Source organism: Lutra lutra, chromosome 10 (assembly GCF_902655055.1).
Source record: "Lutra lutra chromosome 10, mLutLut1.2, whole genome shotgun sequence".
NCBI lineage: Eukaryota > Metazoa > Chordata > Mammalia > Carnivora > Mustelidae > Lutra > Lutra lutra.
In genome coordinates, this window is record NC_062287.1 from 100678923 (window position 1) to 100751011 (window position 72089).

The 72089-nt window shown below is 36.4% G+C and overlaps 6 protein-coding genes and 1 pseudogene across 6 annotated transcripts in view; 6 read left to right on the forward strand and 1 right to left on the reverse strand.

Moving 5' to 3' along the window:
• The first annotated feature begins 8926 nt into the window (after positions 1–8926).
• On the forward strand, positions 8927–9885 carry LOC125078955 (olfactory receptor 8K1-like). The gene is given in 2 exon segments (XM_047692241.1): positions 8927–9617; positions 9620–9885. Coding segments are annotated over 2 exon segments (957 nt in total).
• Positions 9886–20382: 10497 nt separating this feature from the next.
• LOC125079858 (olfactory receptor 8J3-like) lies at positions 20383–21330 on the forward strand. The gene has a single exon (XM_047693583.1). The coding sequence runs from the start codon at positions 20383–20385 to the stop codon at positions 21328–21330; it is 948 nt and encodes a 315-aa protein (XP_047549539.1).
• Positions 21331–29558: 8228 nt separating this feature from the next.
• Positions 29559–30499, forward strand: LOC125079859 (olfactory receptor 1044-like). Its single transcript, XM_047693584.1, is given in 2 exon segments — positions 29559–29673; positions 29676–30499. Coding segments are annotated over 2 exon segments (939 nt in total).
• Positions 30500–39671: 9172 nt separating this feature from the next.
• Positions 39672–40634, forward strand: LOC125079860 (olfactory receptor 8U9-like). The gene is given in 1 exon segment (XM_047693585.1): positions 39672–40634. A coding segment is annotated over 1 exon segment (963 nt).
• A 5663-nt stretch (positions 40635–46297) lies between these two features.
• On the forward strand, positions 46298–47256 carry LOC125078763 (olfactory receptor 5AL1-like). The gene is given in 2 exon segments (XM_047691905.1): positions 46298–46766; positions 46769–47256. Coding segments are annotated over 2 exon segments (948 nt in total). The 5' UTR covers positions 46298–46306.
• A 7784-nt stretch (positions 47257–55040) lies between these two features.
• LOC125079438 (olfactory receptor 5AL1-like) lies at positions 55041–56016 on the forward strand (annotated as a pseudogene).
• Positions 56017–71781: 15765 nt separating this feature from the next.
• Positions 71782–72089, reverse strand: part of LOC125078869 (olfactory receptor 1038) — a 960-nt gene continuing 652 nt past the window's right edge. Inside the window, exon 1 of the mRNA XM_047692096.1 lies at positions 71782–72089. This exon is cut by the window's right edge and continues 652 nt beyond it. Within this exon, the coding sequence (XP_047548052.1) occupies positions 71782–72089 (308 nt within the window).

Consider the following 72089-nt stretch of genomic DNA (forward strand, 5'->3'; position numbering starts at 1 on the left):
CTATCTTGATGATGACAGCTTTGTAATAGAGCTTGAAGTCCGGAATTGTGATGCCACCAACTTTGGCTTTCTTTTTCAATGTTGCTTTGGCTATTCGAGGTCTTTTCTGGTTCCATATAAATTTTAGGATTATTTGTTCCATTTCTTTGAAAAAAATGGATGGTACTTTGATAGGAATTGCATTAAATGTGTAGATTGCTTTAGGTAGCATAGACATTTTCACAATATTTATTCTTCCAATCCAGGAGCATGGAACATTTTTCCATTTCTTTGTGTCTTCCTCAATTTCTTTCATGAGTACTTTATAGTTTTCTGAGTATAGATGCTTAGTTTCTTTGGTTAGGTTTATTCCTAGGTATCTTATAGTTTTGGGTGCAATTGTAAATGGAATGGACTCTTTAATTTCTCTTTCTTCTGTCTTGTTGTTGGTGTAGAGAAATGCAACTGATTTCTGTGCATTGATTTTATATCCTGACACTTTACTGAATTCCTGTACAAGTTCTAGCAGTTTTGGAGTGGAGTCTTTTGGGTTTTCCACATATAGTATCATATCATCTGCAAAGAGTGATAGTTTGACTTCTTCTTTGCCGATTTGGATGCCTTTAATTTCCTTTTGTTGTCTGATTGCTGAGGCTAGGACTTCTAGTACTATGTTGAATAGCAGTGGTGATAACGGACATCCCTGCCGTGTTCCTGACCTTAGCGGAAAAGCTTTCAGTTTTTCTCCATTGAGAATGATATTTGCAGTGGGTTTTTCATAGATGGCTTTGATAATATTGAGGTATGTGCCCTCTATCCCTACACTTTGAAGAGTTTTGATCAGGAAGGGATGCTGTACTTTGTCAAATGCTTTTTCAGCATCTATGGAGAGTATCATATGGTTCTTGTTCTTTCTTTTATTAATGTGTTGTATCACATTGATTGATTTGCGGATGTTGAACCAACCTTGCAGCCCTGGAATAAATCCCACTTGGTCGTGGTGAATAATCCTTTTAATGTACTGTTGAATCCTATTGGCTAGTATTTTGGCGAGAATTTTTGCATCTGTGTTCATCAAGGATATTGGTCTGTAGTTCTCTTTTTGTTGGGATCCTTGTCTGGTTTTGGGATCAAGGTGATGCTGGCCTCATAAAATGAGTTTGGAAGTTTTCCTTCCATTTCTATTTTTTGGAACAGTTTCAGGAGAATAGGAATTAGTTCTTCTTTAAATGTTTGGTAGAATTCCCCCGGGAAGCCGTCTGGCCCTGGGCTTTTGGTTGTTTGGAGATTTTTGATGACTGTTTCAATCTCCTTACTGGTTATGGGTCTGTTCAGGCTTTCTATTTCTTCCTGGTTCAGTTGTGGTAGTTTATATGTCTCTAGGAATGCATCCATTTCTTCCAGATTGTCCAATTTGTTGGCGTAGAGTTGCTCATAGTATGTTCTTATAATTGTCTGTATTTCTTTGGTGTTCGTTGTGATCTCTCCTCTTTCATTCATGATTTTATTTATTTGGGTCCTTTCTCTTTTCTTTTTGATAAGTCTGACCAGGGGTTTATCAATCTTATTAATTCTTTCAAAGAACCAGCTCCTCGTTTCGTTGATTTGTTCTATTGTTTTTTTGGTTTCTATTTCATTGATTTCTGCTCTGATCTTTATGATTTCTCTTCTCCTGCTGGGTTTAGGGTTTCTTTCTTGTTCTTTCTCCAGCTCCTTTAGGTGTAGGGTTAGGTTGTGTACCTGAGACCTTTCTTGTTTCTTGAGAAAGGCTTGTACCGCTATATATTTTCCTCTCAGGACTGCCTTTGTTGTGTCCCACAGATTCTGAACCATTGTGTTTTCATTATCATTTGTTTCCATAAATTTTTTCAATTCTTCTTTAATTTCCTGGTTGACCCATTCATTCTTTAGAAGGATGCTGTTTAGTCTCCATGTATTTGGGTTCTTTCCAAATTTCCTCTTGTGATTGAGTTCTAGCTTTAGAGCATTGTGGTCTGAAAATATGCAGGGAATGATCCCAATCTTTTGATACTGGTTGAGACTTGATTTAGGACCACGAATGTGATCTATTCTGGAGAATGTTCCATGTGCACTAGAGAAGAATGTGTATTCTGTTGCTTTGGGATGAAATGTTCTGAATATATCTGTGATGTCCATCTGGTCCAGTGTGTCATTTAAGGCCTTGATTTCCTTGTTGATCTTTTGCTTGGATGATCTGTCCATTTCAGTGAGGGGAGTGTTAAAATCCCCTACTATTATTGTATTCTTGTCGATGTGTTTCTTTGATTTTGTTATTAATTGGTTTATATAGTTGGCTGCTCCCACGTTAGGGGCATAGATATTTAAAATTGTTAGATCTTCTTGTTGGACAGTTCCTTTGAGTATGATATAGTGTCCTCCCTCATCTCTTATTATAGTCTTTGGCTTAAAATCTAATTGATCTGCTATAAGGATTGCCACTCCTGCTTTCTTCTGATGTCCATTAGCATGGTAAATTCTTTTCCACCCCCTCACTTTAAACCTGGAGGTGTCTTCGGGTTTAAGATGAGTTTCTTGTAGGCAACATATAGATGGGTTTTGTTTTTTATCCATTCTGATACCCTGTGTCTTTTGATTGGGGCATTTAGCCCATTAACATTCAGGGTAAGTATTGAGAGATATGAATTTAGTGCCATTGTATTGCCTGTAAGGTGACTGTTATTGTATATTGTCTCTGTTTCTTTCTGATCTACTACTTTGAGGGTCTCTCTTTGCTTAGAGGACCCCTTTCAATATTTCCTGTAGAGCTGGTTTGGTATTTGCAAATTCTTTCAGTTTTTGTTTGTCCTGGAAGCTTTTAATCTCTCCTTCTATTTTCAATGATAGCCTAGCTGGATATAGTATTCTTGGCTGCATGTTTTTCTCATTTAGTACTCTGAATATATCATGCCAGCTCTTTCTGGCCTGCCAGGTCTCTGTGGATAAGTCTGCTGCCAATCTAATATTTTTACCATTGTATGTTACACACTTCTTTTCCCGGGCTGCCTTCAGGATCTTTTCTTTGTCACTAAGACTTGTAAATTTTACTATTAGGTGACGGGGTGTGGACCTATTCTTATTGATTTTGAGGGGGGTTCTCTGAACCTCCTGAATTTTGATGCTTGTTCCCTTTGCCATATTGGGGAAATTCTCTCCAATAATTCTCTCCAATATCCCCTCTGCTCCCCTCTCTGTTTCCTCTTCTTCTGGAATCCCAATTATTCTAATGTTGTTTCATCTTATGGTGTCACTTATCTCTCGAATTCTCCCCTCGTGGTCCAGTAGCTGTTTGTCCCTCTTTTGCTCAGCTTCTTTATTCTCTGTCATTTGTTCTTCTATATCGCTAATTCTTTCTTCTGCCTCATTTATCCTAGCAGTGAGAGCCTCCATTTTTTATTGCACCTAATTAATAGCTTTTTTTATTTCAACTTGGTTCGATTTTAGTTCTTTTATTTCTCCAGAAAGGGCTTTTATATCTCCCGAGAGGGTTGCTTTAATATCTTCCATGCCTTTTTCAAGCCCGGCTAGAACCTTGAGAATCGTCATTCTGAACTCTATATCTGACATACTACCAATGTCTGTATTGATTAGGTCCCTAGCCTTTGGTACTGCCTCTTGTTCTTTTTTTTGTTGTGAATTTTTCTGCCTTGTCATTTTGTCCAGATAAGAGTTTATGAAGGAGCAAGTAAAATACTAAAAGGGTGGCAACAACCCCAGGAAAATATGCTTTAGCCAAATCAGAAGAGATCCCGAATTGTGAGGGGGGAGAAAGGGGATAAAAAGGGGTTCAGAAAGAAAGAAAAAAAAAAGAAAAAAAGAAAAAAAAAGAAACTATTATAAAAAAGAAAGCCGATAAAGAAAAAATATAAAAAGAGGAAAAATATATATATATTAGATAAACTATTTAAAAAACGTTAAAAAAAGAAAACGGTAAAAGTTAAAAAAAAATTAGCAGAAGAAGAGAAAAAGAAAAAAATTGAAAAAGAGAAAAAAAATTAAATTAACTGCAAGGCTAAAAAATCATGGGGAGAAAGCCATGAGTTCCGTGCTTTGCTTTCTTCTCCTCTGGAATTCCGCCGCTCTCCTTGGTAGGTGAACATGATCCTGGCTGGGTTTCCCGTTGATCTTCTGGGGGAGGGGCCTGTTGTAGTGATTCTCAAGCGTCTTTGCCCCAGGCGGAGTTTCACCGCCCTTACCCGGGGCCGCGCTGAGTAATCCGCTCGGGTTTGCTGGGTTTGCTTTCGGGAGCTTTTGTTCCCTGAGCGCTTTCCGTAGAGTCCGGAGGACGGGAATGAAGATGGCGGCCTCCCGGTCTCCGGCCCGGAGGAGCCAAGAGCCCGGGGCCCCACTCCTCAGTGCGCCCTCAGAGAACACGCCCAATGACTCCCGCCACCCTGGCCTCCGGCCGCGCTCCGAGCTGACTGAGCCTGCGACCGGTTCAAGGTGACCCGGAGCTGAGAGTCACTCCTCGGCTCTGTCTCTGTAGCCGGCTTCCCCGTTCTAATACCGGTAAGCTCTGCAACACTCAGACACCCCTGATCCTACTGCGACCCTGCGGGAGCTGAGGCCGCGCTGACCCCGCCTGGGCTTCACCCCAGTTAAGCCTCTGGAGCGATGTCCCTCAGCGGAACAGACTTTTAAAAGTCCTGATTTTGCTCCGTTGCTCCGCCGCTCGCCGGGAGCCGGCCCCTCCCCCCGCGGTCTATCTTCCCGTCGCTTTGGATTCACTTTTCCGCCAGTCCTACCTTGCAGAAAGTGGTTGATTTTCTGTTTCTGTAATTGCTGTTCTTCTTCTCTTCAATCTCCCGTTGGATTTGTAGGTGTTTGCAATCTTTAGATAAGCTATTTAGCTGACCTCCCGCTACACGAAGTAGTCTCAGCCTGCTACTTCTCCGCCATCTTGACTCCTCCCCCTTCCTTGTTTTTGATTTAATGTTTCTCTTAATGTGAACCTCACATATGTCCCACTGAAAACCCTTATTAAATGCTGCATCAGTAAACCAAGTGTGTGTTTGTTTCTGTCAGGGCTTTTTTGGTGGGAAGTGGTAGGTATTGATTGTCTCAATCTTGTTTTCACTGTATTTTCTGAACCCACAACAAAGTGTAAACAGTGTGAGTCTCCTGCAGATAATGTATAATTGGATCAGGATTTTTTTTAATCCATTCTGTCAACCCCTACCTTCAGAGAATTTAATTTATTTGCATTAAAATAATTACATTACAAGGTCTTCTTGAGTTTATGGCCCAACATCAACCTGGTCATGCCTACAGTAAGAGTTCAGAAGGTGGTTAAAAGAAGGATCTTGGAAATGTAAGTTGAACAATTCCAGAGATCACACAGAGCAGGAAGACATGAGAATTTCAGAAAGCCGGAGTGTAGCATCCATATTCAACACCTAGGCATCCAAAGAGATCTCAGTGGTAAAAGCTATTTTAGACTCTTTTCTGTTCATAGAGTTTGGAAACAAGTCACAAAACAAAACAAAACAAAGCAAAATAAAAACCAAGTCATCCTTGTTTATAACATTATTAACATTGTTTAACATGGTTTATGACTTAATATTATCTGAGGAAGACACAAAATTATAGTACCCAATATAAAATTTTTAGCATCTAATCACAAATACTATGCATATGTCAAAGCAGAAACATGTGACCCCCACCAGGAGATGATTAAAATAGGTCCTGAAATAGTGATGATAGGTTATCAAGCAAGGATTTTAAAAGATATTATAAATATGTCCAATATACTGAAAGATTTAATAAAAACACTCACATTTTGAGGACACAAATAAAAATTAAAAATGACCAAGTGGAATTTCTATAAATTAAGACAGTATTAGATGCAAACAAATATATGTTGAATGAGAGTAGTAGCAGCTGAAAAAGAAATGACAACCACACTTAAACATATCACAATGGAGGCTGCCCCAATGAAGCCAGAGAGGATACAAAAATTGGATAAACACTAAGTGATCTGTGGAACAATAACAAGCTCCACACTAAACAAGGGGGAAAAAGAGTATGTAGAGCAGAAAAGCCACTGGAAGAAATGTCCAGAATTTTTTTTCCCCAAATTTATTAAAAAACAACTCTATGACACATTTACATATAGGTACACGTTTACATACAGATATATGATAGAAGAAGCTGAAATTATTCTAAGCAGGGTAAATAGAAAGGAAATTACACCAACATCAAAATCCAATTTCTAAAAACCAATGATAATGAGAAATCCTTAAAAACGGAAATGAAAGATACTTTATGAACAGATGAAGAAAAGACGTACCATTGATATGCTGGCAGCAACAATACAAGTCATAAAGCATTGTCTTATATCGACCCGTAATTATATATCCAGTAAAAATATCTTTGGGGGCACCTGGGTGGCTCAGTGGGTTAAAGCCTCTGCCTTCGGCTCAGGTCATGATCCCATCTTCCTGGGATGGAGCCCCACATCCGACTCTCTGCTCAGCAGGGAGCCTGCTTCCCTTCCTCTCTCTCTGCCTGCCTCTCCGCCTACTTGTGGTCTCTCTCTCTCTGTCAAATAAATAAATAAAATCTTTAAAAAAAATCTTTGGATAGTGGATGCTGTATTATCAAATATTACATAGTATTTCTCTCGGAAGTCATTCTTTCATTTGATCATGTGTTGTGTGTCTGTGGCAGGGGGTAATATACCTAATACAGGTATGATATACAACTGAGATGCTGACAAAAGCATACTTGTGATTTCCAGTATTTAGTGATATTGTATAATTGATTTATTCAGTCAGACACAGGCACAAAATACCTTTGACTTTTCTCAATGAGACATTACAAGAATAAACAGAGACCCATGGTACTCTCCCTCAAGTAATTACATGCAATTTTTTTTTAAATCTTAGAGTTAGATTAAAATTTTAACAAAATGAGTCTCAAGAGAGTAGGAAAATGTTTAAATACATTTAGCAACAACCAGTGAGGATTAAACAGCAGTCAAAGTAGATTCTCCGGTAAGGTAAGTAGAGAACACTGGCCTTTGAAAATGTCGGGACATATAGCTTAAACTGGATCATCACCAAAGTCTTGAAGGGCATTATGACCTACAAAACGGTTTCTTCCTTTGCACTATACTTTCTCGTCATCAATAGGATTAATGTGCTGGAGACACTTGTTCTATACTCTCTGGTACTCTGAGCTGTGCTTTTTAGAGTACCTTTGTTTTCATATAACTCACTGCTTCTGTCATCTATTTTAACAACAGTCTTTGTGTATCCTTATTTACTTGATGTTCCTCCTGTCCCACTTTTCATTTCCTATCAACTGACTCAAGGTGACCTTAAGAGAAAGACTGTTATTATGCTTATGAGAATAGATTCTGAAGACAGAATAACTTTTTTGAATTTTGACTCCACTACTTACCTGAGTGACCTTGGTTAAATCATTTTTTTGACTTCCAAATGGATATGGTGATATTCTCTACTTCCTAGAGGTACTGTGTGCATTATATGAGTTAATGTATGTACAGTGCTTAGAAAACTGTCCAGCACATGATGAGTTCTCTATCAGTGCTTGAGTGCTTGATATCCATTTGTATTCTTCTTCTTCCCACTGGGACTCTTTAGATGAATCTTCATAAAGCATTCATAAATAATGAGAATGGTCAAATCCTTTTTGTGCAAGAGGAATGTATTATGGAAGATCATTAGGAAAAGTGATTCAATAAGCAGAAACACCAGATGTGGCAAATGTGGACAAGATATTAGTAACAAAATTGTGAAATTAACATATTACACTATATTTTGCGTTGGGCAAATCAACTGAGCCATATTGCAGTGAGAATATTGAAATATGTATTTAATGTCAGAGGTTTCCTGAACACCACCTCATGCATTAGTCCACCAACCTTTTAGAAAGGTTTTTATTTGTTTGTTTGTTTTATGTCTTGCTACTTTAAACAGATACGATTATTGCCCACAAGGTAAAGGCTAATGGTTTAGGTATAGATATTTGTTTTCTAGGTCTTTTGACATCCTTAACTTTGGGTCCAGAAAAGCAGGTCATTGTTTCAAAACAACCACTTCAAAGTATTTGGTCCCATTGAAGAATGCTTGAGCAAAGTTTCCATCACTGTGTTGTGTGTGGACTGCGGTCTCTCACAGGAATGCTATCAGCTAGGGATGCCACCGGACCCATGTTACTCTTGGTCTTGGAAGCTTGGAGGACCTGGACTTCTACCTTTACTGGGGTCAAGGATGGAATGTCTAGAGTTTCACGGGTTTCCTCTTTATTGGTGACTTTAAAACATAGGAGCAGGAATTAAATCCTAGGAAGGGAAACACTGGGTCTCTCCAGCAGTTGGCCACCTAAGTCACCGAGGGCTTTCTAAAAGGGAGACTTCATGGATGGGGAGCTGGCTCTTTGCCTAGTTGTGTAGCTGGTAATGTGCTTATTTGAGACAGATGTTTTTAAAATTGACACCTTGGCAATGAAAAGTTTAGTCTCAGGGATTTACATTCTAATAAAAAAACTGATTGTCAGGCACGTACACTACATTGTGAGTGAAGGTGTGCGTAGTTTGGGCCTGATGGTAAGAGGAGTCTCCATTTATGTTTTACGATAAAGAAATTTATCTGTATCTGGGTGGCTCAGTTGATTAAATTTCTGACTCTGGATTTTGGCTCGGGTCATGATCTCAGGGACCTGGAATTGAGCCCCACATGGGGATCATATGCTCAGTGCACAGAGTCTGTTTGTGATTCTCTCTCTCACTCTCCCTCCTTCTCTCTCTCTCTCCTTGCTCCCAGTCTTTCTCTCAAATAAATAAATTAATTAAATCTTTTAAAAAAGGATATTTGTATCTCATGCATAATATTTTAAATTCTCTTAAAAGATAGCATCTCAAATGTAATACATAATTATTTTATACCTTACACAGGTTACCAAGATGAACCATATGGAGAAACAGAATCATACTGCAGTGAGTGAGGTGACTGAATTTATTCTCATGGGGATCACCAACAACCCTGGGCTGCAAGCACCTTTCTTTGGAATCTTCCTCCTCATATACTTGGTTACAGTGATAGGCAATCTGGGCATAGTTATCTTGACCCATTTGGACTCCAAGCTACATACTCCCATGTACTTTTTTCTTAGACATTTGTCAATTACTGATCTTGGTTATTCCACTGTCATTGGCCCAAAGATGATGGTAAACTTTGTGGTGCCCAAAAATACAATTTCCTACAATTGGTGTGCCACCCAGCTGGCAGTTTTTGAGATTTTTATTATCACTGAACTGTTTATTCTTTCAGCAATGGCCTATGATCGCTATGTAGCCATCTGTAAACCTCTCCTCTATGTTGTCATCATGGCAGAGAAGGTGTGTTGGGTGCTGGTCCTTGCACCTTATCTCTACAGCACATTTGTGTCACTCTTTCTCACAATTAAGTTATTTAAATTGTCCTTCTGTGGCTCTAACATTATCAATTACTTTTACTGTGACTGCCTTCCTCTCATATCCATGCTTTGTTCTGACACGCATGAATTAGAATTGATCATTTTAATTTTTGCAGGCTGTAATTTGCTCTCTTCCCTCTTGATTGTTTTTATATCCTACCTGTTCATTCTTGTGGTCATTTCAGGATGAACTCAACCGAGGGGAGATACAAAGTCTTCTCCACCTGTAGCTCCCATCTGACAGTGGTGGTTGTGTTCTATGGGACGTTACTGTTTATTTACCTGCAACCCAAATCTAGCCATACTTTTGATATTGATAAAATGGCCTCTGTGTTTTACACCCTGGTGATCCCTATGCTGAATCCATTGATCTACAGCTTAAGGAACAAAGAAGTAAAAGATGCTCTGAAGAGAACTTTAACCATTGGATGCAAAAATTCCACTTAATGTCTTACTATGCAGTTGCAAAGGTGGGTCCAAAAATCTTTGTTTAACACTCTGCCAGTCCAATTGCAACATCAAAAAAATAGAAATGTTTTACCCAATTGTTTTCCTCTTTTTCTGCATAAAACATTTCCTCTTGTATCTCCCTATATTCTTCTTCACTCCAATTGAATAAATAAACATTGTAGCCAGATAATTTAAGTCCTAAGTGATGTCCAAGGTCATATTGGAGCTTATAGGCAAATCATATTGAATGTAATGCTTGTAGAGGTTAAATAAAAAGTCTTAGTCAAATAGAAGAAAATTAATTGGAAAATTAATAATGCATATTTTATAACACTCACTTTGTATTGACAGTAAGTAAGATTGAATCATGAGGAATGTGTAGGCTAGACAGGAGGCAAGAAAGTAAGTAAATATATGATTATAACACAACATGAACAAATTGTTTCAAGAATCTAGGCTAAGTGGAATATAAAGTATATCACCTCAAAATGAAATTTTCAACTGGATTGAGTTTATATTTTCTCTCAAGGATACAGTGGTCCTTTGGGAAGATTTTTTTCATTAAGAGCATGAGAAAAATATTGGCTGATTCTGAGTCCCCCTTGAGAGATCCTCACACAAGATAACTAACTTTGATTTATGATAGCCTGCTGATAAGCTGATTTAGGATCAACAAACTCACCATAAAGTAGTTATCTGGTCATCTACCATAATGACATCAACATTTTGAAAAATCTATAGCAGTAATAGCAAAGATTAAAAATAAATGAATCATTCGTGTCTATTTTGTCTCCTTCACCAGTCTGTACAAACAGTGATGATATTTTGCATGGACGATGCTAACACAAGCCTTCATTAAAATTGTGCACTCACTTAGCAAATGAACAGATTCCTTACATCTTTGTATTCTCCTTGTTGTTTAATGGGCATTTTTTTAGGTTTTTAAAATATATACACTACCCCAATAATGTTTGTTTCAGTCTAACTTAGTATTCAAAGTTAAAACTATAGGGAATTAAATCAAATATGAACCATGGCCTCCTTGTCCCAAATCCATGTATTTTGCTTATTTTTCCCTTCTTTAATGCATTGTAGTTTATTTACAGAGTGGATCTTAAAACATTCTTGCCACAAATAAAAAAAATAACTATGTCAGGTGACGAAAATGTTAATTAGCCTGTTGTGGTGACTGTTTCACAGTAAATGCATATACAAAATAATCAATGTTGTACACCTTAATTATTGCAATTTTTATTTATCACCTGTAACCTCAATAAAGCTGGATATTTATTTATTTTTAAAAATTAAAAAACTGACTAAATAAAACATAAACTGAACACAGTAAAAGAAATACAAAGTTTTTTTCTCTGATTTTATCAATTTTGTTTATCATGTTGACTTTGGATCCTGTTCCTAAGCATATATGTTGTTATGAATACATTTTATTTTCTAGAGTAACATTTTATATTATACCACACAGTCCTTTTTAGTCAAATATATTTTTCTTTCCCAAATTCTATCATTTCCATTGTTATTCATGAACCAAAAGTAAAGTCAAATAATATTAATAGCATTCTTCTATATCATCCATTACAAAAAGGGCTTTAAAAAAATCATAATGCAGCATACCCCTGCAACTTACTTTTCTTACCTGAGAATTCATCATAAACATCTTTCTTGGTCAATAAACATTAAATATAACTTTTAATATCAGCATACAACTGTGGAGTATCAACCACTCTGTATTTGTCCTCCCTCTATTGAGGGATATTTGATTGTTTGCAACTTTTTATTTCTTTCACCATTATTAAAAAAATCCATAATAAATAACTTTGTACTTATGACATGATATCTATTGCTTTTTATTTCTAAAATTAATGTGTAAGTGTTCTTTCACATTTTAATGATATATTGGGGAGATGTTTTATAAATATGCATAATAGTTTGAAATGAAAAAGAGAATACAGAAGAACAGTGCTATTTATTGTGATTTTTTTCAAGTAGTATTTTTATTTTATTATTTCTTAGAAAGGGATACTAACATTTACTGACCTTTCATTTTCACTGTACAATTGCATGATGATAAAATTGCAAAATGTCAATAATAGATGATTATTAGCATCAGCTGATAATTGGGTGATTATCATCAGGTGAAAATTTCATTAGCTATTGAGTATTTTAAATAAAACATGGATGGTTCTAAAATATTACATCTTTTCTACAGGAAATTTACCATATTTCCAATTTCATTGGATAGAGCCATTGTCCTTAATGGCCATGAAGCACATATTCTCATCATAATTACAATGATAAATAGTTTAGAAATAATGCTATCAACTTACATGAAAATCCTTTAGTATTTGTACACTATTAAACTTTTTCCAAGAGCTAGAACTTTTCGTTTTCCTTGATGTATTTTCAGTGCATATCTAATTAATAGCTTCATGCATCTAAGCTTTTAGCTTGGAAATTGGAATATATTTGTATCAATTATTAAATGGAATAGTTGCAAGGCCCTAATGACTCAATTGAAAACCTCACACTCTAATTATTTCTAAAAGTCCTTGAGCTTGATCTCCTGCACGGACTGTGCATTGATTTCATGAATTCCTTTCTTATTACCTCTGTTTTTAAACAAGAGCAGGACGTACTCTTTCTTGAAGGGCTTTTCTCAAACACTATGCTTCCCATGTGGAACAGAAACCCATTCTTGGTTTAAGAAGCTGGAGATAGTTGGCACAAAAAAGAAGAATGTTGTCTTAATATGTCATCCTAAGCATCCAAGTAGTTCAATCCTTAACATCATAGGTTTGAGACCAAGGTATGACTTTCAACAATACTCAATGTTAAGGATCAAATATTCTTTTTTTTTTTAAAGATTTTATTTATTTATTTGACAGAGAGAGATCACAAGTAGATGGAGAGGCAGGCAGAGAGAGAGAGAGAGGGAAGCAGGATCTCTGCCGAGCAGAGAACCCGATGCGGGACTCGATCCTAGGACCCCGAGATCATGACCTGAGCCGAAGGCAGCGGCTTAACCCACTGAGCCACCCAGGCGCCCCAAGGATCAAATATTCTTAAGGAAATAGTTAAATAACTGCTACCAAATGTGACCCTTTTCAGACATGGAAATTTTAAACCTAACTTTATGGTATATAAACTATATCCCTCATGTCTGGCTTTAGGTCTGCTTCTATACAGTAAAGAAAAGATCCAGAATAACTAAAACATTTTTTTCAAAAAGAACAAAGTTGGAGAACTTACAATACTGTTTATAAGACCAACTATAAACCTATATGAATCAGGAGAATAGAGAGACCAAAACATGTGCACATATGTATGTTCAATTATCTGCTATATGTGTGTGTGTGTATACATATATATATGCAAATCAGTAAAAGATAAATAACCTAATAAAACTGGACAAAAAGATCAGAAAGCACTTCACAGAAGTATGAGAGATCAATACACATGTACAAAAGGCCTAACATCCGTAGTCACCAGAGAAAAGAAATTAAACAACCATGAGATACGACTTGTCACCCACTAGCATGGATAAAATTTAAAATGCTAGATTCCCAAGTGTGAAGAATTCCGTCAGCTATTATGTTTAGCTCCTGAAATTATCACATATTGCTGACTGGAGTGTACAGAAGTCCTTCACTTTGGAAATATGTCACTACTAAATATCCCAGGAATTGCCCTCCTGGATGTTTACCCAAGAAGAATGAAAAGATGTCCAGGAAAACATGTATATTAATTCTACTGACAACTGTATTCATGACAGTAAAAATTGGAAATATTTCAACTGTCCATCAATAGATACAATGATAAATTATAGTAAATACTTAGAATGGAGTACGACTCAGCGGTAAAATGGAATAAGTTGTCCATGGATTTAAGAGAGTGGATGAGGGGCGCCTGGGTGGCTCAGTGGGTTAAAGCCTCTGCCTTCGGCTCAGGTCATGGTCCCAGGGTCCTGGGATCGAGCCCCACATCAGGCTCTCTGCTCAGCAGGGAACCTGCCTCCTCCTCTCTCTCTGCCTGCATCTCTGCCTACTTGTGATCTCTGTCAAATAAATAAATAAAATCTTTAAAAAAAAAAAAAGAGAGTGGATGAATTTCAATAGCATTAAGTTGAACAAAGGAAACCAGATACAAACATACTATACTATTCCATTTACATGAAGTTCCAAAACAGGTAAAATGAACCTATGGTGAGAGAAGTCATAGTAACTCTGGGTTGGTACATAGTAGGGGACAGTTTGTTGCAAAGAAACACTGAGGAACATTTTAAGGTATTGAAATATTCTCTTATTGGAAGCAGTCGTAACTCGGGAGATGTTATTTTTCAAGTACTGTCCATGCATACTTGGCATTTGATTTTACCTAAATTATAAATTAATATATATTGTTTTATTTATATTTTTTATATTTTGTTTTAAAAGAAACCGGTACAATATGGTCTTTGTTTCTTTTTTTTATTCCCCAAATTTTTATTTAAATTCCAGTTAGTTATCATACAATGTAATATTAGTTTTAGATGTAGAATTTAGTGATTCATCACTTACCTATAACATCAAGTGCTCACCACAAGTGCCCTCATTAATTCCCATCACCTATTTAGCCCATCCCCCCACCAACCACCCCTCCGTAACCACCAGTATATTCTTTATAGTTAAGAGCCTGTTTCTTGGGGCACCTGGGTGGCTCAGTGGGTTAAAGCCTCTGCCTTTGGCTCAGGGCATGATCCCAGGGTGTTGGGATCCAGCCCTGCATCAGGCTTTCTGCTCAGCATGGAGCCTACTTCCTCCTCTCTCTCTGCCTGCCTCTTTGCCTACTTGTGATCTCTGTCTGTCAAATAAATAAATAAAAACTATAAAAAAAAATCTTTTTTAAAGACAATATTTTTTTAATGAGTATTTTCTTTTTATTTATTATTTATTTATATTTTTTATAAACATATATTTTTATCCCCAGGGGTACAGGTCTGTGAATCGCCAGGTTTACACACTTCACAGCACTCACCATAGCACATACCCTCCCCAACATCCATAACCCCACCTCCCTTCTCCCAACCCCCCCACCCCCCAGCAACCCTCAGTTTGTTTTGTGAGATTAAGAGTCACTTATGGTTTGTCTCCCTCCCAATCCCATCTTGTTTCATTTACTCTTCTCCTACCCCCTTAACCCCCCCATGTTGCATCTCCACTTCCTCATATCAGGGAGATCATGTGATAGTTGTCTTTCTCTGATTGACTTATTTCGCTAAGCATGATACCCTCTAGTTCCATCCACGTTGTCGCAAATGGCAAGATTTCATTTCTTTTGATGGCTGCATAGTATTCCATTGTGTATATATACCACTTCATCTTTATCCATTCATCTGTTGATGTACATCTAGGTTCTTTCCATAGTTTGGCTATTGTAGACATTGCTGCTATAAACATTCGGGTGCACGTGCCCCTTCGGATCACTATGTTTGTATCTTTAGGGTAAATACCCAGTAGTGCAATTGCTGGGTCATAGGGTAGTTCTATTTTCAACACTTTGAGGAGTAAAGACAATATTAAAACAGCATACAGGGGTTTCAAAAAGTTAAATACAGAGCAACCCTATGATCCAGCAATTGCACTACTAGGTATTTCCTTAAAAAAACACAAAATTACTAATTCAAAGGGATACATGCACCCTGATGTTTATAGCAGCATTACCAGCAATAGCCAAATTATGAAACAAACCCAAATTTCCATCAACTGATGAATGGATAAAGAAGATATGTATATATATGAATATTAATGAATATCAGCCATCAAAAAGAATGAAAGCTTGCCATTTGCAATGACATGGATGGAGCTAGAGTGAAATGTCAGTTGGAGAAAGACAAATACCACATGATTTCACTTGTATGTGGAATTTAAGAAACAAAACAAACAAATACGGTGGGCCGGGGCAGGAGAGAGGCAAACCAAGAAACAGACTCTTTTTAAAAAAAAAAAAAGTTATTTAGGGCACCTGGGTGGCTCAGTTGGTTAAGCAATTGCCTTTGGCTCAGGTCAGGATCCTGGAGTCCCAGGATCTAGTCCCGCATCGAGCTCCCTGCCTGGTGGGGAGTGTATGTCTCTTTCTACCCCTCACCCCTCTCATGCTCTTTCTCTCTCATTCTCTCTCTCTCAGATAAACAAAATCTTAAAAAAAAAAAAAGATTTATTTATTTGAGAGACAAAGCATAAGTGCAAGAGTGAGGTGAGAGAGAGAATCCCAAGCAGATTTCCCACTTAGCATGGACCCCAAGGTGGGGCTCAATCCTACAACCCATGAGACTATGACCTGAGCCGAAATCACCAGCCAGACACTTAACCAACTAAGCCACCCAGGTACCCCTAATATGGCTTTTTTAATACTATTTTCAGTTTTCTTCTCAGAAGCTTTTGAATTTCTATATAATCTATACAAAGTTTTAAAGAATATATATAAAATTATATTATTCATTATATTGCATTAAAATTACATTATAAATATGCACGTGTATAATATAATTAACAAGTTTCCAAACTATTTAGTTTCTGGTGTTTTACTGTACTGATAACGTACTCATGAAGATTTTTATATATTTTAGTAACTTGCATTACTTCCGCAGAACAGATTTCCAGAAACAAGTTCTCTGCATACTGAATATATACATGTTTTCAACTGGTTTTGGACCCAAGGCATAAATTTAGAATTATGTTTCTCAGTTCATGACACTTTATCATCTCTGGGCCAGGAAAAGGCCCTCACTTTTCTTAATTTATTTTTCATTTCAATTTTTTTGGGTTAAATTGTATCACACCAAAGTTCCTATGTTGAAGACTTACACCTCACTGTTTCTGAATATGACTGTATTTGGAGATAGAACCTTTAATGAGGTAATTTGATTAAAATTGGCTGATCCAATATGACTGATGCCCTTATAAGAAGAGAAGATTAGGAGAACCAAGCATGTACCTGGAACGAACAACTACCATGTGAAGACATAGCAAGAAGGTGGCCATTCACAAGCCAGGGAACTCCTCAGAAGAAACTAAACCTGCTTACCTCGTGATCTTAGACTTCAAGGCTCCAGAATCAAAAATACATATTTCTGTTGTTTAAGCCACTTAGTCTGTGATATTTTGCTATGCAGCTCTAGTAAATGCTATATAGTTCATCTCTATTTCTTTCTTCTGTTCCCTCTACCACCACCAGGTAACCACCTTGATATATTCCATGTGAGTCTGTTTTTCTTGTGTTCTGATATCTGTATCTGTATCTGATAGATAGTTTCCTTTCTACACAATTCTGTTAGTCATATATACATATATATACATACATACATATATATACATATATACATATATATGTATATATACACACAGACACACATACACACAATATATGCACATATTTATTTACATGTATGTTATATAATATATATTTAAAGACTAAATATTATATATACATATATTTATTTATATATTTATATATAATAATAAACATGTATTTAAACACTATGATATATATTATATTTACATATACACATATATTATTTATATATGTTATATGTTATATATGTGTTATATATAACAATACAGATATATTTAAATACTGAATACTATATATGTATATATACACATATATATAATACTAAACATATGTATATAGTATTCAGTCTTTAAAATATTTATGTGGTGACAGGAAATTTATGGACATGACCCAGGGTTTCTATTTTAAATACTCTGTTTGACTCTTCTCTACTAGTTATGTTTTACCTCTTCTCACCTGAAATACAGTCATTAAAAAATAATTAAAATAATAATCTTATTACCTATAGATTCTTTTGGTAGGACACATCCTCCTTCTAACATCCGCAATATTCTATTCCCTGAAATAATGATTTGTTAATTGTATTCTTTGAAGTAAAAGTGAAGGAAAAAGAGAAATGGTGGCATAATAAAAATACTATTTATAGATGGGGGTTTTTTTGTTTGTTTGTTTTTTGTTTGTTTGTTTGGTTGGTTTTGTTGTATTTTTTTTGGCAGAGAGAGAGAACAAGCAGGGCAAGCAGCAGGCAGACAGAGAAGGCAGAGGGAGAAACAGGCTCCCGGATAAGCAGGAAGCCAGAAGCGGAAATCAATCCCAGGACCTTGGGATCACGACCTGAGCTGAAGGCAGCCACTAAACTGAATTAGCCACTCAGATCCCCTAGATAGAGTTTGTTCTAACTTCACTGCTAGACCATGGGTTTCTACCTCTTTAATATTGGAATTTTGCAATAATGAATCTCTGAATGCAAATGAGTTATTTTGGCAGATACATCTTAATCACCGTGTCTCTTAGATGTTAGGGAATTGAACTCACTTCAGTAATGTAGGTTCATACTGTTGCAAAGATGACTCAAAGAGTCTCTGGTTGAATTCCTAGGGGAAGATCTTGTTAAGGAGCCATTCCCAAGTGGCATCTTCCCCAAGGATGTAAAAGGGAACTTGTGGATCCTAGAATCACCTGAGCTTCAGCTATTTTATTGAACCCCATTTAGAGATTCTCACTAAGAGCCTGAAGCAGATTCTCCATTAGAGGTAGGTAGAAAATATTTATCTTATTTTTGTATAATGGCCTTTGAAAGATCCAAAATGAACCCTCAAACTGAGCTGTTTTATTTCATTTTGGAAGGCACTTGACATTATGTATAATCGAATAATACAATACTTAAAATAGTCTGTTTCCAAGATTTGTAACTTTGCAGAGAATATATGTTGTTAAATATAATCCAACTATTTATGTCTCCATGACATATTATTATTATTATTATTAATCTTGTGTGTATGCGTACTTAAACTTTTGTTAAAGGGTAGATGTTATGTTAAATGATGATATAGTCTTGACTGTCTAGAATTTAAGCCCAGGTCTTCAGATAAGACACCATCACAAGATTTCTTTGAACCAGATGCCTACCACTAGAACTATCAGTTGGGATTAGGAAGGGATTCTAATTGGCTTAGTTAAGAAAAGATAATCATCCTTGAAACAAACATGTCTAGAATATCCAACCATGTTATAATAACACACTGATTCTTTGGCAAATATATGCAATTAGATTATCATAGAAGCTCTGTGATGTAAAGAGTTTTATTATCACTATAGTAGTGAAAAATGTCAGAATTAGGAAAATACATTGAGAAAAAAATCAACTAAAAATGAAGGCCAGGCATATTATACATTAAAAAATGTTGTAAAATTCCATTAATTAAAAATATTATTTAAAAATAAGCATAGTGGAAAAAATACAAGGAATTTTACAACTTGTGGGACAAGAAAGAAAAGTTATGGGCACCTAGGTGCCTCAGTCAGTTAAGCATCTGCCTTCTGCTCAGGTCTTGGTCCCAGGGTCTTGGGGTGGAGTCCTGCATTGGGCTCCATGCTCAGCAGGAAGCCTGCTTCTCCCTCTGCCTACCACTCTCCCACTTGTGCTTACTCACACACTCTCTTTCTCTGACAAATAAATAAATAAAATCTTAAAAAAAAATAAAGGAAAGTTATAATGGGAAGGAAAAGGGGGGTGCCTGGGTGGCTTAGTGGGTTAAGCCTCTGCCTTCAGCTCAGGTCATGATCTCAGGGCCCTGGGATAGAGCCCCACTTTGGGCTCCCTGCTCCGCAGGGAGCCTGCTTCCCCCACTCTCTCTCTGCCTGCCTCTCTGCCTGCTTCTGCTCTCTTTCTCTGTCAAATAAATAAATAAAACCTTAAAAAAAAAAGAAAAGAAAAAAGAATTAGTATCTGATAAAGTATAGTGAGTTGTTTTATAAAAATTTGTAATTTTCACAGATCTTATTTTCTGAAAGCTGGGAAAAAAAATCAGTCATCAGAAAAATAAAAGACATATCTCCATGTATTTTTGCCTGAGTTGACAAAATGGAAAATGAAGACAAAGCAGTTGACAAACATGGATGGTAGAAATTGCAAATTCAATGCTCATCAAATAAAAGTTATATAAAAATAGGATTAAGGAAATGAAGCAGTATAGACACTAGAATCACCCAATCTTCAGAAAAATCAAGTCCCGGATTAGGAAATCACAAGGAGACCTTGGATTATTTGGAGGCATACAATTCCTCAAGCCTTTCTCATACTCAAAAGACATGATATGAAGATATGACCCATGGCTTCAAATGTTTGTAAGCTAATAAGATACTCATAATTTAAAGAGATGTTGAGGAAGTAAATCATCAAATAATGCACGATGCTAGATCACCTGTTTAATTTGCTATGCTTGCTTTTTCTCTCTACCAAATGATTGCAAAATTTATTTAATTAGTCCTTGCTCTTTGATTTTAATATCTGAGTTGGATTAGTACATGGTTCCAGGAAATTTCAACTAAGGAATATACTATCTAATGACCATCCTAGAAAATAATTCCTTAAAGATTGTAACCACTCCTCCTTTTCCTCTCCAAACAGATGACTATCCATACCCTTCCATGGCTCCTGAAAATTTCACCCAGGTCACTGAGTTTATTCTCACTGGAGTCTCAGATCACCCAGACCTCCAGATTCCACTATTCTTTGTTTTCCTGCTGATCTATGGGCTGACCATGGCAGGGAACCTAGGCATCATCATCCTCACCAGTGTTGACTCTCAGCTTCAAACGCCCATGTACTTCTTCCTCAGGCACTTGGCTATCATCAATCTTGGCGATTCTACTGTCATTGCTCCTAAAATGCTAATCAATTTTTTAGTACAGAAGAAAACCACCTCCTATTATGAATGTGCCACCCAACTGGGAGGGTTCTTGGTCTTCATTGTAGCTGAGGTGTTCACATTAGCTGTGATGGCCTATGACCGCTATGTGGCCATTTGCAACCCCCTGCTCTACATGGTGGTGGTCTCTCCACAGATCTGCCTCCTGTTGGTGTCCCTCACATACCTCTACAGCTTTTCCACAGCTATTGTGGTTTCATTTTGTATATTTTCTCTGTCTTATTGCTCTTCTAATGTAATCAATCATTTTTTCTGTGATATTGTCCCACTGTTAACATTGTCCTGCTCTGATACTTACCTTCCAGAGACAATCGTGTTTATATCCGCAGCTACAAATTTGGTTTTATCCTTAGTTATAGTTCTAGTATCTTATTTCAACATTGTTTTGTCCATTCTAAGGATGCGTTCATCAGAAGGGAGGAGAAAAGCCTTTTCCACATGTGCTTCACATATGATGGCAGTCACGGTTTTCTATGGGACACTGCTATTCATGTACTTGCAGCCGCAAGCTAACTACTCATTGGATACTGATAAAATTGCTTCCATGTTTTACACACTGGTGATCCCCATGTTGAATCCCATGATCTACAGCCTGCGGAACAAGGATGTGAAGGCTGCCTTACAGAGATTTCTGGCAAATTCATGCTGCTCTTTGAAACCAACGTAATTTTAGAACTCCAAAGGTAAATGATGAAATGGTTAAGAGAAGGTATCACATGTCAGAGAAAACAAACATTAGGTGGCTGACTTTTAGGTTTACAAGTAACTCCAGGAATTAAAAGCAGCTGAGATTTGGGAAGCACTGAATCCAAAAGTAAACTGACATTCTTAGAAATAGGAGGTGAAAACAGGAATGAGCATTATTTGCTAACTTCATATGTTGGTACCCAATTTCAATGAAATATTATCAGGAGTCAGGATACATAGAAGTTAAAAAAATGTAAATAGGTTTGAGCAGAGCAATACAATATGGCTGAGAGAAGTAAGTTGTTCTTTCTTATCCTTTGGCTTCCTTTTGGCTTTCTGACTGGGTATGTTGGGATAGAGTGGATCATGGCATCTGAGGAACTATTATTACAGATAGCTAAAATCCTTTTCATAGCCAAGTTAGTAAAATCAATCTGAAAAAGCATATTTAAAGTAAAACTTCCTCTTTCTTAAAACTGTTTGATTAATATATATATATATACCACTGATAAATTTATATTCTGAAGGCTAACCAAATATAATTGAAATTATTTTAATGCAATTAGTATAATTTATATAACTTTTTAGTGAAAGACCCAGAGTGCAATCATTGATAGGTTCATGTTGATTCATAAACTTACTGGGTTCTGTAAGATTTTCCTCTCTCCCTACTCTAAATATCAACCTTCTTTCTTGTGTGCACTATATGTATTGTATTGTGATATCATTAGACATTCCAGGAATCATGTGTGTGAGAATTCCTTATATTATTAGTGGGACATTTAAATTGTTTTTGTAAACATTTTTATTCTGTCTTCTGATAGTTCTTGATCAGTATGTGTACACCAAAATCTGTTGTACAATTTTGCATAAAGATAACTAGCCTGTATCTCAGACCTGTCAAATCAGCATCACCACATAAAGGTCAATAAGTCCATATTTTAATCAACTCTATGAGTGATCTGATATTTAACCTTCAGAATGACTCTTGACAAATCATCAAGTACTATACTGGAAGAGATGCCAGCATATGTCACTTCATTCCACTTTGCTTTATTGAACTTGGCAGATATTACAGTTTTTTAAAAAAGTCTGAGGCAACCCTGCCTTGAGCAAGTCTATCAGCACCATGTTTCCAATAGCATTTGCTCACTCTGTGTCTCTGGCACATTTTGGTCATTCTTGCAATATTTCAAACTTTTGTGATGGTGATCTCTGATCAGTAATGATGACTCACTGAAAGCTCAGTTGATGGTTAGCATAATTTAGCAATGAAGTTTTTTTTTTTATTAAGGTATGTACATTTTTTAGATGTACTACAATTCCACACTGAATAGACTAAAGTATAGTGTAAACATAATTTTTTTTTATTTTGTTATTTTATTTTATTTTTTTTTTAAACCATGGTTTCCTAGTGGAATGTCTTTAAAGATTTTTTTTTTTTTTGACAGAGAGAGAGCACAAGCAGGCAGAGAGGCAGGCAGAGAGGCAGGCAGAGAGAGAGGAGGAAGCAGGCTCCCTGCTGAGCAGAGAGCCCGATGTGGGGCTCGATCCCAGGACCCTGAGATCATGACCTGAGCCGAAGGCAGCGGCTTAACCCACTGAGCCACCCAGGCGCCCCTTTTTTTTATTTTTTTAAAGATTTTGTTTGTTTATTTCACAGACAGAGATCACAAGTAGGCAGAGAGGCAGCCAGAGAAAGAGAGAAGAGGAAGCAGGCTCCCTGCGGAGCAGAGAGCCCGATGTGGGGCTTGATCCCAGGACCCTGGGTTTATGACCTGAGCCGAAGGCAGAGGCTTTAACCCACTGAGCCACCCAGGTGCCCCTGTAAACATTAAATTTATATGCCTTGGGAAACAAAAAGAATCATTTTATTTACTTTATTGTGATACTTTCTTTATTTCATTTTTCTGGAACCAAACCCTCAATATCCTTGAGATATGTCTGTATATGGAAAATCATATTAATATTCTCTGGGTACATTCACTTTACTTATAAATGAATTTCAGTGTTAAGAGTTTCTTCAAGTATAGGCACTAAATCTTTAATCATAATAATTATGATGTAAGAGAAGAGATGTAATCCTACAAAGCAAAATTAGACTCATTGACATGAAAGCGCTGTAATTAAGATATCCTTGGATTACTCCCCCAAATCCTTTTTAAACTGTTCCCTACTAATTTCCTTACAGATTAAATTAAATTAGTTCTAAAATGGAGAGAGAAGAAATAGGAGGCATCCCAGAGAAAAGTTTTCTTTTATCAGTTGCACTAACATTGTGACAAAGCTGTTAGTTGACACTTTGCATTGTTTCTTCCTTTCTGTAGTTTATTATAAAATTATTGATGAATGGTCCTAGTTTTAGAATGAACAGCTAGAGCAGAAGCTTTAGGAAAGGGAGGAGGCCACACAGTTCTTTGGAATCTTCTTATTACCCCGAATTTAGGTATGGGAACATATAGATCCACCAAATAATAGGAAAGAATAAAATTATGTAGAGTCTTTTAGTACACATCCCTTGTTACTCAATCTTAAAATGTTGATATAGTCATACAGTCTAATGTTATAGGATGGAAATCCTTGATTTACTACATTGGTTTGTCTGATGAACCAAGCTCTGTTCACTGGACATGGTCTTTATTACCCATTTATTCACAGACACGATGCCCTATAAATCTTATTTGTGATGAGACATGGGTGAGGAAATGGATGTTCAAGAGGAACTGAACCATAAGTTACATATGGATCCTTATAGCAGTTGGTAGAAGTCCGAACAGAAAACTGTGAACTGATGTTAAACAAGAACATCATGTAAAGTATAGGCAGAATTCACTGAATAAAGTTTATAAACGCCCTTAGAAAATATAGTGTTGGTTTTCCATGGCCCTCTTTAAAATGTCTTCTTCAGTTCTATTTTATTTAATTCTTTGACCTGATACAATATTTTAAGATAAAAAACAAAAAAAGCATTGAGGAAGCAAATGTAATTTCTGGACGCTTTAAAAATTTCTACTTCATTGGGAAGAGTTTCCTTTTAATCACATTAGGGTTGAATGGCTTCTTCAGAATAATGACTCGTATTCCTAAGGATTCTGTTTGTTTTTATGTTAAGTATAGTACTGTACTTAATGTTGCATCATCTCAATACCAAAACACAGGTCATGACATTTAATAACAAGGCGCAAGCAGAGACAGGGTATCTAGCCAATTGTGCAAGATGTGTTCCTTAATCTAGGGGGAGGAGGAAAGACACATTAAATATACAAAAAAGAAATATTTAATATCTGGAAATATAATTCAAACATACGCAATTCCCTATCTTGATCCCTATCTTGATCTTTACCTAGCTTGATCATCATTTACAAAATGTAAGCGTGTTGTGATTTTTAAGCATTTGCTGTATTTTCTCCTTCAGACAAATGTTTTGTTTACACATCATGAAAAAGAAACGTTAGATTTTATCCCCTTCTTCATTATACTGTAGCCCAAGGTTATAGTTCAATTTTTATTAAAGGAAAAGTAAGGGGCCAATTTTTAATTCATAGTCAGTGTATAAAACTCACATGTCCACATTCCTTTCCCTATACACCAAATTGGCAATATATTTCTTATTCATCATCTAGGTCAGAATGACTAGAATGTAAGTTAATGCCCAGAATTTTACCAAAAGCCTTGTGTATATAGTATTAAGAGGTAGGTCATCAGAGGAATAAGATAAATGTTTCATAGAAAATTATAAGAATTTTTAGGGGCGCCTGGGTGGCTCAGTGGGTTAAAGCCTCTGCCTTCGGCTCGGGTCATGATCCCAGGGTCGTGGGATCGAGCCCCGCATCGGGCTCTCTGCTCGGCGGAAAGCCTGCTTCCTCCTATCTCTCTCTGCCTGCTTCTCTGCCTACTTGTGATCTCTGTCAAATAAATAAATAAAATCTTTAAAAAAAAAAGAATTTTTAAAAGGTCATTCATACCTGTCCTTTAAAAGCCAATTTCAAAAATTGAACCTCATAATCTACTATAAAAATTAATTTTTAAAAAATTAACTAGTAAGGGCACCTGGGTGGTTCAGTGGGTTAAGCCTCTGCCTTCAGCTCAGGTCATGATCTCAGGGTCCTGGGTTCGAGCCCCACATTGGGCTCTCTGCTCAGTGGGAAGCCTGCTTCCCCCTCTCTCTCTCTGCTTGCCTCTTTGCCTACTTGTGATCTCTCTCTGTCAAATAAATAAATAAAATCTTTTAAAAAATTAACTAATAATATTTTAAGAGTTAGGAGAACCTTAGAGCAAAAACTTTGTACTAAAGGCAGAATTATAGATATGTAGTTCTTCAAAAACAGGGAATCACAGCAATAGATCTTCAGCCTGCCTTGAGATCCCTGTTGAGCACGTACTATAATTTCTCTGATAGTCTTATTTGCATTTGAGTAAGATCCCTTGGGACAGAGACACTAATAAGTACATGTAGTCAGCTGCTATTCAAAGCCATTATGAAGAGAAACAGGAGTGCCTTCTACCCGGGTAGGTCAGAAGAGCATTTTTCTAAATGGCCAACTTTGACTTATTGACTCCCTATAGTGGCTCAAGACAAGAATTTTAAAAATTAAATAGAGTATAATATGATGGACTAGATAAAAAATCCTTGGAGTATCTTTTGTAACATGAACAGTATTTTCTCTGATTTTACATTAGTTGTATATATATGTATTTCTTTCTAGAGTTAAAAATATATTTTATATAACATATTTTTTTCTTTTAGATTATATATTTATTGTATATGTATATATTTTATTTCATATATGTAGTTTCTTTTTAGATTAAAAAAATAAAAATTCCAGTTTAAGATCTATGAGAAAATTTGGGAAAAATCAGGCCCATGATTTACCATATTATAATCTATCAAAACTGTGTTTCTGCATTAACAGTAGCTAAATATTTTACTCAGGATTAGCAGGGAGTATATTGGACAAAGGTCATCAATGTGTCATTAGAAATATTTTCCAAAGCACTGACTATAACATAAGAATAAGGGGAAGAAATAGCCAAATATTATTATGATGATATTAATCTTTAGATTTTGTTATTTATTTGAGAGAGAGAGAGAGAGAGAGCGAGAGTGGGGTGAAAGTGCAGAGAAACAGACTCCCCACTGAGCAGGGAGCCCAACTCTGGCCCCATGACCTGAGTAAAAGGCAGACATTCAACCAACACTGCCACCCAGATGCCCTACGATATTAATCTTAAATTAGTTCACTCAGCGTTAATATTTAATTCTTCATTACCTAACGTTTAGAGGAGACTGCATTAAGAAATGACAAAAAGCCAGTGTGGCTCTCAACCATAAGCGTCTAACTAACACCCAGCAAGGGAAAAGTTATGGAAGGAAATGGTTGTTACACATGTGGCAAGACCTATAAATGAATCGTGTCTAAAGGGATTCTAGAATAAAAATATGAAATATGTTAACATGGGAAGTAGCTCTTCACAGAATAGATGATGTTTATTTATTTTTTTTTTAAAGATTTTATTTATTTATTTGACAGAGAGAGATCACAAGTAGGCAGAGAGGCAGGCAGAGAGAGAGAGAGAGAGGGAAGCAGACTCCCTGCTGAGCAGAGAGCCCGATGCGGGGCTCGATCCCAGGACCCTGAGATCATGACCTGAGCCGAAGGCAGCGGCTTAACCCACTGAGCCACCCAGGCGCCCCTAGATGATGTTTATTAACATGCCTTAAGGATAAATGAATTTCCCTTCATCATTTTTCTTGTGGAGCAGAGTACTAGGAACAGCAAGAACAAAGCAAAGAAGCATGGAAAGGCATGATATTGACAAGTGGAGAACAATTCTGTTAACTGAACCAACGGATGTCCACTGATGGTGGAGAAGATTAATGGAATTGAGATTATAAAATATTTGGGGATGAGAATATAAAAATTTGCATACACTTTTAAATATAATTACCCACATTTTATTTTTAATACAAAGTAAAGTGGTTTGTATGTACAAATGTCAGATTTTTCTGTTTCAGAAGTGGAGCAAAATGATTAAGAAGAAGAAAAGATGGGAAAAATAAAGGAAATTTGAATAAAGCTTTCTTTCTTTCCAGTCTAATCTATTGCCTCATCTCTGGATGCTCTGTTTCCAGACAGTAGCACCTGGAAATCAATGGTTCTCAACATATGTTATTGGAAAAGAGAATGAGTGAATTGACATAAGCTTCTAAGGGAGTGGTAGTTGGACATAATCAAGACAAGGATGGAATGTGCATAGTCTTGTTTATAGATCAGAGAAGGAAGTGTTGCTTAGTTCTGTTTGTAGGTGAGTTACTTATAGACTGAGGTTGGTGAAAATACTGCTGGTGTGGGCTGTGCCAGAGTGTAGCTTTTGAAGCTCTGTTGTAATTACTACTAGATCATGGTTCACTTTTTAGAATCTTCACCAAGATTATTTGACTAATTAGAATAAAACAGATTCTAGTAGAACACAAAAGAATGTGCAAGAAAAGCACATGCCGAGTCACGAGACGATTATTCTGGATATATTTATAAGCTCTATGCCATCACGTGACAAGATTTGTTTTCATTTCTCAGGTGTAAGAGCTGGAAAGAGAGACAGAAACAGAGAAATAGAAAGGAATAGAGAAAGAGAGAGAGAAGGAAAAGAGAGATGACATTAATAGTAAGAATATGGTTCTATAATTTTTATGCCTTACTAAGATAAATTTCCATGAATTTTAGATACTCAATAATTCAATTATGAAAGTCAAGCATATGAAAGTCAATCACTAATGCCAAGAACTATCTGTCCCCGTCTTCTGACTTAGATAATGTCATTATCTGCATTTTACAGACCACTAAAGATTAAATACCCAGTGATTAAAAATTAGCAGAATTATATAGATGCATATATAGAGAGATCTAACTTTCCATGGGCAATGCACAGTAATACTTTCTATTTCAAAATAATAAATCACAGTAATTATAAATCCTGTAAAATAAAAAATAAAGAAATTTGGGTAAAATTAATAAGAAAAATAGAGATCCATTTTAAAGTAAGAAAAAGGAAATTAACATATGAGACACAATTCAAATCTATGTTTCCTTAATAAAAGATAAACAAGTTGAAAGAAATATAAATTGATTTATAGAGACATAGTTTTCCAAATCTCTTGAAAAGGATCAATTTATAAACTATTATAATTTATAATATATAACTCACTGTAAATTATATAAGATGCTTATGTAATATAATTCAGATTATATTAATTATATTAAATATATATGGTAACATAACATAGGTTACAGTAAAATATAATATATCTTATATTATAAAAATTGAGAGGGTCCATTCCCTTTGTTCATGTAAGCTCATGCTTCAGAGATAAAGAAGTTTGTGCACTATGTGTAGCAAGCAAAATTTCAAAATAATAATGAGATAAGGACTCCTGAGTCAAAAACATTTGGGTGTGATATCTAACTAACTGTATTCAGACCAGCTATCTGCTTTTGTTTGAGCTGTTAACTGTTTCAATTTCTTCTTCCTCACTTGTAATTTGGACATAATATGGTTTTTACATAAAGGTTTAGTGAGATCAGATGTGGCCAATAAATACCTCATTGTACCTTCCATATTTACCCACCTTCAGTATTTGAATTAGTAACATAACTATGAAGATTATTTTGCAACCTAGAAGGGCCTTTAAGCAATAAATTATTAAAGTAAAATAGAAAACACAGTGTTTCCACCAGCACTGGGACATTGTGGACTTGTTTCTGCACAGGTACAATGACAGATCTGTCAGGGTGATGCCACTACAGAAGATTTATTTTACTTTATGTTATTAATGTTAATATTTTTCCCATAAAAACAATAACTTACACATTTCAACAGGTTACATTATAATTTTGAATAGCTTAATGCACAAGACCTTTGAACAGAAATCAAGAAAATGTGAACCATTGGTTCACATTTGTGAACTGTAGGGGACCATTGGTCCCACCTTTGTATACACATTGCATTTGAGAAGAGAAATAGGCTGTTCCCACATACAACTCTTTCTGTTCTCCATCTCATTCGCAGAATCTCAAAATGCGAACAATCTCTATATTAGCAATGAAGCCTCTTTACAACATATGAAAGTAAAAAAAATACTACTTATTGGAATGTCAACTTGAATTTAACTTTTTTCTCTACTTCCTTATGCAGATGTCTTGAAAAGATATGGCTCAGATAAACTGCACCCACATAAAGGACTTCATTCTCATGGGCCTCACAGATCAAAAGGAATTAAAGATGCCCTTCTTTGTGCTTTTCTTATCTATGTACCTTTTCACAGTTGTAGCAATCTAGGTTTGATCTTAGTCATTAGAACAGACTCCAGACTCAACACACCAATGTACTTCTTTCTTAGCAACCTAGCTTTTGTCGATTTCTGTTACTCTTCTGTCATTACACCCAAAATGCTTGGAAACTTCTTATACAAACAAAATGTTATCTCCTTCAATGCATGTGCTGCTCAGTTAGGCTGTTTCCTCACGTTTATGGTATCTGAGTGCTTGCTGCTGGCATCCATGGCCTATGACCGATATGTGGCCATTTGTAACCCTCTCCTCTACATGGTCGTAATGTCCCCAGGAATCTGCATTCAGCTTGTGACTGTCCCCTACAGCTATAGCTTCCTGATGGCACTGTTTCATACCATCCTTACCTTTCGTCTCTCCTACTGTCACTCCAATATCATCAATCATTTCTACTGTGATGACATGCCTCTCCTCAGGCTAACCTGCTCAGACACTCACTCCAAACAACTTTGGATCTTTGCCTGTGCTGGGATCACATTCATTTCCTCTGTTCTGATTGTCTTTGTCTCCTACATGTTTATTATTTCTGCCATCCTGAGGATGCGTTCAGCTGTGGGCAGGCGCAAGGCTTTCTCCACATGTGGCTCTCATGCGCTAGCGGTCACCATATTCTATGGGACCCTCATCTTTATGTACCTACAGCCAAGTTCAAACCATTCCTTAGACACAGACAAAATGGCCTCCGTCTTTTACTCAGTGATCATTCCCATGTTGAACCCCTTAATCTACAGCCTCAGGAATAAAGATGTAAAAGATGCCCTGAAAAAAGTTATCAGTAGAAACCAGGCTTTGTGTTTATGAAAAATAAAAAAAAAAAAGAAAGAAAAAGAGTTGAATAAATAAATGTGGACTTTCCTTCACACTCTGATTTTTCTCTTGGTTAATAAAACTAGTAGAATGTGTTGATCTCAGCTGGTGGTCAATAAACACTGCAAAATAGTGTCATCCTCTGAATTCTTTGTAAATAAGTGTGGCATAGAATTAGAATTTATATGTAGAAAGTTGTAAAAGAATTTACGTCATGTTATTTCTCAAATGAACCAATATGTATATTAAGTTTTAATGTCATCTGATAGCTACATAACTAGGTACTGGCCAAGAACAGACAGAAGTGTAGACACCTCGAACAGCAGGTTTAGGATCATAAAAGTGCTTTTATGTTTATGAGTGCTTCAGTAATATATTCCAAATTAAATGCCAAGAGAAAATGGTAAGCCAGTCAGTGGTTTCAACTGGGAGTGATTTTCTTTTGGCAATGTATGGAAATATCATTGATTTTGACCATGATAAAATGGCATAAAGAAAGACCATTTGTACCTAGAAGATCAAGGCTGAGAATGATACTAATCACCTACAATGCACAGGCAATTCCCTCACAGAAGAAAATTGACCGAATCCAAAATGCTAATAGTATCAACTGAGAAAGCCTGTCCTAAACAATTGTTTCTGAAACAATTGTTGTAGACTTATTATTTGGATCAAGGTGGTAGAGAGTGTTTTTCAAGTCTTCTTCTATATCCTTGATAATTTTCTCTTTATTTACTCAATCAATTGTTGAATATTATTAAATTCTAGTTAAATTTTGTTTTAATTTTCTTCTCTGCCCATTTTATTTCAAATGTTTCGGGGTGCCTTTGTAAGTTATACATGAATTCATAATTGCTAATTTTTTTTGCTTTTTTTTCTTACTATCATTCATTACATGCACCCCTTTGTTTCTGGCACCATTTCTTATCAAAAAATCTTTTTTTTTACATTAATATAAGCTATCCAGATTACACTGGACATTTCAACATTCTTTCCAATTAATACAGGGCACCCAAGCTCCCTCAACCTTCTGCTCTCAAAGTTATATACCTAACCCATCAACGTGATCAGCCCATAAAGGGACCTTCCCTATTAAAAGGTATACCTGGTTTAAGGCAGTTATTATTTAGGATTTAAGTATCACCATAATTTTTGTGTTAAAATTACTTCTTCAGTATAATAGTATCTGCAATGGATACAATCAGTGCTCCTTCTGTGAACCAACTTTGGTTTGTTCTCGAATTTAAGCAAGCATTTTGAAAGTCTCATTAAAACACAGATTGCTGGGTCAAATCCCCAGAGTTGCTGATTCAATAGTTCTCGGGGAGCCAAAGAATTTCCATTTCCAACGAGTTCCCAAAATGGCTTGATGCTGCTTGTCCAGGACCACACTTTTATAACCACTGCCTCATGTGATCCCCTTACCTTATTTGCATGATGTTTTCCCATCTTGAGATGGAGAATGATATAGGTTTTGTGAAGATGTTTTGCCTGCCTTCCAGGTGACCATGAAGTTATTGGGAATTTACATCCTGCCAGGGATAGACCTTAGCCAATTACTGCTATATACACAGGAGTATAAACACTCAAGTTCCTTAGCCTATTCATTAGAGCAACTGCAAAGTGTGACCTACCCTGTTTCCAAAACTCTCCCATGGAATCTAATTGAAGTTCCTATTATGGGATTTTGGTACTGCACCAGTGCTTGGTCTATTTCCTTTCCAGGCCTCACTTCCTACTCAACTTAATGACTGCCCTTGGGAATAATGCCTAATAAATTACATTTACACAAATTACTGACTCACTGTCTCCTTTTTGGAAAACTCAACTTAAGATGGTATTACAATTTCTGTACACTACATTATTTGTATAATTTGGCAGAAAACAATGCCTCTTTGATAACGAATTATCTTGAAACATGAAAATTGTTTGGCATTTGTCACTGTCGGCATGCTGAGTCTTTTGGGAGTGTTTCCAGTTCTTCTTATCACAAAATAGGCTCAGATGATTAAAGACAAAACTGAAAAAATAAAAGTCTGAATAAATCTTTAGGATTTTTAGGCAGGTCTAGTTTATTCTTAGCCACAAAACTCTGGATCCCTTTTCTTCTAGGAGAAGGAAGACAAATGAATAGATGTCAATGTCAGGGGGTGTGAACCTGACTCTTCATTGAAGCACTAGTAAAATTACTTTTGGAAATCCATTATTTCCCTCTCATTGGTAAATGATGGGGTTGTACTAAGCATATGGCTTTAATTTGTTTTCTTTTACAGAATTACTTTGGTCACAAATGAATTCTTATAATAATAACCCTGTTATTATTAATAATAACAACAATACCATTTATGGCTCCTCTGATTGAATGGGATGGAGGACCAAAGATTGGCCCTATTGTTCTTATTAACACATTTTCCAAACATATTCCTTCAGGCAACTCAACAACACTGGAGTCCTCTCTGTAGAATCAGATGACCATTCAAAGCACTGTCTGAAAACTATGGATCTAAATATCATCTATAGTCCCCTGTAGCCCATAATTCTCTGATTTCCACTTTCTCACAGGCATCTCAAAAGTTTGACTTTGCCAATGGAAGTCTCTCTCACCAGTACTGCACCTGACCCATGTCTGTGGCTCCTCTATTCCTTATAACAACTATGTGCACTTGTACCTCCAATTATATGCAGTTTTATTAGCTGCAGTAGTACTGATGAGGACCTGGAGCTCACCAGGGCTTCTATTGCTTTGTAATTGTAAAACCTAACTTTAAAATGGTATTTCATCACTTGTAAAATTTGAGATATGAATGAGTAATATTGCTTGGAAAATGGTTGCTCTTTCCAAAGTGTTAAGAAGTATAACTTCTCTTCAGTAATGCTGCTAGGGAAAACATAGAATTAGAAAAACTGACATGTGGGTTTGATTTAAAATTTGATCTCACATGTTATTGAAATAAATGAAGTTTTAACAACATGTTTGGAGATCCAGGGTTTCCACTATCATTATTTTTTGCAGATTTTCTTTTTTCATTTGAGAGAGAGAGAGAGAACGCACCAGTGGAGGGGAGATGCAGAGGGAGAGGGAGAAGCAGACTCCTTGCTGTGCAAGGAGCCAGATGAAGGGCTGGATCCCAGGACCTGGAGATCATTACCTGAGCCAAAGGTGGACACTTAACCATCTGAGCCACCCAGGCGCCTCTCCACCATCATCATTTATCATAATTTGTTATAATTTGTTCCATAATATGAGGAAATTTCTAAACAGCTATATTAATATATTTATTTGTCAGAGGCTCCACCCCAAGTTCTCCCAGACCACTCTCTTATTACAATTTGTGAAGGAATGTGGGACAAATGAGTCCCAATTGTACTTTCTCATGGGATATGCCATGAAAACTTCATGTTTTCAAGAGCTTCCACAGGAGGATCAAAGGAGAAAAAGAAAAGAGAAAATCACCAACACTCTATGTAATTTTTACTTATTTGTCTATTTACTTATTTATTTTAATGGTGTTATGTTAGCCAACATAAAATACATCATTAGTTTTTGATGCAGTGTTCCAATATTCATTGTTTATGTACAAAACCCAATGCTCCATGCAATCCGTGCCCTCCTTAATCCCCACGACCAGGCTCATCCTCCCCCCTAAAACCCTCTACATAATTTTGAGGAAAATTTTTCCAATGGGGGATTGGAGAGAGCTCTGTGTATGTATTAAGCTAAACCTGAGTTCATTCTGACATTTTCCACTCTAAGGCAGTGCCACAAGATTCATTCCAGACTTAAGTTTATGCTTATCTGTAAGGTTCTCTCCAACAGTGAGAAACCTAGACTCTTCCAATTAAAAAAAAAAAATTAATTCTTTGTTCAGCTCTGATATAGTATGCCAATTTCAGAATTGTTAACTAGAACCCCCATGAGAAATAAATTTGCAAACTAAAATACAGAGTTTATATACAGTTCCTTGCCTATAATTTCGGTTTCTAATCAAAACACCATTGTCCAGTGTCAATTTGGCCAGTTGATCCCACACTTCAGTGTGCTTATATCATATATTTACAATAGAGTTAGATGCTTTAATCAGAGTATGCATTTCTTCCTGTTATCTGCCAACAGTCTCTTTAATTTTTTATTTGTTTACATATAAAATTTACTTGTTATGTTGCATGGTGCTATGCATTTGTGACAAATGATGCGAATGCATAGAGTCAAGGAACCACCCCCTTAGTGACATGTAGAACAGATCCTTCTGTTTGGAAGTTTCCCTGAGTGTCTCCTAGTTTCTGTCCCCTCCCCCCAAATTTGATTAACTATTTTGAGCAACTCTTACTTAAAGATTTAAAAATTAAGGGAATTTTTTCATTTTGTTTTTTAATCTTTCTGCAGTAAAATTTAATAAATGTGAAAAAAATGCAAAAAAAGTGGGAAGATGAAACATTCACTGGGAAGAGCCTTTTATAACATATATAAAACTAATATTTATTTTATTTTAAAAAATAATGTTTAAATAACATTATAAAAACACAGTGATAACAAATCACAGTGAATAACTTCTCTTCATTATCATTTGAATTCAATCTAATTTACTTATATGCATGAATTAATTAGAAGATATCTTAGTTTTTGTTCTAACATCCTAATCCCAGGTACCGAGCCAAGGCATTTCATAACAGCATATAAATAAGGACAGGGCATCTGCTATCTGTATTAAGTATGTTTGCCAACTTAAAACAAAATTAAGTACTGATTATTCATAGAATAATTATTTAATATTTCAAACATAGTTCTTGCTTATACGTGTATTCTAATTAACACTGACACAATGTGACTATGTCAGGCTATGATCCTTAGGGAATTGCTTCTTTTTAGTCTTCAGTGAACCAGATATGTTGATGCATCACTCACAAATAATGTTAAATACCTCACCACCACCACCACCACCACTATACTGAAGCCCACTGTTACATTCCTTGATGATATAAACTTCTCCCTGTTTAAGACCCCAGGCATTTGCACCAATGCCTTACTGACCTTTTCATTTATATCTTTTAAGGTTACTGTGTATAATTTCAGTTGTATTTTTTACCTTCTGTCTATTTGATACTTCTAAAAGATACATTTGAGAAATCTGGCACATTCTCAGTTAAATGCTGGCCTCTAATCCACTATATTGGAAAAAAAGAAATAATTCCATAATTCCCCCCCAAAAAAACCTTTCGCAGTATCAAGGATTATTTTGTTTCCACAAAGATGCTGCTTTTTTATCTCAAGCTGTAACAAAATCCATAAACTTAGTGGCTTAACCATCAGAAATTTATTTTTTCATAGTTCTGAAGGCTAGAAAGTCTAAGATCGATCTTCTGATCAATTTGGTTCCTGGTAGGAACTATCTTCTAGGCTTGTCGGTGACCACTAGTTTATTGTTTGTTTGCATGATGCCTTCTTTTTTAGCATGTGTAGGGGGAGGAGGAAGTACTCTGGTGTTTCTTCTTACAAGGACACTAATCCATCATCTAATCCTAATCACCTTCCAAAGGCCCCATCTCCAAGTACAATCACACTGCAGGGTTAGGGCTTCAATTTAGGAATGCTGGGGGCAGAGGGCACAATACAATTCAGTCCACAGTAAATGCATTTTCCTCCAGTGAATATTAAAACTGTGTTCTTCCTGCATACTCTTGCTCTGGCCTCAGATGGACTAACTAAACAATGTAGAAAAGTGCTCTTTAGACCAAGTCATCAAGGAAATGAAATAATAACTGATAGAGACAACCTGAAAAACGAAACAAATGCTTCATGAGCATTTCAAAGGATAAGCCAAAGAAAGAGTACCATGTGTTAAAATATTCTGGAATAGTTATTGAGAGAATTAGCTATACAGTTCTTTGAAAGATATGTTCTAAGGTTCACAAGGTAACTCTTATCTTTCTTTGAAAGATACATTTAAACCTTGTTACCAAACAACAACAACATGACTCTTTTTTTTAAGATTATTTTTTTAATTTATTTATTTGATAGAGAGAGATCACAAGTAGGCAGAGAGGCAGGCAGCAAGAGAGGGGGAAGCAGGCTCCCTGCCAAGCAGAGAGCACGATGTGGGACTCAATCCCAGGACTCTGGGATTATGACCTGAGCCAAAGGCAGAGGGTTAACCCACTGAGCCACCCAGGCACCCCAACGACATGAACTCTTAACACAATAATAAATAAATAATAGAATGTCAAAAATTAGGGAATGTTAGGGAAATAATATCATACTAAAGAAAGAGCTATAGATCTGTAATTCCACAAAGCCAGAGAATCTTGTTAATTAATTTCTATCCTTGGGATCTCTAAGGGGTATGGACTGTAATTTTTTTGATGATCTACTTGCATCATACTCTTATAAGATCCCTTGGGATAGAGTCACTGACAAAACCCTGCAGGCTATTGACCAAACTCACCTGGAGAAGAAATAGGAACACCCTCTACCAGGTATTTTTGAAGACTATCTTTAAAATTGGGATCAAAATGAGTATTTTCAAAATGAACTAGAATAGAATGGAATGGATTTTAGAATAAAACATTTTAGGTGGCATTTTCTGAAATAAAGGTAAAAACTGTTTCCTCTAATCTTATTTCATTATGTATATGTGCCATTATATAAAATATATTTTATTATTAATATGAATTTTTTTAAAAAATGAGATATCCAAAATAATGTCTATTATGTCATTTGGAAAAGTCAGGTATTTAATGGACTAGATTATAATTTATCAAAAATGTCCTCTTTTTTTTTGTGAAATTTAGTCATTTTACCAAGAATGATACGTGAGCACATTAAAATCAAGTCATCAATATTTCTTCAATGTATTCGATATAAGTAAATAGCATAAATTATAAGCAAGGGAAGTAAGTATTGAAATATTATTAGAAAAAGTCATGTTTGATACCCCACTACCAAGTGTATAGAAAGGACTACATTGGAAAGTGAATGGAGTCTCAATCTATTAAGAGAAGATATATCAAAACAGATGACAGCCAGAAATGAGAGATGATATGAAAATGAGTTATGTATAAAATGTTTCTGGAGCACAAAAAAGAAAACTGGTGGGTCACGCAGCATGGAAATTAGAAATCAAGGAAGTCTTTACAGGAGAGGTGGGATTTGGATAAACCTTGAAGGATAAATCGGAGTTTTCCTTCTAGCTCTCCATCCACCATCCACCTGGTAGAGAAGAGCACCTATGAAAAAGCACATATGAAAGTAAGGAAGCCTACAGGGGCATGTTAATTCAGGACTGCAACATAATCATTCTAATTAGATTATGTGTGTTTGCTGTAACAGAGGGAAGACATGGGAGTGGAATTTGAATATAAAATATCATGAGTTAGATGGTAAGAGATCATATATAATATGCCTTCCAAGATATTTCCATAGATATGCATACCCTCCCTTTAAGATAAAATGGGATACTGAAGTTCTTACAACTGCCAAACAGTAAAGCCTTATTCGGCATCTTAGGACTTGGAAACAATATCCCCAATCAAATAGTTGTTTAATTACTTCAAAACTGAATTTATAAATTTGTAGGATCACTAGTCAGGCTTTTAAAAGCTTTAACAACCCACTCATTTCGTGTAATGGTGATTGGCAACTATGATCAATATCATCCAAGAGATTGTCTTCGTCCCATAGAAAGTGGTATAAACACTTTAAAAATGTATTTTTGATTTCTATATTTATGCTTTATGAAGAACATCTACCTTCTCATGATGTAATCTTTCAACTATTTCCTGACATAACAAAATATATTAGTTATGCTATATATTTCTCTTTTGGTAATTATGCTTTGCTGGAACTACATTTAAAGATCTAAAATTTTAAGGCACTCTTCTCCGTCTTTCATTTAAAAGACATATTGCACATAAAACTTTATGGCTACCTGTATCCAACAGTTAAGGATTTTTCTATTTTTCTTATTCAATAACCTCTGTGTTTTAAGACCTGGAGGTATTGTACCCTGATCCATAAGCACTGTCTACCCTGCTGCCAGTGAATTTTCAAAATGATTGCACTGCCTTCTCTGGACATCTACCTTTTAATGTATCAGGGGAACAATTTTTTAACACGATATTTTCTATTTTGTTTTTTTTTAAGATTTTATTTATTTATTTGAGAGAAGGTGAAAGAGAGAAGTGAGGGCACATAGAAAGAGATGTAGAAGCAGACTCCCTGCTGCGCAGGGAGCCCAATGCCAGGCTTCATCCTAGCTCCCTAGGATCATGACCTGAACCAAAGGCAGACACTTAACCAACTGAGCCTCTCAGGTGTCCAATATTTTCTATTTTAAAATGTATCTGTCTCTGTCCTGCAGTGGGGATAAATAACTTCCTCTTAATATTTACAATCCTTTTAGATATAAATTAGGATCATTTATAGATTAAGAAAATGAGGAACAAACTGAATTTTTGCCACCCTAAAGCTTATGTGACCAGAGAGTAACAAAGCCAAATTCAAATACAGGTACCCCAATTGTATCAGGGTTCTTTCTACTATTCTTCTTGGCTTCAATCCCAATAAAATGCCATCTTTTGAAAGTTATCTGTCATTAGAAGAGAAATCGCCCATTATAATAATGCTAAATGAGCTGGAAACTCCAGTGCATCTTCTTTCTCAGAGATGTAATAAATTAAATTAGCCCCAATCAAAAATTTACATTTATTCCTTCAGAAGATTGTCTGTATTTTGAAATTCAGCAAACAAGCCAAGGAAGTTTGAGTGCTTTGAAAAGGGACACAATTACTAGTCATTGCTTTGCCATGATTGAAACTGTAATCTCATATTTTTTGTAAAACTGTGATATAACGACTTATAAGAGATATTTATTTCTCTGATATATTTGGTCTTCATTCACAGTTCCAGAAAATGCTACAGAGACATGAAGGTGAAACGTGTGTCTTGTTATGTTAATGACATAACTTTTGGACTCCACCCTAGAGTGGGAGACTGGAAGCTGAATCAGCCAATGGCCAATGACTCAGTCATGGCTACTTAGTGAAGTCTCCATAAAGACCCAAGAGGACTGGGTTCTGAGAGCTTCCAGTGGGGGAGGTGAGGGAGCTAAACATTACACTTAATTAAACTAGATCTTATTTTCTTCTTTTCATCCAGGTACACGAAAGACACATGGCCCAGAGAAACTGAACCCAGGTGACAGAATTTATTCTCATGGGCCTCACAGATCAACAGGAGTTGAAAAAGCCACTCTTTGTGGTTTTCTTATCTATCTACCTTTTCACAGTAGTAGGCAACCTAGGTTTGATCCTAGTCATTAGAACAGACTCAAGACTCAACACACCAATGTACTTCTTTCTTAGCAACCTAGCTTTTGTCGATTTCTGTTACTCTTCTGTCATTACACCCAAAATGCTTGGAAATTTCTTATACAAACAAAATGTTATCTCCTTCAATGCATGTGCTGCTCAGTTAGGCTGTTTCCTGGCCTTCATGACCGCTGAGTGCTTGCTGCTGGCATCCATGGCCTATGACCGATATGTGGCCATTTGTAACCCTCTCCTCTACATGGTCATAATGTCCCCAGGAATCTGCATTCAGCTTGTGGCTGTCCCCTACAGCTATAGCTTCCTGATGGCACTGTTTCATACCATCCTTACCTTTCGTCTCTCCTACTGTCACTCCAATATCATCAATCATTTCTACTGTGATGACATGCCTCTCCTCAGGCTAACCTGCTCAGACACTCACTCCAAACAACTTTGGATCTTTGCCTGTGCTGGGATCACATTCATTTCCTCTGTTCTGATTGTCTTTGTCTCCTACATGTTTATTATTTCTGCCATCCTGAGGATGCGTTCAGCTGTGGGCAGGCGCAAGGCTTTCTCCACATGTGGCTCTCATGTGCTAGCGGTCACCATATTCTATGGGACCCTCATCTTTATGTACTTACAGCCAAGCTCAAACCATTCCCTAGACACAGACAAAATGGCCTCTGTCTTCTACACAGTGATCATTCCCATGTTGAACCCCTTAATCTACAGCCTCAGGAACAAGGAAGTGAAAGATGCCCTGAAGAAAGTTATCATCAGTAGAAACCAGGCTTTTAAAATGTTCATGAAATTGAGGACATGACTTGAATAAGTATGAATGGGCTTCTCTTCATGGTCTGGTTTTTCCTCTTAAAAAACTGTCAGAATGTCTATTTTTTTAAAATTAATTAATTTATTTTTTATTTTTTATAAACATATAATATATTTTTATCCCCATGGGTACAGGTCTGTGAATCACCAGGTTTACACACTTCACAGCACTCACCATAGTACATACCCTCCCCAATGTCTATAACCCCACCCCCCTTCTCCCAACCCCCCCTCCCCCCAGCAACCCTCAGTTTGTTTTGTGAGATTAAGAGTCACTTATGGTTTGTTTGTCTCCCTCCCAATCCCATCTTGTTTCATTTATTCTTCTCCTACCCCTTCAACCCCCCATGTTGCATCTCCTCTCCCTCATATCAGGGAGATAATATGATAGTTGTCTTTCTCTGATTGACTTATTTCGCTAAGCATGATACCCTCTAGTTCCATCCACGTCTTCACAAATGGCAAGATTTCATTTCTTTTAATGGCTGCATAGTATTCCATTGTGTATATATACCACATCTTCTTTATCCATTCGTCTGTAGATGGACATCTAGGTTCTTTCCATAGTTTGGCTATTGTAGACATTACTGCTATAAACATTCGGGTGCACGTGCCCCTTCGGATCACTACATTTGTATCTTTAGGGTCAATACCGAGTAGTGCAATTGCTGGGTCATAGAGTAGTTCTATTTTCAACATTTTGAGGAACCTCCATGCTGTTTTCCAGAGTGGTTGCACCAGCTTGCATTCCCAACAAAAGTGTAGGAGGGTTCCCCTTTCTCTGCATCCTCGCCAGCATCTGTCATTTCCTGACTTGTTAATTTTAGCCCAGAATGTCTATTTTTAATGTGATTTCTGTATATCTGCTCAGTATATAATGAAATTTTCAAAATATTTTCACATAGAATGAGATTTCAGATGTAAAAATAACCATAACAATTTATACCCATTTTCTTATTTTAAATGGAAAGTGTATTAAAAATAATTAATTTTTGTTCCACAGGAAATTACTGATTTTCCCAATTCTCAAGTAAAAAATGCATAAAAAAACATTAATTTGGTATATAACTAGTTCTAGGCAGAACATGGACAGAAGTTCTGATCCCACCTTCCAAAATTCCCAGTTCAGAATTCTCTGACTACATTAACAATATCCCATGTGAAAAGCAAAGATGCATAATGTAAATATTATTTTCCTAATATGCTAATTTCTTAAAGATATATAATACAAAACCATTCCATATTATAATTTAACAAACTGCCTTTATTAAAGAGAATAATAATACGTCCTAACTTTACTATCTGACTGTTTCAACACAACTTTCTACTGACCTGAAATTCTGGCTTGGCCCCAAAAGACTCTAAAGTAAACTGATTTTTTTTAAGCCTATGAGATCTCATATATTTTTTCCAATTATCTAAAATTAAAAAAAAAATAAGGTAATTCAGGGATTGCATCCCAAGGGCATCATCCATTCCAAATAAATTAACTCAAAACAATGGAAACATTATAGAACATTTTGCCAGTATCAAGAATCATAAGAGTTATGCTGGGCAAACCTTGTGTAAGTTGATCCTTATTAATCAAAGTCTAGCTTAAAACACAGTTAACCCATTGGACAATGCAGCCTATGTGTGGGCTTTCACCAGTTTCTCAATTAAATGAGGACATATAGTGTTTGTTTTGGAGTCTTCTTAAAGATTAAACAATATGAAAGGGGTAATAGTAAATGGGTACTTGTAGATCATGTTCTATCTTTCTATGAGCCTAAAGACCTGAGTTCTAGTCCCAGGTATACTGACGAACTTGAGAGAGCAATTTATAAGTAAGTATTACCATACACAACTGGTAACTGTGATATAGATAAATAGATGTACATTTATATTTATAGATAAGATGATTGATCTATATGTAGATATAGATATGTATGTATATGTTTCAAAGAAATCCAATCATCATTTTATAATTTTAAATTACATGGAAAATGGTTTTAAGTTTGCAACTCATGCTTACTAATAGTTTTTTTTCAATCTAGGGGTCATTTAAATGCTTAATGACAGAAAAGACTAAGATGTTATTAACAGCCAGAGAGAGAAGATCACATTTAAACTTTCCTTTGTCAGTGTGCACTTTTGATTCTACTTTGATGGATCATAGAGACACAGGTTGGCTGCTCTGACTTATGATTCTCAACAGTTTTTTTCCTTCTCTTTTCTTTAAACACATTTACCTACTATTTGAACATTTCCGTGGCTCCCTGTTTTCTGACAGAACTCCTGCAGCAGGTTGTGAGTCTGTATGCTATATACCCGAAGTCTGTTATTGATATCCTTGAATTCGCAATCTCCTGTCTTGGTGGCTGGTGCATTCTCTGTACCATTAAAAAGCATGGATTCCTTGGAGTCTAAAAGCCTGGGTCTCACATTGGCTGAATGAGAACACAATTTGCTCCACTTACAAATTGTTTCTCAGTTTCCTCAGCAATAAGTAGGTGAAAACAATATCATCTGATGAATCTATTGTTTTAGGATTTAAGAAGGCAATGGATTAAAATAAAAACATTTCAGAGTAAAAGACTTTTTAAATTGATAATTTTTAGATTTCTTACTCTTAATTCTAAAATGTTGAACATTTAGGAAACCACCCAAGGTAAGATTTAAGAACTTCCAATTAAATCTGGAGATTTGACAAACAATTTTAATATAAGAGAAAAATAGTTGTCATGATTTTCACTTCAAATTTGATGATTTTGTAAATGGGTTTTGTCCTCTTTGAGGAGAATTGTTTTTAATTTTTTAACAAATTAGTCCATCTTTGCAACATATCACAGTGAAATATTGCCCCCCAAAACGTGGGGATTGTGAAGTCATTTTTAACAGTAATGATTAAGAACACTTCAAACATCCATATGGGCACCAGGTAAACACAAATTATAAGAATAACCAATGTGAAAAATTAAGTTATCAGTATTCATAGATGGGGAATGCATGGTTACATGGAAATGTACATTTCAGATTGAAATCAAGGGAACCTGGGTGGCCCAGATGGTTAAGTTTCTACCTTCTGCTCAGGTCATGATCCTAGGGTCCTGGGATCCATCGGGCTCCCTGCTCAGGGGGAGCCCACTTCTCCCTCTGCCTCTGCTGTTCCCCCTGCTTATGCTCTCTTTCTCTCTCTGTCAAATAAATGAATCTTTAAAAAAGGAAATTGAAATCAAGCTTGTTGAAGTAGACTTAATGCAAAATGTAAAGAATGATTACAATGAGTAAGAAGAAAAAGCCACAAAACCACCTCATAGACATAATTACTGTTAACATTGTGGCATACATGGTTTGTGTATTTTCCCTCTGTGTATAAATATCTATAGGGCATAATGTGATGTGCATATATAGAAATCATTTATCACCAAATAACCTGTGTAGCATGCTGCTCTTTTCAACTTGCTATATTGTGAACATTTTTTAATATCAATAAATGTAGACTTATTTCAGCATTTGAATGACTACTTAATGTTTTACTGAGATGTGCAATAAATGAATAAATATCAGAGTATATTTAGACAACTTTCAGTTTTGGGTAGGTAAAAATGAAACCATTCATATACTTGCATGCTTTTAGCATTTCTCTAATTGCTTAGCGTTAAAACCATTGTATTAACAGCAGGACTAATTTAAACAATTTTGATGCTTACTAGCATATCGTCTTCCAGAAAGATGAAGACAAATTTCACCTTCTTTGGATGTGTAAGGTTGTTTTTGTTTTCCTACACCTTTAGCAACCCTGGGTATAACCATTCTTTTAATTTGATCAATTTAGTGAACAACTTATTGTTAGCTAATCCTTTCATATTTTATAAAATGAACTTTTTCTCTTTGTAATTAATCAGTCTATTGAGAGATATTTATAGTTATAGATACAAATACATTGTAAAGAGAGACTCATTTTTGATTCTGTTTCTCTAGCATATGGTATAATATAAATATACATGTGTTTTATTAAATAATATTTTATATGATTTTGCTTATAATGCTAACCTACTTTTGTATAGAAGTACCACCAGTATCTCTCCTAATATTTTGTAAAAGATATAATCTGTATATCCCAATTCCATGTTCAGTGGCTTTAAGTTTGTAGCCTCAAATCAGTGACAGTGGGAATATTTGCACCATAGAAATCAGAAAATCAATAGATGCTACAAATCAGCACTTTTTTTGTGATAATCATTCACTGTCCTGCCACAGATTCCCACTTTGTTTTACATTCTGCAATTTATAATACAGTTTACTATCTGTAATGGTAAATAACTATCCATTACACTTTATTTTAAGAAATGTCTAGGCTATTCTTGCAAATGTATTTAGTAGATATACTTAGGGTTACCCAGCATACATTACATTGTTGAATTAACTTATAAAAATTTTCTTCTTTCCTAAATACCATTTCAGTAATACATAATGTGAAACTATGAGTTTACTCAGCTTAAACATTAACAACAGGAACATACAAGGTCAAGAGTCTGTTAAGTTAAATACTAAATTAAACTCTAGGTGTTTATTATTTTAAACAGAATCTTAAAAATTGTATTTTCACACTTATTTGTGTTTTTTTGTTTTTTTAATTTGTTTTTTATTTTTATTTTAATTTTTTTTAAAGATTTTATTTATTTATTTATTTGACAGACAGATCATAAGTAGGCAGAGAGGCCGGCAAAGAGAGAGAGGGGGAAACAGACTACCCGCTGAGCAGAGAGCCCGATGCGGGGCTTGATCCCAGGACCCTGAGATCATGACCCAACCGGAAGGCAGAGGCTTAACCCACTGAGCCACCCAGGTGCTTCTAATTTGTTTTTTAAAAGATTTTATTTATTTTATTTGAGAGTGAGAGATAGAGATAGAAATGATGAGAAAGAGAAAGCAGCAGAGGGAGAGGGAAAAGCAGCTTCCTACTAAACAGGGATACTGACACAGGGCTCAATCCTTGGGGTCCTGACCAGAGCCAAAGGCAGATGCTGAACTGACCGAGCCACCCAGGTGTCCTTATTTTCATATTTGTTTGAACTTATATTCTTATTATAGCATCATTTTTATTATATTGACTTGAAGCTGAAGACTTCCACAATTATAACAAATGTAATATCTCTTTACTGAACTTACTGGTTTGGATGCCATAATACAACATCATGTACTTCATAAATAATATTTTTGCCCCTTCTTTTATTGCATGGCTAGCACACGGATAATGTCTAGTGACAGTCATGATTGTTTTAATTCTCGATTGAGTTGGTTTGCTCAGTATTTAATCGTAATATATTACTGAAATGTGCCCCTATCTCTTTTATCACTAAAATATTATTCCTGCTATGGTTGTAATACTGGGTTTTCATTTTATATATGAGATTCCACATTTAATTCAAGACATTCTGTTTTCTTCATCAATCCCCCAGACCACTGAGAATGTTGGAATTTCTGCCTGGAGCAAAGCCCTTCAAATCAAAAGCAGGCAATAATGAAACCCAAGAATGGCCCATAGGACCAGTGAGGATTATCTTTCCAATATGGTCACCATAAAATAAGTGTGAGTTAAATTCTTAATCCAAGAAGTGGAAGATCACCCAGCATGGATATTCTAAAGAGAATGACATGAGATGCTTCTACACATCTTCCATGGCTGAGGGCAATAATTCAGAAATAACTGAATTCATCCTCTTGGGACTCACACAAAATCTGGAGCTTCAAGCCCTACTTTTTGGGATCTTTCTAGTGATCTACATAATTAGTGTCATAGGTAATCTTGGGATAATTATGCTAATTCATATCAGTTCTCAGCTTCACACACCTATGTATTTTTTCCTCAGCAACCTAGCTTTTGTGGATTTTTGCTATACCTCCTCTGTTACCCCTAACACCCTGGTGAACTTCTTCCAAGAAATTAAGAGAATATCCTTACCTGCCTGTGCCACCCAATTGTGTTGCTTTATCATGTTCGTGGTTTGTGAAGTGTATATGCTCTCAGTCATGGCGTATGATGGATATGTCGCCATTTGCAACCCTTTACTCTATACCATTACCATGAACAGAAGGGTCTGTATTCAAATGGTGGTTAGTACATATGTGTACGGCTGTTCTTTGGACTCCTACAGACAGTCCTTACATTCCACTTATCTTTTTGTGATTCAAATATAATAAATCACTTCTACTGTGATGACGTTCCCCTGGTTGGTCTGGCCTGCCATAAAAGCCATTACAAAGATATCAAAGAACTGGTATTGTTCACACTTGCTGGTTTCAATACCCTTTTCTCTCTTCTTATTGTCCTCATCTCCTACATATTCATTCTATTTGCCATTCTGAGGATTAATTCAGCTGAAGGCAGGCAAAAAGCATTCTCTACTTGTGCCTCCCACTTGACTTCCATCACTATATTTTATGGCACTATCATCTTTATGTATATGCAGCCAAAAACAAGCCATTCTCTGGATACCGACAAGATAGCTTCTGTTTTCTATATTATGGTAATCCCCATGCTGAATCCTTTAATATACAGCCTGAGGAACCAGGAAGTAAAAAATGCTTTGAAAAGAATTATGGAAAAGGTGTCTTCTAGTATAAAATAAATGATTGATCATCTAACCAAAAGCCCTCAGAGTTGGGATGCAAAAATGAAACAAAAACAAAAGAAACAACATCAAAAAAACAGTCATCAAGATTTCTATATTAGCTTACCATTAGTAATATGCTTTCAAATGTTATAATATTAAACAAACGCATATCAAAACACAGGATACATTAATTTTCTGATTTTATTTTCTATTATCATGAGAATTCTACCTCTTGAAAATATTGAAAGACATGAAAATAAAATAAATTCGATTGCAAATAGAGGTTAAATTGTTCCATAGATCATTTAAAATCCATCTCTTTTCCATAGAGGAGTTTTGATTTGAACACTCCAATTCATGAACTTGACCTTGGCAAAAACCATGTCTATTTTAGATCACTAAAGGGTTTTTTTTTTATTTCTTTTTTAAAAATTTAATTTAATTTAATTTTTTTTCAGTGATCCATAATTCATTGTTTATGCACCACACCCAGTGCTCCATGTAATATGTGCCCTTCTTAATACCCACCACCAGGTCACCCACATTATTAACATTGTCTATAAAAGACACATGTGCACTCCTAGTAAGATGAATCTGAAAAGAATTGTTGGTTCTAGTGACCTCACATGGGCAATGGCATCAACACTGGTAGAACACCTAAAGGAAGACTGAAAAAGCAAGCTTGAATTTTAACAAATGAGACAAGTCCATCAGAGCAGAATAAGGTCTGTGGATTAAGTAATAGTGCTGCACCAATGTTAATTTGTGGATTTTTATAATAGTACTGTGGTCATTTAAGAGTTCCCCTGTTTTTAGTAAATATACGCTGTTGAATATATGAGAATAAGGAAGCATTATGTCTCTGACCGATTATTAAACAGTTCAGGATAAAATAATGTGGTAAAATGTTAATGTCTGAGGAATCTAGGTGAAGGGTGTAGAGGAAGTCCTTGTAAAATGTTAGCTTCCATAATTCTGAAATTATGTCAAAATAAAAAGTTAAAGTAAAAAAAGTTCCTCAGCATTTATTATTCAATTTTAATGTCTGGGTTTCCTGGGTGGTTCAATGGGTTAGGTGTCGACTCTTGATTTTGGCTCAGGTCACGATCTTAGGGTCCCTAGATTGAGCTCCACATGAGGTTCTGTACTCAGTAGGGAGTCTGCTTGATAGTCCCGCTCCATCTCCCTCTGCCCCTCCCCCCTCTAAAATAAATAAATAAATAAATCTTTTTAAAAAGATTTAATGTTTTAGATGATTAGTATATTTTAACACATTTTTCATTTTGGTGTCCTCAAAATCTTTGTTAGCTTTAAAAAACTGCAACTTCATATAAATAATACCAGTTTTATTTCTTATGTTATTCTATAACTTTTACAAATAATACTTATAATTCCTTAAGAAAATAAATAAATGAAACTACCCATTCATCTTCAATAAAACTTAATTTAACAAAATGGACTTTTGCTATATAAGGACTTATTACTAAAATTGTATTTTTCACTTGTTACAAACTAAAACAGTATACCATGTCTTTTATAGAAAACTTTAAATTAGGAGGACCTGGGTGCCTCAGTCATTAAGTGTCTGCCCTCAGCTCAGGTCATGATCCCTGGGATGGAGCCCCAGATCAGGCTCCCTGCTTAGCAAGGAGTCTGCTTCTCCCACTCCCTCTGTTTCTGCCTCTGCTTGTGCACTCTCTCTCACTCTCTCGTTCATGCTCTCTCTCTCTCTCTCAAATAAATAAAATCTTTAAAAAAAAAGAAAACTTTAAATCACAATTTTGTATAACAATTCTTTTTTTTTAATTTTATTTTTTATAAACATATAATATATTTTTATCCCCAGGGGTACAGGTCTGTGAATCGCCAGGTTTACAAACTTCACAGCACTCACCATAGCACATACCCTCCCCAATGTCCATAACCCCACCCCCCTCTCCCAACCCCCTCCCCCCATCAACCCTCAGTTTGTTTTGTGAGATTAAGAGTCACTTATGGTTTGTCTCCCTCCCAATCCCATCTTGCTTCATTTATTCTTCTCCTACCCCCTTAACCATGTTGCATCTCCTCTCCCTCATATCAGAGAGATCATATGATAGTTGTCTTTCTCCAATTGACTTATTCGCTAAGCATGATACCCTCTAGTTCCATCCACATCGTCACAAATGACAAGATTTCATTTCTTTTAATGGCTGCATAGTATTCCATTGGGTATATATACCACTTCATCTTTATCCATTCATCTGTTGATAGACATCTAGGTTCTTTCCATAGTTTGGCTATTGTAGACATTGCTGCTATAAACATTCGGGTGCACGTGCCCCTTCGGATCACTACATTTGTATCTTTAGGGTCAATACCCAGCAGTGCAATTGCTGGGTCATAAGGTAGTTCTATTTTCAACATTTTGAGGAACCTCCATGCTGTTTTCCAGAGTGGTTGCACCAGCTTTCATTCCCACCAACAGTGTAGGAGGGTTCCCCTTTCTCTGTATCCTCGCCAGCATCTGTCATTTCCTGACTTGTTAATTTTAGCCATTCTGACTGGTGTGAGGTGGTATCTCATTGTGGTTTTGATTTGTATTTCCCTGATGCCGAGTGATGTTGAGCACTTTTTCATGTGTTTGTTGGCCATCTGGATGTCTTCTTTGCAGAAATGTCTGTTCATGTCCTCTGCCCATTTCTTGATTGGATTATTTGTTCTTTGGGTGTTGAGTTTGCTAAGTTCTTTATAGATTTTGGACACTAGCCCTTTATCTGATATGTCATTTGCAAATATCTTCTCCCATTCAGTCAGTTGTCTTTTGGTTTTGTTTACTGTTTCCTTTGCTGTGCAAAAGCTTTTCATCTTGATGAAATCCCAATAGTTCATTTTTGCCCTTGCTTCCCTTGCCTTTGGCGATGTTCCTAGGAAGATGTTGCTGCGACTGAGGTTGAAGAGGTTGCTGCCTGTGTTCTCCTCAAGGATTTTGATGGATTCCTTTCTCACATTGAGGTCCTTCATCCATTTTGAGTCTATTCTCGTGTGTGGTGCAAGGAGCTCAACATCATTAGTCATCATAAAAATGCAAATCAAAACCAAAATGAGATACTACTTCATACCTTATCTGTTTTCTGCTCTGCACAGCTGGTGCTGAGGCTGAACAGCCACACCAGCCAGCCTCACCAGCCCTGTGGACACTATTGGTTTTCATCTAAAGCAAATTTAGATAAAGCTATTGATTCAATGCTGTGGAGTGATTACAACAAGGTATCAAGTGCCCTGTGATTGTTTTTGCACTCAGTTTTCTAGAGATGGAAGAAGAAAATCAACATTCTTTTAAATTCATCTTTGCTGTTGAATTGAAATGTCAATCATAACAACAGTTTGAAACATTAATCTCAGACGAAAGCTTTCAATGTTGCTCCTTGGGAAACTGATTTTTGTTGTGTGTTTTTTTGTTTGTTTGTTTTTTAAAATTTATTTTCAGCATAACAGTATTCATTGTTTTTGTACCACACCCAGTGCTCCATGCAATCCGTGCCCTCTCCAATACCCACCACCTGGTTCCCCCAACCTCCCACCCCCCGACCTCTTCAAACCCTTCAGATTGTTTTTCAGAGTCCATAATCTCTCATTGTTTCCTCCCCTTCCAATTTCCCCCAACTGCCTTCTCCTAACTCCCCATGTCCTCCATGCTATTTGTTATGCTCCACAAATACGTGAAACCATATGATAATTGACTCTCTCTGCTTGACTTATTTCACTCAGCATAATCTCTTCCAGTCCCATCCATGTTGCTACAAAAGTTGGGTATTCATCCTTTCTGATGGACACATAATACTCCATAGTGTATATGGACCACATCTTCCTTATCCATTCGTCTGTTGAAGGGCATCTTGGTTCTTTCCACAGTTTGGCGACTGTGGCCATTGCTGCTATAAACTTTGGGGTACAGATGGCCCTTCTTTTCACTACATCTGTATCTTTGGGGTAAATACCCAGTAGTGCAATGGCAGGGTCATAGGGAAGTTCTATTTTTAATTTCTTGAGGAATCTCCACACTGTTCTCCAAAGAGGCTGCACCAACTTGCATTCCCACCAACAGTGTAAGAGGGTTCCCCTTTCTCCACATCCCCTCCAACACATGTTGTTTCCTGTCTTGCTAATTTTGGCCATTCTAACTGGTATAAGGTGGTATCTCAATGTGGTTTTAATTTGAATCTCCCTGATGGCTAGTGATGATGAACATTTTTTCATGTGTCTGATAGCCATTTGCATGTCTTCATTGGAGAAGTGTCTGTTCATATCTTCTGCCCATTTTTTTGATATGATTATCTGTTTTGTGTGTGTTGAGTTTGAGGAGTTCTTTATAGATCCTGGATATCAATCTTTTGTCTGTACTGTCATTCGCAAATATCTTCCAGTGTTTTTCAAAAGCTGCTACTAAATCCAAGGCCCACAAACTGGGCATTTATTTTAAATAAATTCATAATTTTAATATGAAACCAATGTGACAAAATTTAATGCAGATATAACAAACAATCAAAGTACAGATAGCAATTAATCAAACTGTTTTCCCAAAAGAGATAATTAAATTGTCCTTCTACCCTAGATTCTTCCATTAAGTAATAGCCCAGAAGGTGATCTACCATTTCAAGGGAAATAACTTGGTCCCCAAACACTAAACATCAAATAACTACCTGTTTTGAATATATATAATTATGTTGTTTTTCAGTGTTTTTTAAAAATAATGTAATACTCCCAAAAAAAGCTTCCTGAGGGACCATACACACACAATACAAACTGTCTCATAACACCTAGGTAATTTTAAATGTTACTGGCTTCACGAAGATTCCTTCCAGGTGCAGTAGACCAGACTACTTAGGGGTTTATAGTTCCACTGAATGACTGTGTATTGAATATTGAAAGATATCAAACCTTAGGAAAAATATGAAATACCTGTGATGTAAACACTATTTGATGAATATCAAATGAGAGCAGCCTGATCTGAGATGCTGGAACTAGATTTTCTAGAGTTATTTCAGCCATGTTAAAGACCTTAGAATTTTATCTTGAGAGCTATGGGAAGACACTGAATGATTATATCATAAAAATGACATCCACATCTCTAAAAGTTCATATAAGCTAAAATGTGAGAACCAGAAAGATAGAGGAAAGACTGGAGTCAAGATTAAAAATTAGGGGTCAGGGGCACCTGGGTGGCTCAGTGGGTTGAAGCCTCTGCCTTTGGCTCAGGTCGTGATCTCAGGGTCCTGGGATCGAGCCCCGCATCTGGCTCTCTGCTCGGCGGGAAGCCTGCTTCCCTTCCTCTCTCTGCCTGCCTCTCTGCCTGCTTGTGGTCTCTGTCTGTCAAATAAATAAAGAAAATCTTAAAAAACAATTAGGAGTCAGTTGCAAACAAAACAAAACAAAAACTCATTGTGATTTGGATCAAGGAAACAGTATAAGTGAACAGATCTGAAAAGTATGTAAAGTGTGAAAGAAATAACTGGGAGCAAATTGAATATTACAACAGGGAACAGGAAAGCAAAGTAAAGATTAGTCTCTGATTTGGAAAACTGAATGGATAATGGCATTGCTCATTGAAGACGTAAAATATATACTCCAGGTTTTGAGTATCAGGTCCAATGTACAGAGATTTAATGTAAGTTTAATGTAAGTTCTTTTCTGCATGTGATACTCTTGCATATGTATCATCAGCATATAGAAGCCTACTGAGGATTTAGGATTGGTCAAAATCACTAACAAGAAAGTTAAAAGGGAAAATGTGGGGGGCTTTGGAGAGAGCTTGAAGAACATGTTGTCTAAAGTGGAGGTGATAGAAGCAGAGCCTCCAAGAGAGAAAATCAAAATGGACACATAGTAAACTCAGAGACTGTTCTGTTCTGGGAACCAAAGGTGTATTCAATAGAGTTTAATGCTACCAAGTTGTCAAAAAAAAGGGGGGGGGGAGCTTTCTTGGATTTAGGAATAGGGAAGTTGGCAGTAAACTTGGTGAGGGGATTTCTCTGTTTATGAGAATGGGAAAAGCAGGTAGGTTATACCTGGTTAAGTCATAAATATGATTGAAAAATTGGGGGTAGGTGCCTGTTTTAAGATGTTTGGTTGAAAGTGCTGAAGGGAAGGCGTGCCTGGGTGGCTCAGTGGGTTAAGTGTCTGCTTTCAGCTCAGGTCTTGATCCTGTGGTCCTGGGGTTGACCCACATGTCAGGATCCCTGCTCTGCAGGGAGCCTGCTCCTACCTCTGCCTGCAGCTCCCCCTACTTGTGCATGTGCTCTCTCTCTCTCTCTCTCTCTGTCCAATAAATAAATAAATAAATCTTTTTTTTTTAAGTGCTGAAGGGGAGAGAAAAGATAAAAGTAGTAACCAAGATAAAGTTTTTATGGATACATTAATCAAAATTTAAGTGGGGAAAGTGCTTTTTATATTTTGCTATTTTTACCTGCCTTGACTCTCTGTGTCCTGACCATATGAAATAACATGAGACAATGTAGTGATAAAGGAAAATCAAGTTAACTCACCCTCTGCTGTGCTGAAGAAAGGAAGGGAGATGATTTCAATTCTTCCAGCTCTCGTGCATTCAGATCCAGCATAGGTTTATGGAAATGTTCTGTAACCTGTAGCTGTTCTAAATGCTGCTTCAATTCTATTCATTTTGGACCATTTAGACACGTAAAGAAAAAAGGTAAAATAATGTCTCCTAATCATTGAAAGCTGTTTTACAATCTGGAAAATTATTCTCTAGTGTGCATTTTGCCAAAAGACGAAGCCAGAAAAATCACAGTCCTATATTTCCTTAGTATTAATAGTATACGTGTATTTTTTCTTTCTTTTTTTTTTTACTTTTTTTAATTATTATTTTTTTTAACAAATATATAATGTATTTTTATCCCCAGGGATACAGGTCTGTGAATCACCAGGTTTACACACTTCACAGCCTCAACATAGCACATACCCTCCCCAATGTCCATAACACCACCCCCTCTACCGACCCCCCTTCCCCCAGCAACCCTCAGTTTGTTTTGTGAGATTAAGAGTTATTTATGGTTTGTCTCCCTCCTGATCCCATCTTGTTTCATTTATTCCTTTCCTACCCCCCAAACCCCCCATGTTGCATCTCTACTTCCTCATATCAGGGAGATCATATGATAGTTGTCTTTCTCTGATTGACTTATTTCACTAAGCATGATACCAGTATATGTGTATTTTTTAAAAAAAAATGGAGATAAGTAAAAAGAAGATAATTGCAAATTACACCAAACAGGATGTCTAAAAATAGTACTAATAGTTTGATTTTGGCTTTCATTTTATATTTTCTACCCATGATTTTGGTAACTCAATATTCTTATGAAATGATGAAACTGTAGTAATTTTATGAGCTACAGCTTAAGAAATCATTTTGATATATGTTGTCAAAGCCACTTGCATTCTTCACGTTCCTTTTTATTTCTTTATATTTAAAGAAAAGTACAACACAGACTTTGACATTGTATTGATTATAAAAATTGGATCAAAATACTCTTTCTTCTTCTTCAGCATCTTAGTGAACTTTATATCATGGAATTTCTGCCTGGACCAAATCCTTTCACTCTAAAAGCATAAGCGAAATCCACCCATAATTCAGAACGCTTATCAAGATTGTGCTCTGGCTGAATTTAACGTAACACTCTGGCTCGCCAGGGCTATCCTCTCACATTGAATTGATTATTCCTAACAGAGTGAAGTTTATTCAGAGTGTGTCCCCTAGGGGAGTTTATTGTAGATTTGTAGTTCATCATTTATTGTTCAACTATTTCATGGCAAAAGGCAATCATTCAGCAGTCACTAAGTTTGTCCTCTTGGGCCTCACAGATAACCTGGAGCTTCAGGACACTCTCTTTTGTGTTTTCCTATTGATTTACTTAGCTACTGTCTTGGGTAATCTTGGTCTGATTGTGTTCATCCAAATCAGTCCTCAACTTCACACTCCTATGTATTTTTTCCTCTGTCATCTGGCTTTTGTTGATTTTTATGGTACCTCTGCCATCACTCCAAACATCCTTGTGAACTCTTTACGAGAAATTAAAGGCATGCCATTTTATGCATGTGCCACTCAAGTGGGCTGCTTTATCACATTTTCAGTCTGGGAATTATTCATGCTGTCTGTCATGGCCTATGATCGGTATGTGGCCATCTGCAACCTTTTACTCTACATCGTTCTCATGCCCAGGAAACTGCATCCAGTTGGTCACTAGCTCTTACAACTATGGATTCACCGTGGGGCTCATACAAGCAGTGATTACATTCCACATGTCCTTCTGTGACTCTAATGTGGTCAACCAGTTCTACTGTGATGATGTTCCCTTGATTGCTCTCGCCTGCTCTGACACCCAAGTCAAAGAGTTGATGTTGTTCATCATTGCTGGGTTCAATGTATTCGGTTCTCTAATCACTGTTCTCCTATCCTATGTGTTTATTGTCTTCGCCATCTTAAAGATCCATTCTGCTGCAGGAAGACAAAAAGCCTTTTCTACATGTGCTTCTCACCTGTTTTCTATTACTATATATTACCCGTAATATATATATATATATAGTAATATATAGTAACTGACCCTCAGTTTTATGTACCTGCGCCCCAAGTCAAGCCACTCACTAGATAAAGACAAATTTGCCTCGGTATTCTATGCAGTGGTGATTCCCATGTTAAATCCTTTAATCTATAGCTTGAGAAATTAGGAAGTAAAAAATGCTTTCAAGAAAATTTTTGAAAAGGTATATTCTAGTAATCGATAATGAGGTGTGTGTTTTTTTGTTGTTTGTTTTTTTTTTTTTAAAGAAATACTGGATGTTAGGAATTTAAGTGAAGGCTTATACATGGTACAGTGCCAGTAAGCCTAGAAACCTTTGTTCTCTGAAGCTCAGTTCTCTGATCACTATCTCCTTGAAAAAAATAGATATTTTCTTGGTTTTGCTCACATGTTTGTAGTAGATATTTTATAAATGCTTGTTTAATTGTTGAATTGTAAAAAAGAGATAAAAACTATCCATTCTGTTTTTCCAGGAGATGCTTCAGTAATAGAGGTGAAGAACAAAGCAACTTAATAGCATATCTTTATCTTTTTTCACTGTGATGTTGAAAATTTTAGGCGGTCTTGCAGGACATCAACTATGTGAATGTTATTGAAAATACCAGATATTATTTTATTCCATAGTTGAATTGGAGTAAAAGATAACAAGGTGCTTGTTTGAAGGGTTTTGGTTTAAAAATGCCTGAAAAAGTGACCTTGTTCTTTACTTTAAATGTCCCTATTGATACAGTTGAACATTTTTTTGAAGACTTTATTTTATTATAACTATGTTAACATATCATAATCATCCAAAGTCCATAGTTCTCTTTAGTGTTCACTCTTAATGTTGTACACTGTATGGGTTGGGAAAATGACTTACATCCATCATTGTAATATTATACAGATATTTTCATTGCCCTAAAAATCTTCTGTGCTTTACTTATTCACCTGTCCTCAACCGTTCCCACCCCTGGCAACTGCTGAATTTTTTACTGCCTCCATTCTTTTCTAGAGTGTCATAAGAGTTAGGATCATATGTTAGGATCCTAACATAAGAGTTAGGATCATTTTCAGATGGGCTTTTTTCACTTGGTGATCATGTAAGTTTCCTCCCTGTCTTTTCATGGCTTGATAGTGCATTTCTTTTTTGTACTGAAACATTTGACTGTCTGAATAAACCATAGTGTATTGGTCCATTCACCTACCAAATGACAGCTGCTTCCAAGTTTTGACAATTATGAATAAAGCAGCTATAAACATCAGTGTGCAAGTTTCTGTGTCGATTTAAGTTCTCAGCTCCTTTGCTTAAATACCAATGAACACAATTGCTGGGTCATGTGGTAAGAGCATGGTTAGTTTTGTAAGCAACTGCCAAACTTTCTTGGCTGAACATTTTAATATGATCGTTCAAACACTACCCCTTCTATATTTCCCTCCCATTCAGCCAGGACTTTAGTTGCACCAATTACCCCTGAATGGAGTGATACAAGCCTTATTCCACATGGTTATTATGAATCTAATTGCCTTGTCCTTGTTAATGTATATGATTTGCATTTGCCCATTGACAATGGCATTGTCACTGAGCTAGAAAGTTCTAAAGATGCTCTGAATTCCTGTGTTTCAGCCCATTTGTGCATTGACACTCCTAATTTCTTATGTTAATTAGAACTGACCACCTTAGTCGCCACACTAATTTATTCTTTGCCTGCTGGTCCTTAGGCGTGAAGTTGTCTGTTTTGTTAAAACACTAATTAAGAGAGTTTACGCAAGATGGCGGAGAAGTAGCAGGCTGAGATTACATCAGGTAGCAGGAGATCAGCTACATAGCTTATCTAAACACTGCAAACACCTACAAATCCAATGGGAGATCGAAGAGAAGAAGAACAGCAATTCTAGAAACAGAAAATCAACCACTTTCTGAAAGGTAGGACTGGTGGAGAAGGGAATCCAAAGCGACGGGAAGATAGACCACGGGGGGAGGGGCCAGTTCCCAGCAAGCGGCGGAGCAACGGAGCACTAAATCAGGACTTTTAAAAGTCTGTTCCGCTGAGGAACATCGCTCCAGAGGCTAAACTGGGGTGAAGCCCACGCAGGGTCAGCGTGGCCCCAGGTCCCGCAGGGTCACAGAAGGATCAGAGGTGTCTGAGTGTCGCGGAGCTTGCAGGTATCAGAGCGGGGAAGCTGGCTACAGAAACAGTTCCGAGGAGTGAGCTATCATCTCGGGGTTACCTTGAGCCGGTACAGGCTGGGTGAGCTCTGAGCACGGCCGGAGGCCAGGGAGATGGGGGTGATTGGGCGCTATTCTCTGAGGGCTCACTGAGGTGGGGGGCCCTGAGCCCTTGGCTCATCTAGGCCGGAGACTGGGAGGCCGCCATTTTCATTCCCGTCCTCCAGAACTCTATGGAAAGCATTCAGGGAACAAAAGCTCCCGAAAACAAACCCGAGCGGATTACTCAGCCCGGCCCCTGGTAAGGGCGGTGCAAGTCGGGCAGGGGCAAAGCCACTTGAGAATCACTACAACAGGCCCCTCCCCCAGAGATCAACAAGAACTCTAGCCAGGACCAATTTCACCTACCAAGGAGTACAGTTTCAATACTAAGGAGAGCAGCAGAATTCCAGAGGAGGAGAAAGCAAAGCACTGAACTCATGGTTTTCTCCCCATGATTCTTTAGTCTTGCAGTTAATTTAATTTTTTTCAATTTTTTTTCTTCTTGGGCTAATTTTTTTTTAACTTTTACCCTTTTCTTTTTTAAAGTTTTTTAACTAGTTTATCTAATATATATATATATATTTTTTTTTCTTTTTGATATTTTTTTCTTTATTTGTTTTTTTAATTGTTTATTTTATTTTTCTGAACCTCTTTTTATCCCCTTTCTCCTCCCTCACGATTTGGGGTCTCTTCTGATTTGGTTAAAGCATATTTTCCTGGGGTCTTTGCCACCCTTTTAGTATTTTACTTTCTCCTTCCTATACTCTTATCTGGACAAAATGACAAGGCAGAAAAATTCACCACAGAAAAAGAACAAGAGGCAGTACCGAAGGCTAGGGACCTAATCAATACAGACATAGGTAATATGTCAGATCTAGAGTTCAGAATGACGATTCTCAAGGTTCTAGCCAGGCTCAAAAAAGGCATGGAAGATATTAGAGAAACCCTCTCGGGAGATATAAAAGCCCTCTCTGTAGAAATAAAAGAACTAAAATCTAACCAAGTTGAAATAAAAAAAGCTATTAATGAGGTGCAATCAAAAATGGAGGCTCTCACTGCTAGGATAAATGAGGCAAAAGAAAGAATTAGTGATATAGAAGACCAAATGACAGAGAATAAAGAAGCTGAGCAAAAGAGGGACAAACAGCTACTGGACCACGAGGGCAGAATTTGAGAGATAAGTGACACCATAAGAGGAAATAACATTAGAATAATTGGGATTCCAGAAGAAGAAGAAAAAGAGAGGGGGGAGCAGAAGTTATATTGGAGAGAATTATTGGAGAGAATTTCCCTAATAATGCAAAGGGAAAAGCATCAAAATCCAGGAGGTGCAGAGAACCCCCCTCAAAATCAACAAGAATAGGTCCACACCCCATCACGTAATAGTAAAACTTACAAGTCTTAGTGACAAAGAGAAAATCCTGAAAGCAGCCCAGGAAAAGAAGTCTGTAACATACAATGGAAAAATATTAGATTAACAGCAGACTTATCCACCGAGACCTGGCAGGCAAGAAAGAGCTGGAATGATATATTCAGAGCACTAAACGAGAAAAACATGCAGCCAAGAATACTATATCCAGCTAGGCTATCATTGAAAATAGAAGGAGAGATTAAAAGCTTCCAGGACAAACAAAAACTGAAAGAGTTTGCAAACACCAAACCAGCTCTACAGGAAATATTGAAAGGGATCCTCTAAGTAAAGAGAGAGCCTAAAAGTAGTAGATCAGAAGGAACAGAGACAATATACAGTAACAGTCACCTTACAGGCAATACAATGGCACTAAATTCATATCTCTCAATAGTTACCCTGAATGTTAATGGGCTAAATGCCCCAATCAAAAGATACAAGGTATCAGAATGGATAAAAAAAAAACCCATCTATATGTTGCCTACAAGAAACTCATTTTAGACCCGAAGACACCTCCAGATTTAAAGTGAGGGGGTGGAAAAGAATTTACCATGCTAATGGACATCAAAAGAAAGCAGGAGTGGCAATCCTTGTATCAGATCAAATAGATTTTAAGCCAAAGACTATAATAAGAGATGAGGAAGGACACTATATCATACTCAAAGGAACTGTCCAACAAGAAGATCTAACAATTTTAAATATCTATGCTCCTAACGTGGGAGCAGCCAACTATATAAACCAATTAGTATCAAAATAAAAGAAACACATCTACAATAATACAATAATAGTCGGGGACTTTAACACTCCCCTCACTGAAATGGACAGATCATCCAAGCAAAAGATCAACAAGGAAATAAAGGCCTTAAATGACACACTGGACCAGATGGACATCACAGATATATTCAGAACATTTCATCCCAAAGCAACAGAATACACATTCTTCTCTAGTGCACATGGAACATTCTCCAGAATAGATCACATCCTGGGTCCTAAATCAGGTCTCAACCGGTATCAAAAGATTTTCAGACCACAATGCTCTGAAGCTAGAACTCAATCACAAGAGGAAATTTGGAAAGAACCCCAATACATGGAGACTAAACAGCATCCTTCCAAAGAATGAATGGGTCAACCAGGAAATTAAAGAAGAATTGAAAAAAATTCATGGAAACAAATGATAATGAAAACACAATGGTTCAAAATCTGTGGGACACAACAAAGGCAGTCCTGAAAGGAAAATATATAGCAGTACAAGCCTTTCTCAAGAAATAAGAAAGGTCTCAGGTACACAGCCTAATCCTACACCTAAAGGAGCTGGAGAAAGAACAAGAAAGAAACCCTAAACCCAGCAGGAGAAGAGAAATCATAAAGATCAGAGCAGAAATCAATGAAATAGAAACCAAAAAATCAATAGAACAAATCAACGAAACTAGGAGCTGGTTCTTTGAAAGAATTAATAAGATTGATAAACCCCTGGCCAGACTTATCAAGAAGAAAAGAGAAAGGACCCAAATAAATAAAATCATCAATGAAAGAGGAGAGATCACAACTAACACCAAAGAAATACAGACAATTATAAAAACATACTATGAGCAACTCTACGCCAACAAATTTGACAATCTGGAAGAAATGGATGCATTCCTAGAGACATATAAACTACCACAACTGAACCAGGAAGAAATAGAAAGCCTGAACAGACCCATAACCAGTAAGGAGATTGAAAGAGTCATCAAAAATCTCCAAACAACCAAAAGCCCAGGACCAGATGGCTTCCCGGGGGAATTCTACCAAACATTTAAAGAAGAACTAATTCCTATTCTCCTGAAACTGTTCCAAAAAATAGAAATGGAAGGAAAACTTCCAAACTCATTTTATGAGGCCAGCATCACCTTGATCCCAAAACCAGACAAGGATCCCATCAAAAAAGAGAACTACAGACCAATATCCTTGATGAACACAGATGTGAAAATTCTCACAAAAATACTAGCCAATAGGATTCAACAGTACATTAAAAGGATCATTCACCACGACTAAGTGGGATTTATCCCAGGGTTGCAAGGTTGGTTCAACATCTGCAAATCAATCAATGTGATACAACACATTAATAAAAGGAAGAACAAGAACCATATGATACTCTCAATAGATTCTGAAAAAGCATTTGACAAAGTACAGCATCCCTTCCTGATCAAAACTCTTCAAAGTGTAGGGATAGACGGCACATACCTCAATATTATCAAAGCCATCTATGAAAAACCCACCGCAAATATCATTCTCAATGGAGAAAAATTGAAAGCTTTTCTGCTAAGGTCAGGAACACGGCAGGGATGTCCATTATCACCACTACTATTCAACAGAGTACTAGAAGTCCTAGCCTCAGCAATCAGACAACAAAAGGAAATTAAAGGCATCCAAATCGGCAAAGAAGAAGTCAAACTCTCACTCTTCGCAGATGATCTGATACTATATGTGGAAAACCCAAAAGACTCCACTCCAAAACTGCTAGAACTTGTACAGGAATTCAGTAAAGTGTCAGGTTATAAAATCAATGCACAGAAATCAGTTGCATTTCTCTACACCAACAAGAAGACAGAAGAAAGAGAAATTAAGGATTCAATCCCATTTACAATTGCACCCAAAACTATAAGATACCTAAAATTAAGCTAACCAAAGAGGCTATGAATCTATACTCAGAAAACTATAAAGTACTCATGAAAGTAATTGAGGAAGACACAAAGAAATGGAAAAATGTTCCATGCTCCTGGATTGGAAGAACAAATATTGTGAAAATGTCTATGCTACCTAAAGCAATCTACACATTTAATGTGATTCCTATCAAAATACCATCCTTTTTTTTTTTCAAAGAAATGGAACAAATAATCTTAAAATGTATATGGAACCAGAAAAGACCTCGAATAGCCAAAGGAATATTGAAAAAGAAAGCCAAAGTTGGTGGCATCACAATTCTGTACTTCAAGCTCTATTACAAAGCTGCCATCATCAAGACGGCATGGTACTGGCACAAAAACAGACACATAGATCAATGGAACAGAATAGAGAACCCAGAAATAGACCCTCAACTCTATGGTCAACTCATCTTCGACAAAGCAGGAAAGAATGTCCAATGGAAAAAAGATAGCCTCTTCAACAAATGGTGTTGGGAAAATTGGACAGCCACATGCAGAAAAATGAAACTGGTCCATTTCCTTGCACCACACACGAGAATAGACTCAAAATGAATGAAGGACTTCAATGTGAGAAAGGAATCCATCAAAATCCTTGAGGAGATCACATGCAGCAACCTCTTCGACCTCAGCTGCAGCAACATCTTCCTAGGAACATCGTCAAAGGCAAGGGAAGCAAGGGCAAAAATGAACTATTGGGATTTCATCAAGATGCAAATCTTTGCACAGCAAAGGAAGCAGTTAACAAAACCAAAAGACAGCTGACAGAATTGGAGAAGATATTTGCAAATGACATATCAAAATCTATATCAAACGACACATCAAAATCTATAAAGAACTTAGCAAACTCAACACCCAAAGAACAAATAATCCAATCAAGAAATGGGCAGAAGACATGAACAGACATTTCTGCAAAGAAGACATCCAGATGGCCAACAAACACATGAAAAAGTGCTCAACATCACTCGGCATCAGGGAAATACAAATCAAAACCACAATGAGATACCACCTCACACTAGTCAGAAGGCTAAAATTGACAAGTCAGGAAATGACAGATGCTGGCGAGGATGCAGAGAAAGGGAAACCCTCCTACACTGTTGGTGGGAATGCAAGCTGGTGCAACCACTCTGGAAAACAGCATGGAGGTTCCTCAAAATGTTGAAAATAGAACTACTCTATGACCCAGCAATTGCACTGCTGGGTATTTACCCTAAAGATACAGGCATAGTGATCTGAAGGGGCACGTGCACCCGAATGTTTATAGCAGCAATGTCTACAATAGCCAAACTATGGAAAGAACCTAGATGTCTATCAACAGATGAATGGATAAAGATGAAGTAGTATATATACACAATGGAATATTATGCAGCCATCAAAAGAAATGAAATCTTGCCATTCACGATGACGTGGATGGAACTAGAAGGTATCATGCTTAGCAAAATAAGTCAATTGGAGAAAGACAACTATCATATGATCTCCCTGATATGATGAAGTGGAGATGCAACATGGGGGGTGCTTAAGGGGGTAGGAGAAGAATAAATGAAACAAGATGGGATTGGGAGCGAGACAAACCATAAGTGACTCTTAATCTCACAAAACAAATTGAGGTTTGCTGGGGGGATGGGGGGGTTGGGAGAGGGGATGGGGTTATGGACATTGGGGAGGGTATGTGCTATGGTGAGTGCTGTGAAGTGTGTAAACCTGGCGATTCACAGACCTGTATCCCTGGGGACAAAAATACATAATATGTTTATTTTTAAAAATAAATAAATTGATTAATTTTTTTAAAATACTAATTAAGACTCTGGTAGAAATATTTGTCTTCTAGAACTCCAAACCTGTAACTCAGAATAGCCTAATATTGTAGGAAGAGGAGACACAAATTCAGAAATTGGGTCACAGGATGGAATTGTGAGAAGAATCCTACTACCATCCTTCAGGACAACCTTGTACATTGTAATGTAATGAGGCACAAGTCCACTTATGACTAATTCCTACATAACATGGCACCCTTTCTTTGCACTCAGCCCAAATTTTATTTAGAACTTCTCCAGTGGGACCTCTAACCCATGAACCATAGCATAGATTGGCAGGAGTCTGTGGAGCAGAGATAACTAATACAAAATCCTGGATCACTTGTTCATATAAATTGTTAGTGACATTTCAACACAATTTAGCCAGGTTATAAATGAATTACTTCCATCTTCAATGGATTGCTATTGTGCCAGCCCCAAATTGGTGAACCTATAACATATTATTGGTAACTGATGCTGAGTTTTCACTTGGTGTCTTTTCATCCAGGAGCATTTAGTTTCTACCTGGGTATAGTAGAACATGGAAAGCTATTTTATTTCTTCATCAGAAGGTATGGCTTCACTCCAAGGTCCCTATCGTGATGTGGATTTGAGCTTCCAAGGACCCAGGCATCATTCTTTTCCAATACAGATATCTCCAAAATCACTGGATCACTTGCAGAATCTACTCTTTCCCTGGAACTGAATCAAATCAGGTCGTCTGCTGTAATACCCAGCAAATAGCTCAGAGCTATAATCCCAAACATGGCATATGCTGCCTGTTAAGTCCAAAGGGTCCCCAAAAATGCTGTACACATTTCTGAGTTGCTGACAGTTTGTAGCACAGCAATGTGTCCTTTACTTTGGAGATGATGGAAGTGCAAAGAGTATTACTTAAAACTCAGCTTAAAGAAAATGAACTGAGGAAATTACTGTACTCTGAATATTTGTGTATTGAATATTCCCCTAATTTTTGACTCCCATATGTTACTAAGGCACCAAAGGATCTCGCCACTCACAGTTCACCAGGTATAATTAGCAAGATTCTATCAACATAGATACTATCAACATAGTAACCTTACATTATGTTTTGTGAAATGTCAAGATGATAAAATCCTCAATGGACAATTTTTTAAATCTTTATTGGGATATAATTGGCAAGCATAAATCATATATATTTAACGAGTACAACTTTATGTTTTAAATTATATATATACATTGTGAAATAATTGTGACAAGTTAATGAATATATCTATCATCTCACATAATTACCATTTCCTTCCTTCCTTCCTTCCTTCCTTCTTTCCTTTCTGTCATAAGAACACTTAAGATCTACCTTCTTAGCAAACTGCAAGTACACACTACAGTACTGTTAACTATAGTCACATTGCTCTACTTTGTATCTCCAGAGCACATGCATCTTGCATAACTAGAATTTTGTATCAACATTTCTCTCATTTCTTTTTTCCACCTCCAGCACCTGTCAACCATTCTACTTTCTAAGTTAGATCATGCAGGATTTGTCCTTCTGTGTCTAACTTATTTCACTTAGCATAACATCTTCCCAGTACATGAACAAATTTTGAAAGTAAAGCATTTATATGTCCTTGAAGAAGTCTGCTCTGGAGTAATTTACTTATTTATTTTTCTTTTTTGATAGAGAAACTAAGGCTAAGCAAACTCTTCATTGATCCATATTACTGGATGCATTTTCTCAAGTTAAACAATTGTATTCAACTTGTGTGTATGCATTATCCCCCATTTTATAAATAACTGAATTTTAAAGATAATAAGTGACTTGCTCAAGAGCACACACCTTGTATGTGGCAAAGTTAGGATTTGGGGCCAATGTTTCTGAATTCAAAATGTATGGGTTTTAATACTCTAAGACATTAATGATTCAATGTGTCTTATTTTTTTTAAAGATTTTATTTATTTATTTGATAGAGAGAGATCACAAGTAGACAGAGAGGCAGGCAGAGAGAGAGAGAGAGGGAAGCAGGCTTCCTGCTGAGCAGAGAGCCCGATGTGGGACTCGATCCCAGGACCCTGAGATCATGACCTGAGCCGAAGGCAGCGGCTCAACCCACTGAGCCACCCAGGCGCCCCTCAATGTGTCTTATTTTTTTTTTTTAATTTTTTATTTTTTCAGCATAACAGTATTCATTAATGTGTCTTATTTTTTATACGTTTGTTCTATTATGTGCCTTGAGACAGATTTGGAAAGATCATAGTTGTGGTAGGTTACTACCAAATAGTCCACACAAATCCCTAAATCTATATTCACTCACTTGTATAGTTACCTGTCTTACGGACAGTGGCTCTGTGACTTGCTTTATTAAATAAAATGCTCAAAAGTGATGTTACACTGTAATTTCTAAGGCTTGACTCTTTTTCTCCATTGGAGTGCTAAACGTTAGACCCGATCACCATATTTGTGGACGGACACCCAAGCTAGATACCTGGAAACGTCACTTGCATAAAAGAAAGTATTCCAGCTGACAGCCTCACCAAGTGTCAGTTGTGATCAAGATTATCTTGGGTCACACATCCTACTGCCCAACTTCCAGCACATGAAGAAGGATTGTCTAGTTAGGTCACAGACTCATGAGAGATAATAAATCATGGTTGCTTTAGGCCACGAGGCTTTGGGGGTCTTTTAGTTTTTGTTTTTTATATTGCAATAGATAGTTGGAACAATAAATCACAAAAAGAATTGCAATTTTTTTTAAAAAATTAAGGTTTTCTTTATTTATTCATAAGAGACAGTGAGAGAGAGAGGGAGGCAGAGGCAGAGGGAGAAGCAGTCACCCCACGGAGTAGGGAGCTGAACATGGACCCAATCCCAGGACACGATCCCAGGACTCTGGGATCATGACCTGAGCCAGAGGCAGACACTTAATCAACTGAGTCACCCAGGCACCCAAGAATTGCAATTTTTAAAGATTAAATTAGTTCTGAGTTGCCTGGGTGGCTCAGTTGGTTAAGCATCCAACTCTTGATTTCTGCTCAGGTCATGATCTCAGAGCTATGTATTGGAGCCCCAAGGCAGGCTTCATGTTGGTTGTTCTTGGAGCCTGTTAAAATTCTCTCCCTTCCTCCTCTCTCTGCCCCTCCCCAACTTCTCCTTCTTAAAAAAAAAAAAAATTAAATTAGTCCTAATAATAAATCCTAAAAATAGATTTTGTGATTTTGACAGAAGGGTAAAGTTAAAATTTCTTTTTTAATATTTTTATTAAAATATAATGTATTACTTGTTTCAGGGATCTAGGTCTATGATTCATCAGTCTTCTTACAACACACCTTCCCCAATGTCCATCACCCAGTTACCCTCCCCTCCAGCAACCCTCAGTTTTTTTCCTAAGATTAAGAGTCTCTATGGTTTGTTTCCATCTCTGGTTTTCTCTTGTTTCATTTTTTCCTCTCTTTCCCTATGATCTAAAACAATTGATGAACATTCTCAGAGGTCCATAGCTGCATACATGCAGATGGATGTTTTCAAGTCTCTGGGGAAAGCTACACTTCATATAATCATTACAGATTAGTTTTTTAAAATGCAGAAACATGCAAAATAAAAATCAAATGCAAAAAATACGGTGGCTTCTATACAATTTATGTTTTAGATTTTTTTGTTGTTTTAATTCTGTTTGGCAGAGTGGTGTTATAAAACCTCAGAAAAACAGTGTTCCTAGGATAAAATATCCACATTCAATAAGATTTAATTGTTCTTTTTTTTTTCTTTTAGAAAAATAAGCAATGTGCCTATGTATCTTTCTATGTATCACTCTATATACATGTGTATGTGGAGTGGAGAGGAACAGAGTCGGCTAAAGAGTTTAAAGAGGAGTGTTCGCTTCTCTGTGGGTAGTGTGCCCTACGTCTTTTGGAAAGACTTCAGGAAACAAAGCAAAGCTCACTGTAAGTCGTGTTCCTCTGACCAAAACTTTCAAACAATTTTCCAAGAGTAAGTTAAATGTACCTGCAGGTCGATAAATTCATGGTTTAATTATTATTTGCCCACAGCTCAACAGATACTGACTTTCAGATATAAGGTTGGATCTCTGGTACAATCTAAAGCAATACTTGGTAGCCTTGCGAAGTTCAACAGCAAGCCAATGAACTTTGATCAAATGTGTACTGTTACTTCTTACTAAAATTCAAAATTTCATAAAATCCATACTAAAAGAAAAAACTAAGTAAAATACAGTTAAATATTTTGTGAGCTGTTTTCCCCTGTGTTAAAATAATCTTTCTGTTAGTTAATAATTCTTTATTATACTTGGGATCAGCACAGTAATCTGAAATTTCAAATGATTATTCCTTGACTGTTAAGCAAATAGGATCCCTAAAGATTAACCATAACATTATTGCTCCTGTGAAACATCATTTTCTGTTTTGTTTTGTTTTTCCATAAATTATTTAAAATGATGTGACACAAAGAAAATGTTCTAGAGGGATCAACAAATAGTACAAGATACACTCCCCATATTTTAGTAATATATTCACAGAATTTGCTTCAAGATATGTTGGACTCTTTTTGGTTATATCGTGGATTACTCAAAGACAGCATGTAGAGAGGAAAAATCAAGGTAATTGAGGTAGTAAAAAAGGATTTGATGTAACACAAACTTTGTATTTATTTTTTTTTTCCATTATTCTAATATTATATTGGACCATCTATGAATTATTGAGTCTTACGAGGTATTAGAGAGAAAAAAAAGGAAAATATAAAATGATCTTTGTTTGCCAGGAGTTTGAAATTTAGAGCTAGGTTACAAACAAATTAACAGGTGAATCAATTATTGGATTAAACACTTGAGAGGTAATGAAACACATCTAGAAAGAAGGGAAATTTCATATGAAGTCACACTCAGTTAATTTTCCTAGCATCCTAATTGAGACAGGTATCTAAAAACCAAAAATTCTAAATAGTTTATGTAATTGATTAACACAACACCAGTCTTATCATGGTGGTGGGGGGGGGGGACAGGATTTGAGTTCAATTTTTGTCCAACCATAAAGCTTCATTTTTTAATAGCTATCTTATATTTCCAATTACAATTATACAACTTGGGATATTTAAAACACTGAATGGTGATTCACAAAAATGGCACCTAAAAACTAGATTTAAGTTAAAATTTTCACAAGTTAAAGAAATAATTTAAAAAAATATGTGAGCTTTAGTCTGGCACAGAAACCTTGTTGCTCATACACTCTGGAAAAGAAAGTAAAGAGAAAGGTTACCACATATGGATCTGAGTACCTTCTGTCTTTATCATTCGTTTACTCACCAGGGATGTTAGCTTCAAACATTTCTGAGAATCTCCCATCTCCCTGAAAAAATCAAATTCTTTTTTTTACGATTTTATTTATTTATTTGACAGAGATATCACAAGTAGGTGGCGGGTTGGGGGGGGGGAGGATGCAGGCTCCCTGCTGAGCAGAGAGCCTGATGCAGAGCTCGATCCCAGGACCCTGAGATCATGACCTGAGCCAAAGGCAAAGGCTTAACCCACTGAGCCACACAGGCATCCCTGAAAAATCAAATTCTTGACTGTTTCTATAAAGCCTAACTATATTTCACTTCAATACTTTGATGTCACTGGGTCCTATTTGCTATCATAAAACTGCCTTGGTTTACAACCTAAGGAAAGGATTTAGCAAATGGAGACACAATCTTCTCATCGAAAAATTGAGACTTTCAAGGCCTGCCTGAGTGGTCAGTGGATTAAGCATCTGCCTTTAGCTCAGGTCATGATTCCAAGGTCCTGGGATCAGGATCCTTGCTCAGTGGGGAGTCTGCTTCTTCCCTTTCCCTCTGCCCCTCTCTCCACCCCCCACATGTTCTCTCTTTCTCTGTCTAATAAATAAATAAAATATTTAGAAAAGTGAAAAAATAAATTGAGACTTTTTAAAAATTTATTTATTTATTTGACAGAGAGACAGAGCCTAAGTAGGCAGAGGGAGAAGGAGAAGCAGGTTCCCTGCTGAGTGGAGAGCTGTATGTGGGGCTGGATCCTAGACCCTGGGAACATGACCTGAGCCAAAAGCAGATGCTTAACCAACTGAGCCACCTAGGCGCCCCTAAGTTGAGACTTTTAAGAAAAGTTCTCTCTAATGGTCTTCAATTTGTGTGATTACTTACATGGTAAAATGCCAACACCCTATGCATACTTTAATTGTTAAATGACCAAATTAAGGGGGTAAAGTCTATAAATATATAATCACTAGTGGCTCTTTATAGATTACGTTCTGATATTACTTTGGTGAGTTCAAAAAATGTAGAAAAAATGGGTTCCTCTGAACTAATCCATAAATAAGAAATATAATTGAGAGAATATGAGGGAATTAGAAGTGAACATTACAAAAAAAGTATGCATTAAATTTATCAGAACAGTTACATTCTAGATATATTCCTGAAAATCCTCTGCCTCTAAAATAACTGAATTATCTTAAATAAAGCATATTTGTAAGGAATTCTAACCTTGTACATGTTTAAATTATTCTGTTGGAAGGTAAAATAGGTTAAAGACCCCTTAATTTCTCTACTTCATAAATTCTGATTTTCACAATTAAACTTCAATGTGTGTGATTTATTTCTTAGTATTGATAAGAATATTAAATGAGTTGATAAATGCTAACCACATACAATTAGGCTAAACAGTGGTCAACACTTAATAAATGTCAGATATTTTTATTTGTATTATTCTTAATATTATTGTGAGTGTTAGTGCAAAAATTTTAGAACTGAGTAATGGCCTTTTATTCAAATAAAACCCTTAAAAACAACATACAGAAAGGGCACAGTTCTTTTTAGAACAAGTCAGTCTTCATTCAACAAACTGAAAAAACATAAAGAGTAGCCAAATTAAAGAAAATCTAATAGAAAGTCTAAAGCTTTAAATATCAATATGACAAGACAATAGTTGAATCTTTATTCAAAGTAAACCACTAATCAGTTGTACTTACCAGAAAAATCCTTGAGTAAGAACACATCTTCAGGATAGTCCATGTCACTAAGAATGATAAAAAATAATCTGTTTTTTACCAACCCCATATTAGGTGTCAAAGATTGTGCCATGGTCCTCACATATATTTCTAAGTTATAGACTAAAATTTTCTTTTAGAATTATCATATTACCAGCTATGTGAACTTAGGCACTTTATACATAATCGTGGTCCAGAGGTCAAGTCTCAGACATTTCTTAGGTTTACTTGATTGTATTAAGTAAGACTACATGATATCACTTGATTCCCTGGAAGGTAGTAGAAATCTAACCAGGCTTTGTTCCTCTTTCTTCCAGATTGATAAGCCTTTGAGAACGCAATGAAATAACCTTTTTTAAAAAATCTTATTTTATTTAAATTCAATTAGTTAACAAACATTTATACAACAAACACATTCATAGCACTTATTATCACAGGATATTATTGTAAGCATTTCATAAATGTTAACTTGTTTCCTATTTAAAACAAACCAATGAATTGGGTCCTCTTACTTTCCAGAATTAGAAACAGAGTCACATAGTTTAAGTTGATTGTCCAAGGGGCACGGCTAATAAAGGAAGAGCATAGCATTCAAACTCAGGCAGCCCTAGCTCCAGAATAGTAAATTCTAACAAAACCACGCAGCACCCTTTGCTTGACATGCATAAATATGTGTCTGAGGGTGTATTTACCATAATTTCGGTGGTTTGTAAAGGCTGTAATGGCTGCAATGGCCTGAATGGGATTCTCTGAATCACACTGACATTCCAGACTTTCCCTGGTTCTTGTAGCAAAAGTTAAGGTCTGCGGAAGCACAGTCACATTTTCAAATGATTAGGAAAGAATTACAAGAAATGTCAGCAGGAAAAAGTTTGATTTATTTACCTTCTTGCATTTAATAAAGAATTTATTATTGTTATTTTCTTAATTTTAACAGCTTTAAGGTTTCACAACCTTTATCCAAGGCTTTCTTTGAGGCATCTTTCACCTCTTTGTTCCTTAGACTATAGATCAGGGGGTTCAACATCGGGATCACCACTGTGTAAAATACAGATGCCATTTTATCTGTGTCCAGGGAATGATTTGATTTAGGCTGTAGGTACATAAAGATCAAGGTGCCATAGAAAATGGTGACAGCTACCATATGGGAGCCACAGGTAGAAATGGCCTTGCGTTGCCCCTGGGTAGAGCGGATCCTTAGGATGGCGGCAATGATAAAGATGT

What these genes read in the sequence shown, in the direction of transcription:
- LOC125079858 (XM_047693583.1), top strand. Translation starts at nt 20,383, where the DNA reads ATGGCTCCTGAAAATTTCACCCAGGTCACTGAGTTTATTCTCACTGGA.